Source organism: Ranitomeya variabilis, chromosome 1 (assembly GCF_051348905.1).
Source record: "Ranitomeya variabilis isolate aRanVar5 chromosome 1, aRanVar5.hap1, whole genome shotgun sequence".
NCBI classification, from domain to species: domain Eukaryota; kingdom Metazoa; phylum Chordata; class Amphibia; order Anura; family Dendrobatidae; genus Ranitomeya; species Ranitomeya variabilis.
This window is the reverse complement of record NC_135232.1, coordinates 247807097-247879185: the sequence shown is the minus strand read 5'-3', so window position 1 is coordinate 247879185 and position 72089 is coordinate 247807097.

The following is a 72089-nucleotide window of genomic DNA, read 5'->3' as shown; positions in this document are numbered from 1 at the left end:
GAATTTTATCATCTAGAGAGCACAAAGGAGTCATTATTACTATGTAAGGGGCACAGTGGTGGCATTACTATGTGGGGCGGCACCATTATTGTACCATACTGCAGGTGCTGTAGGACACATATGGAAGCAGCGGCTCAGTATTGGGGTATCAGCAGAATGAGGAGTTTGTGCAGGTTGGGGATAGATGGGGACGGGGCTGGAAATGTGAGAAGTCTAATGTGTCCTCATAATATCTGCAGACGAGTCCTGGGTGGAGAAGATGTCATGTCGGTCTGGGCCAGATGGAAAAGATGAGAAAAATGAATGACTCCATCAGAAAGAATGTCCTCTGTAAATTATTGTCTATAACTGTGCTGCGATCTCTTATATGGTCTGCACGACTGGTATCTACCAATATATGGTCCTCATATAGTAATATCATTGTTCGGTTTTGTATATAGATTTATTTTCAGTCACAGTGCGGTCATCTGCTGATGTTCCCCCAGGCTCACAATTAGGGTGCACCACGTCGCTGTAGTCAGGGGTACCTGGTTAGGGGCCCACTCAGATTTTTTGCCCCCCTAAGCTGAAACCCTAGCTACGCCTCTGAGCGTTGGCATTGGGCCCCCCCCTTCTAATACTCACCTCTCCTGGTTCCTGCGGCAGCTGCAGCGTCTTCGGCGCCCTCTGACTCTGCGACGTCTCAGGGCAGAGGGTGCGATGACGTCATCACTGCGCGCTCAGCCTCTCTGTCCTGAGCGTTGCAGAGCCGGAGAGACGCTGAGTGCACGGGACCTGTGCTGGGAACGGGAGAGGTGAGGATTTTACTTTTTTTTTTTTTTTTTTTTTCCTTTATGTCTGACTCAGACAGACTTGGGGCAATATGCTGGAGACAGACTGGGGGCAACATGCTGGAGACAGACTGGGGGCAACATGCTGGAGACAGACTGGGGGCAGATTGCTGGAGACAGACTGGGGGCAGATTGCTGGAGACAGACTGGGGGCAGATTGCTGGAGACAGACTGGGGGCAGATTGCTGGAGACAGACTGGGGGCAGATTGCTGGAGACAGACTGGGGGCAACATGCTGGAGACAGACTGGGGGCAGATTGCTGGAGACAGACTGGGGGCAGATTGCTTGAGACAGACTGGGGGCAGATTGCTGGAGACAGACTGGGGGCAGATTGCTGGAGACAGACTGGGGGCAGATTGCTGGAGACAGACTGGGGGCAGATTGCTGGAGACAGACTGGGGGCAGATTGCTGGAGACAGACTGGGGGCAGATTGCTGGAGACAGACTGGGGGCAACATGCTGGAGACAGACTGGGGGCAACATGCTGGAGACAGACTGGGGGCAACATGCTGGAGACAGACTGGGGGCAACATGCTGGAGACAGACTGGGGGCAACATGCTGGAGACAGACTGGGGGCAACATGCTGGAGACAGACTGGGGGCAACATGCTGGACACTGCGCCTGTGCGGCCGCCCTGCTTGTGAATCCCAGCCCCGCACTCTGCATAATGCATAACACACTGCGGGGCTGGGATTACCAAGGTGGGTGGCCGCACAGGCGCAGTCTGCAAGCCTGGCTGTGAAGTCAGACGGCTAGAGCTCTCTGCGCCTGCACCAAACACCGATACACAGCGCAGGCACTGGATTTCATGGGTAAACAGTGCTGTGGGGGCGGTGCCCGGCGTTGAGTGACGGCAATGGGGGGGGGGGGCGCCAAACTCGGAAACAGCCCCGGGCGGCAAAAGCTCTAGCTACGCCAGTGACCTCAGGGCTCAGTCCTTGGCCCCCTTCTCTTCTCTCTCTACATGGCCCCAATTGGACAGACCATCAGCAGATTTGGCTTTCAGTACCATCTTTATGCTGATGACACACAACTACACACGTCATCACCTGAACTTACCCCCGCTGTACTACAGAATGCCAGTGACTGTCTGTCTGCAGTCTCCAACCTCATGTCTGCCCTCTATCTGAAACTCAACCTCTCCAAAACTGAACTTCTTCTGCTCCCACCATCTACTAACATCCCTAAACCAGACATTTCCCTCTCCGTGGGTGGCACTATAATAACACCCTGGCAGCAGGTTCGCTGCCTGGGTGTTATGTTTGACTCCGATCTCTCATTCGCATCCCATATACAATCTCTTGCCCACTCTTGCCACTTACACCTAAAGTACATCTCTAGAATCCGCCCTTTTCTCACCATGGAAATAACTAAAACCCTCACTGTCGCCCTGATCCACTCCCGCCTGGACTACTGCAATTCTCTATTAATTGGCCTCCCCCTCATTCAACTTTCCCCTCTCCTGTCTATCCTTAATGCAGCAGCCAGGGTTGTCCATCTAGCTAATTGGTATTCAGACATGCCCGCTCTTCGCCAGTCGTTACCCTGGTTGCCCATTCATTATAGAATCCAATTCAAAGTGCTTGTTCTCACCCACAAACCCTTTTACATCTCCTCCCTCATTTCTGTCTATCGGCCTAACCAACCACTGCGCTCTACAAACGACTTTCGACTAACCTCTGCACTAATCCGTACCTCCCACTCCTGACTCCAAGACTTCTCCCATGCTGTGCCAATCCTCTGGAATGCTCTAACCCAAGCTATTAGGACCATCCACAATTTGCATAGTTTTAGGCACTCCCTCAAATCATATTTGTTCAGAGAGGCCTATCACTTTCCCTAATCAAAGTCATTTTATATTAAAATCAACAAACAGGTGCTGTGCTAGCAGGAGGAACTGTGACTAGGAATACATCTCAGTCACCTACCTCACTGTTATGAACTGATGTGTCCACTTGGGACAATGAGCTGCTGCAGACCGTCCTCTGCTATCTTGGAAGATCTGTGATTAGACAGTGCAGCCACGTAAACGATGCACTACCATCCGGGGAGCGTCCTCCCGTAGTGCTGAAAACCCCACCAGTCTCGCCGCTGTAGTGTCCGGCAGGCAGCTACGGCCGATAGCGCCGCCGTGCAGTGGCGTGGTGAGTGGGGGGGCGTGGCTACTAGGTGACGTCACCAGTCCGTATGACGGACACTAACAGGGGCCAATCCCGACGCGTTTCGAGGGTGCCGACCCTCTTTCTTTTTTGAGAAAGAGGGTCGGCACCCTCGAAACGCGTCGGGATTGGCCCCTGTTAGTGTCCGTCATACGGACTGGTGACGTCACCTAGTAGCCACGCCCCCCGCTCACCACGCCACTGCACGGCGGCGCTATCGGCCGTAGCTGCCTGCCGGACACTACAGCGGCGAGACTGGTGGGGTTTTCAGCACTACGGGAGGACGCTCCCCGGATGGTAGTGCATCGTTTACGTGGCTGCACTGTCTAATCACAGATCTTCCAAGATAGCAGAGGACGGTCTGCAGCAGCTCATTGTCCCAAGTGGACACATCAGTTCATAACAGTGAGGTAGGTGACTGAGATGTATTCCTAGTCACAGTTCCTCCTGCTAGCGCAGCACCTGTTTGTTGATTTTATTCTAATTTTAATATTGGTTGGCAGGGTTGCACACTACGTGCCAAGGTGCTTGCAGCTGAAGGTTCAGGCCAATACATAGCGCCAGTGTGTTACTTCAAAGTCATTTTATGTTTGTGTGTGTGTATAGCACATTCACTGCATCCATCTATCCCCTACCCCCTGAAGATGACATGAACCATCATTGTAAATACATCATTGTAAATACACACTTGCACTTTGTATCTCCCTCAATGTAGATTGTAAGCTCTCATGAGCAGGGTTGTCTTATTTTGCTTTAATTATTGTATTGTTAACATTGTTACTTATGACTGTTGTGTTTGAAACTGTTAAGCTGTAAAGCACTGCGGAATATGTTGGCGCTATATAAATAAAGATTATTATTATTATTATTAGAGGGTGCCTTGTCACAGTTCCTCTCCAAGCTCCTTTCTTCTCCTTTGCTTATCCCCTCAAGTCCTCACTATCACTGCAACCCTTCTGGTTCTCTTCCGTCTTGGAGCTGCAGCACACACGTGGCTGCACAACCTCACTCTCTCCTCTTTCTCCTCTCTCTTCCAACTCCCTGGATCAACTGTCTAACTCCTCCTCCAGACCAGAATATATATCTGGGGGAAGCTCCCCTGAATCCGGGTTTGGAGCTCCCCCTTCTGGCCTGGATTCAGAATGTGTTTACCTGGTAAAGGGAATCCTCCTTGCCTCCAGGCATGATATCACCCTCCCCGAAAGGAAGGCAACATCAATGTAACAACCGGTTACCTGGGGTGTTACAATGACACTGCAGGAACAGTGCCAGCACTGGGGATGTGAGTACAGGCTTTATTATTGGGGCCGAAAATTTAGTTTAAGAAGGGGTTGTCCTAGTAGTTGATAACCCTTTTAAGCCTCTGCAACACTGCCTCTCAGAGTACTGTGCAAAAAAGCTGCTCTGTGTACTCTGCAGCTATGTGTGTGTAGTAGTGTGCCTAAAAAATAATTATGCTCTGCCGCTGTATCTTTACGAGTTGGGTGCCTAAAAAATAGTTATAGTCTGCACCAGTGCTTGTAGGAGTACTGTGAGTAAAAGCAAATTTTCGTACTATCCAACCGTGTCTGGGGAATACTGTGCTAGAAAAATGTGTGTTTACTCTGTATGCGACTCTGTGAGTACTCTGAAAAAAGCCTCTGTGTGGGTGCACTGTGCAAAACATCCTCTTTTTTTAATTGGGTAAGTCACAAAACATTGCGACTGTGATATAGAAACAACGAACTGCGGTGCGGTCTAACAATGGCTCGTATACTTCTCTAGTCATCCACAGGTAGGGACAAGTCCTGTGGCATCCACACCTAGTACATTTTAATGTGAACTTGCCCACATTGTCTGTGGACAGGCACATGTACCTGTCTGTGATCATACCTCCTGCATGCTAAAAACAAGTTATAGTAGTACACTTTTCACACGGCAAGTCAGCACCTCATAGGTGTTAGGGGCAAGCTCAGATCATGTGTCCATTTTGGACACCAAGAAGTTAAATGTGCCAGAACCATCAATCAGTATATGGAGACTTGTGGACACATACTTTTCCATCAAGTTATTCAAATTTTCATGCTTATGGTTTTGATCCCTTGAGCTTGTGTTTTGTGGTCGGTTTCTCTTTTTGCCCAGCCATAGGAGATACACTTTTTCTCTGAGTGTTTGGGTTCTGTTTTCTGGCTGCAATCTGTCTAGCTTAACATAGGTGTTTTGCTTTATCCACCTATCACCTTTTGGGAGCAGCTTTATATTCTGTCTCCCAGCTGGCTTTTCCTGCTGGTAAAAGATTCATTTAGATCTTCTGACATTGTATAGATGTTTGGAGCCAGTCTGTGAGCTTTGAGCGAAAGATTTTCACCTTGTTGTTTCCTTGCCATTCATTGCACCTCTCTTCTGTTTAACTTTAGTAAGTAGGCTTTATATTTTTAAGAGTAATTTCTTTATTCTTTACTGGTATTTCACTATTCAATTTACTCACTGTAACATCTTTCCTTTGTTTAGCACACTTTTCCTCTTGTAGTTAGTTCACACTCTGTTGTGCCCTTCGATTCTTTAGGAGGAACATAAACATTACTCAACAGCCATTTAGGGAGTTGCCATCTAAGAGTTCTTTGGTTAGCATTATCTCTTCCTGAAGGCACAGTAGGGACTACGGTGTCAGGATATCTAGTGTGCACATGAACCGGCAGGCTCAGGTGTTTTTTTTTTTATTACTCCAGAGTGAGTTGCTGTACACACATAACCTAAACACTGACTACTGCTAATATGGACCATATCAGATGGTGGTGCTATATGTTGTGATGTGAGTATGGTTTCACACATTTCTACCATGCTAACCTTCCCAGCTGCATTGGCGACTTTCTCCTCCTTCTCCTCTGCCTTATGCTTCTACTGAGCTGACAAATTCCCCTTTGTCACCCCTTAGTGAGATAAAAATTTAAACCATATATATATTTTTCCATTCTTTGCAATTGGGGGTTAGGGTTGGGGTTAGGGCTGATGTTAGGGTTGGGGTTAGGGTTGGGGTTAGGGTTAGTGTTAGGGTTGGGGTTAGGGTTGGGTTATGGTTGGGTGATGGTTGGGTTGGGGTTAGGTCTGTGTTAGGGTTAGGGTTGGGGTTTAGAATCTGGTTTTATTTAAAAAAAATGTAAAAAAATTATGATATGATGACAGCTACTCAAGTGCTTGCTACTCGAGTTTGCATCCAGTGCCCAGGTATGCATGGAGTATCGCAGATCCCCACATGTTTGTTTTTGGGTGTCTAATAGCCACGAAACATGATGGGCAGGGATTCGAGAATGTCACTCGAGCACCCGCGATATTGGGTGCATACCCGAGCACCAGATGCAAACTGGAGTAGCGAGCACTGGCTAAAATACTTGATTTCCAAAAATTGGGTCACATGTGGAGGGGTTTCCACTGTTTGGGGATATCAAGGGCTCCTCATCACAACTAATTATTCCAAGAAATTTAACATTCAAAAAGTCAAATGGTGATCCTTCCCTTCCAAACCCTGCCATGCAGCCAAACAGTAGATATACCCCACAAATAAGGTATCAGCATATTCAGGAGAAACTGTGCAACAAATTTTTGTCTACTTCAGACTGTTACTCTTGCGAAAATAAAATGTTTTGAGTCTGAAGTAAATTTTTAGTGAAAATAATTAAATGATCATTTTTTTCCTTCCACATTGCTTCGGTTCCTATGAAGCACTTGAAGGGTTAAAAAACTTCTTGAATGTGGCTTTCAGCACCTTGAGGGGTTCAGTTTTTAGAACAGTCTCACTTTTGGGTATTTTCTATCATATAGACACCTTGTAAATTTTGTTGGAAAGATGAGAAATCGCTGGTCATATTTTAACCCTTCTAACTTCCACACACAAAAAAAAATATGTTTCCAAAATTTTGCTGATGTAAAGTAGACATGTGGGAAATGTTATTTCTTAACCATTTTATGTGACATATCTCTCTGATTTAAGGGCATTAAAATTAAAAGTTTCACAATTGTGAAATCTTCAAGTCATATCGAAGAAATTTTACTACTATCATGAATTACAATATATCATGAAAAAACTATCATCAGATCGCTGCTATGCAGCAGAAATGCAGGTGTGCTATGAGCGCCGACCACAGGGTGGCGCTCACAGCAGGCCGGCATCAGTAACCATAGAGGTCTCAAGGACCTCTATGGTTACAATGCAGAAGCATCGGTGACCCCCGATCATGTGACGGGGGTCGGCGATGCGCTCATTAAAGGCCGCCCGGCCGGAAGCACCGGTTAAATGCCGCTGTCAGCGTTTGACAGCGGCATTTAACTAGTTAATAGCGGCGGGTGAATCGCGATTTCACCCGCCGCTATTGCGAGCACATGTCAGCTGTTGAGCCCTGCATCAAAGATCGGTATCTGACCTCGGACGTACTATCCCGTCCGAGATCAGAAAGAGGTTAAATACGTTTTTATTCATTAATTTTTTATTCAAAAAAGTATATTAATATATTCCACCTTCCTTTGCTTTCTCCAGTTTCCAGAGCTGTTCTTCTCCTGTTCAAAGTGACATGACTGCAATTGCCATTAGCCAGCTTACTCTATGCTCTATGTGTGAACAGGAAGTCTCATTATAATATGTCTATGGAGCCTCATTGTAAAAGTCACTTTTGGGCTCTGGGCTGCAGAGCAGTGATATCACTCAAAAGAGGTGAAGGACAGCACTGGACACCAGAGAGTGCAGCAGTAGGTGAGTATATTAATACACTCACACTACATAACATGCATGTATGAGCACATCTAATGAAAAAATAACTTGATGGGAGTGCTTCTATAAGTGAGACTGGCAAGCTCTATATCCCATTGGATATACAGTATGTGCCAAAAATACTTCTGCATTTCTTTTTATCAGTGTATTGTATGAGTGTTAAATTCCCCCTATTATTATTAGTTTCAATACTTAAAAAAATTGAATATTCAGTCCTTAAGCCATAATTTTTTAAATTGTGCTATTTTTGAGAAATGAATATGCAAACACATCTTTTATTTATGCAAATTATTTAATATATAAATTATTAAAAATAAGAGGAATACAAAAATTAACTCTTATGACAAAATGACTAACACATTAATTCCACTTCTTGGAGAAGAAAGAAATCAGACATTATAGACTAACAAATAAATCAACAAATTCAGAAAGAAGAATAAGGGCGCCACCTGGAAATGCTTACAATCTATACCCAATAAATGGGTGACATAAAAGGTAAAATAATGTTTGTATTATATGGTACAGCTAACATTTACAATAAATAAGGGTATTATGAAATGTTCTTGCTCGGATTCAAGTGTTTGACAGGTCTCTCCCTATGTAAGCACATGGGAGAGGCCTGTCAATCTATTACAGTTGTGCAGGAAAAGCTGTCCGAGACGGTGCCGGACTTGTCAAATCTCTCCCGATAATCCTCGGCTGATTCTTCAAGCTGGAGCATTTCAGGATAAAACATTCCTGGCTGCAATTGTATAGCCAGGCTCTGATTGATGCTGTCCACAGTTTGGGCAGCATGAAAAAGGTGACAGGTTTCATTTAATGGTGCATGTAGTCACCAGCTCGTATGTGAATGTCCAGATATACACATATATATTGTGGCATGTATTATAGTCAGCATATAATAATATAATAATATACAATAATATAATATGATCGGGTAGGAGCAATTAACACTTTTCCAACTTTGGGCGTAATAATACGTCCACGTCAAACTCCCCCTGTTTGGTGCGGGCTTCTTGTGCTTAGCCCACACCTTTCTGGGCACATGTCAGCTGATCTATACAGCTGACATGTGCTCGCAACAACTCGCAATCCACCTGCGGCTGTTAACTAGCTAAATGCCGTAGTTAATTTCTGACAGCGACATTTAACTTGAGCTTACCAGAAACACGTTCTTTATCCCACCCATTGGTGACCCCATCACATGATTGTGGGTCACCGGTGGGTCAGCACGACAATCAGAGGTCTCCATCAGACCTCTATAGTTGTCATAGCCAGATTGGTATGAGGGCCGCCTGGTGGTCGGCGTTCATAGCAATTGATCATTTCTGCTACACACAGGGGATCTGATCATCATGAAATATACACATATTTGGTATCACCGATTTCAGAATCACCCGATCTATCAATATAAAAAAAGAATTAACCCAATTGCTAAAGGGTGTAACGAGAAAATAAATCAAAGCACCAGACTTAATTTTTTTTTTGGTTGCCGCAACAAGTTGCATTCCCATACGGTTAGCAGGCTTGTCAAAACAACGCATCCGTTTACATCCACATACATCCGCATGTCCTGCGTACCAAATGTTAAACATGCAGGAAGCATGCAAAAGTATGCGGAAGTAGGCAGGGCTTAGCGGAGGATGTGCGCAGCCCTCCACAAGCCCCCGAACGCTAATGTGAACCCAGCCTAAGACCGAGGCATAAAAAGTGCTTGAGTGCAAGGCTACAGGGAAAGTTATAACTTGCTTCAAGCTGTAGGTAATTGCCAAATTCAGTTTTCTTCTACTAAATGCAGTAAAATGTTTCTTCAGGCTCCACCAAATACACAACTCGTTATTTAATAAAAACACATACTGTATAATGCAACATGTCCCTGTGCATCAATTAAGCTGTCATGATCTAATAATTTTTATAAAGAGTCATTAGTATTTTTCAATAGTATCTCTAAGGCCTATAGATCTCTTCTGCACTTTACTGGATTATTGATTTGTGTTATTTGTTTTTTAAAGTAAATGAAAACAATGTCGCCCTTAATAAAATGAATCATGCTGGAAGCATAAACTGAAAAACCATTAAGAAAATGTTCTATTCCTTGGAGACAAATATTGATTGCAAAATCTCAAATTCTAGAAACAAATACTACTAATTAAAATAATGAGTAATGTTTTCTTCCAAGACCTTATGATTATGAATAGGGCTCATAAATATTGATTTCTGTTCTGGGAGAAACAAATGTAAATCATGTTGAATGACAAGTATGCAAAATATTGTAGAACATTTCATCAATCAAGGATAACTATAAAAATATTCTGAAAATTTCCATACAGAATTTTACTTGACAACATTTTTTAAGAATTGTCTTTGATTAAGTCTCATTGTGTGAACTGGTATACCAAATAGGAATGAGCTAAACACTACAGAAGTAGAATTCAAATAGTTAACAGGTTCCCTACTTGGCTGACAAAGATATATGTGCAATGGGTCCAGTACAATGCTGTGTACTATGTATAATAATTTTCTATATCTGTAATAAAATAAAATAATTGCTATATTCTAAAGACACTACAATATTAGAGCCAGACTTGGATTAAAAATCGGCACTGGCACACAAACCACAGCCATTAAACACAATATTGCTCAACGTCTTCTCATGTCAAGGCAAAATAGTAAAAGCACATTTTGATTTACTTGGTCATGTCCCTCACCACTCACACTCTATTTAGTATGTAAGACAGGCTTCAAAAGTCTTAGTTTCATAGTCTGTGTACAGCCTTTAATAATAATCTAATGGTAATTTAATGGAGGTCTACATCCATAAATATGGCTCTTTAACCCCTTTCTGCCATCAGAAGGAATAGTACGTCTGATGGCAGAATCCCCGCTTTGATGCAGGCTCCGGCATTGGAAGAAAACATATTTGCAAGATGACTTCACCACATCCAAACAAGCAACACTCACATTCAAATCAGCTCTTACCTCTGCTAAACAGGCCTACTTTACATCCCTCATATGTTCCTTATCCCACAACCCCAAACAGTTGATCAACACTTTTAACTCCCTTCTCTGACCACCACTGCTCCATCCAACTTCCCTAATCTCTCCCGAGACTTTGCCACGCACTTCAAAAATAAGATAGACCAAAAAAGGCAAGTCTTTGTTGTCCGACCACCACAACCCCTTTGTATACCAGACCAATGCCCTAACCTCATAACTTCCTTCTCCAAAATGTAAAAGAGAGCTTGCTCATCTTCTCTCCAAATCACACTTCACTACTTGTGCACGTGACCCCATCCCATCCCACCTCCTCCCCAACTTCACCACCACACTCATCCCTTCCCTAACCCATCTCTTCAACCTATCACTAACTTCTGGTACCTTCCCCTCTGCTTTCAAACAATCCACAATCACACCCATCCTCAAAAAGCCATCCTTAGACCCAGAGGCGTAGCTAGGGTTTTGGTTCACGGGGGGCGAAGCTTCTGAGTGGGCCCCTAACCAGGTAACCTTGATTAGAACTGGGTGATGCACCCTAATAGTGGAGGAGAACCTCAGCAGATGACCGCACTGTTACTGAAAATAATCTCCATATAAAGACCAATATTGATATTACCGCCATATGGTCAGTGGTAGATACAAGTCCTGCAGTACATATAAGAGATCACAGCACAGTTACAGATAACTTATCGCTGACGTTCTTTCTGATGGAATTATTCACTTTTCCCATCTTTTCCATCTGGTCCAGACTGACACGACAACTTCTTCCCCCCAGGACTCGGCTGCAGAGAATACAACAAAGACACATTTCACTCCCTACATTCCAGCCATCACATTCCCAACCTGCACAAACTCCTCATCCTGCTGATACCCCAATACTGTGCCGCTGCTGCCATATGTGTCCCTATTACTGCACCCGATACCCCGATACTTAGCCTCTGCTGCTGTATGTATCCCTATTACTGCACCTGATACCCCAATACTGAGCCTCTGCTGCCGTATGTGTCCCTATTACTGCACCTGATACCCCAATCCTGAGCCTCTGTTGCCGTATGTGTCCTGTGATGCAGCGGTAGGACCATACACAGTGAAACGGCAGTGACCCAAGCAAGTTCAAACAAAACGTTCTATTATTGTGTTACTTCACACAGTCAATATAGTATACAGCTTCTTCATACAGTCCATTAATAATGCATGGCTATATGATGCAGTCAATACACAGGCCCAACTTCCCTCTGTCCAGATTCCCTGGGTGACCGCACGTCGTAACAAGTCTCTGTACTCACTCAGCAGACTGCACTCTTTATCCTCTGGAGTGCAGCCGGGTACACATAAGACAGCCCAAGACACAGGGTGTCAGTCTCTCTGGTTCCTTTAGCCTCTGTGTTTCTCCACACAGAGAGAGCTCTGCAGACAACTGCCCTGTCTGCTTCCAAGAACACACTGACACACCTCCCCCACTACAACAGGGCTTTTTAATCAGTCACTGCTTCACTATTCTAATTACAGCCACACCTGTGCCTGTAGTACACCCTCTTGGCCTCACTATGCTTCAATGCACATTCTGAAGAGCACATACAGCGCCCCCTAGCTGTAACAGGGGTCACTGCCTCACATATCCTCCCCCCTGTTCACACCTGTGGGGTTGAACATTTGTTACCCCGTAAGGGCGAAAAACAGGGCATCGGTATGCCCCCCTGACATCCCCACTCACTACATTAAGAAACCAAAGTAGGGACCGGAACCATCGATCAATGCATGCATCCCTCCAATTTGCGTTTCTCCTTCATATTTCATTATGGGACCACCCACCCCGATCTCTATTGCAGAAGCCAAACCCTTCACTTTGATTACTTCAGGTTCACTAACCCCACGGGTCATCCTGTCACCTAAGTATCTGATTTTGGGCCCCTGGTACTGTTTCCTCTGTACCCTTACCCGTGCCTCAGAGACGATATCACGCTGAAACGCCACGGGCTGCGCTGGCAACTCTGAGCATATATCTGTACTACGCCGCACCCGAACCTGAGCCTCCTGACACTGCTGTCTAGTGAGCGCTCTATCTAATTTACCCTGACCCCCGGCCCCATCCTTGACCGATGCCAGAAGGTTCCTCATGTGCACGTCCCCAGTCGCCTCTGCGACCATACACTCTCAGCTCTTCTCATACCTGCATCTTTTATATCTGCGTCTCCGAAAGGGACCCTGGATCTGAGCTGTCCCAAGCTTACCAGGGAACACCTCCAGCTCAGGGTTCAATGGGGTCCCCACAACCTCTAGAGGGAGCCTATCGGGATTACACTCTGTCCCTAGGTTGGCGTCCCCTATGGCAGGTATCTCAATATCTTTGGGTTCTGCACCCGGTACAACCCTTTCCTTGAGAGGGTTGACCCTGGTCTCCCACAGGGACCAAAACAGGGGCAAATCTCTCCCTAACACAGCCCCATATGGAAGCGTCTTCACCACTCCCACCACATGTTTAATGTCCCCACATGGTGTGGAAAAATTAACCTCCATGTTCGGGTACTAACGGATTTCCCTGTGGATACTCATCACCTCCACTTTCGGTCCATTGGGGTTGTCACCGGCAACAAGGGACCCATGAACCAAGGTCACTTTGCTCCCTGAGTCCAGGAGGACCTCTGTTTGGTACCCATTCACACGTACCTGGCACAGCTGTGGTTCGCTATCGGCGGTGCCTGTAGTGGTGGTACCGACTGGCTGAGTATACATAGAAATACGGTGACCATACCTGCAGTCCATGGGTTCAGACACCAACGGGCAGTTAACAGCCACATGGCCAGGCCCTTGGCAGCACCAACACCTGATCGCTGTGGCATGACTGTGCCCAGGAGCCGATTTAGTTTTCCCTGGCTCCTGGGCTGGGGAAACCTTACTTGACAGCTGAAATGGAGCAGTGTCCCGTATAAAGTCCTGAGTGGCTGTATATCATTCTACCAGTCACACCACTTCATCCAGAGTGCCTGGGTCCCCTTGTCCCACCCAATGCTGTATGGCTGCTGGCACAGCCCTCACCAGGCGGTCAACCACCACCCTCTCTACCATCTAGAACTGGGTTAATGTCTCAGGCTAAAGCCATTTTTTAACCAGTTGCAGCAAGTCATGCACCTGAGATCGTGCAGGGCAAGTCTCGGAAAAAGACCACTGGAACACCCGTTGGGCCCGCACATATGTATTAACCCCCAGTCTAGCAAGGATCTCACCTTTCAGCTTCCCATAGTCCAGGGCATCGTCCCGACTGAGGTCTATGAAGGCTTTCTGGGCATCTCCCATCAGGAAATTGGACACCACCTCGGCCCACTGAGTCACCGACAAGCTCTCCCGCTCCGCAGTACGTTCAAAGATGGTGAGAAAAGCCTCTATGTCGTCCTCAGGCTCCATCTTCCTCAGCGCTGACCGGACCTTGTACCGAGCCTCAGACCGGAATGCTGTCCCTGGTGGACCTGCCTCTCGCATAGCCATGATGTGCTGCATCAACAATTCAGTAGTCTGCTTTTGTAGCTCCAACTGTTGCTACTGTAACTGCAGTGCCTCTTGCTGCTGCTGCTGCTGCTGTGAGCGGGCAAACTGCTTCAAAAGCTCCTCCATTTTATCAGCTGGCTTAAACTGTAGCTTTGCAGGCTTAATCACTGACATGCAGCACGCTTTGGGTATGCCTCAGTTCACATGGCACACATTCTTTCCACCATATGAGATGCAGCGGTAGGACCATGCACAGTGAAACGGCAGTGACCCAAGCAAGTTCAAACAAAGCGTTCTTTTATTGTATTACTTCACACAGTCAATATAGTATACAGCTTCTTTATACAGTCCATTAATAATGCATGGCTATATGATGCAGTCAATACACAGGCCCAACTTCCCTCTGTCCAGATTCCCTGGGTGATCGCACGCCGTAACAAGTCTCTGTACTCACTCAACAGACTGCACTCTTTATCCTCTGGAGTGCAGCCTGGTACACATAAGACAGCCCAAGATGCAGGGTGTCAGTCTCTCTGGTTCCTTTAGCCTCTTTGTTACTCCACACAGAGAGAGCTCTGCAGACAACTGCCCTGTCTGCTTCCAAGAACACACTGACACACCTCCCCCACTACTACAGGGATTTTTAATCAATCACTGCTTCACTATTCTAATTACAGCCACACCTGTGTCTGTAGTACGCCCTCATGGCCTCACTACGCTTCCATGCACATTCTGCAGAGCACATACAGCGCCCCCTAGCTGTAACAGGGGTCACTGCCTCACAGTCCCTATTACTGCACCTGATACCCCAATGCTGTGCCGCTGCTGCCGTATGTGTCCCTACTACAGCACCTGCTGTGTGGTTCTCTGTGCCTTCTAAATTCCAAAGCACCCCTTCTTTAATATGGTAATGCTGGGTGCAAGTGCCCTAGAAAACAGTGCCCAAAGTAATATTGCCCTGTGCGTCCCTTTGATAGTCACAGTAACCTGAGTTCCCCTATAAAAATAAGTGCCCACTTTACATTTAATAATTTCCTGAGTCTCCCCCTGTACAGCTCCCCTATACACAGTATAATGCCCCCTAACTGTATAGTACCACCCACACAGTATACTGACCCCGTTGTAGCCTCCAAACTGTTTGATGACTCCAACACTGTAATCCCCAAACTGTATGATGGCCCCATAGATAACCTCCATATAGTATAATGTGCCAGATAGTCCTCAATATAGTACAAGGCAGCACCCCCATAGGCAGACCCTGTAGTATAAGACAGTACCCCTATCGGCAGACCCTGTAGTATAAGGCAGCACTCCATAGGCAGACCCTGTAGTATAAGGCAGCACCCCATAGGTAGACCCTGTAGTATAAGGCAGCACCCCATAGGCAGACCCTGTAGTATAAGACAGTATCCCTATCGGCAGACCCTGTAGTATAAGGCAGCACCCCATAGGCAGACCCTGCAATATAAAGCAGCACCCCATAGGCAGATCCTGTAGTATAAGACATTACCCCTATTGGCAGACCCTGTAGTATAAGACAGTACCCCTATAGGCAGACTCTGCAGTATAATGCAGCACCCCCATATGCAGACTCTGTAGTATAAGACAGCACCCCCATAGGCAGAACCTGTAGTATAAGACAGCACCCCCCATAGGCAGATCCTGTAGTATAAGGCAGCACCCCCCATAGGTAGATCCTGTAGTATAAGTCAGTACCCCCCATAGGCAGATCCTGTAGTATAAGGCAGCACCCCCCTATAGGCAGATCCTGTAGTATAAGGCAGCACCCCCCATAGTCAGATCCTGTAGTATAAGGTATCACGCCCCAGGAGAAAATTATTTTTTTTCCTCCCTGCAATGTTCAGACTTCAGTCATAGGGGCATCACCAAAATGGTTTCAACCACCACTCAATGTGTAGAGAGCAGCGGCTGTAACCATGGCTCCAGCACTGACTAATAGCAGGCTCATCATTAGGGCCATCTGTCAGTCATAGCAGGTGGAATGGTTGCAGACTCCTCTCTCTATGCACAGAGTGGTGACTGAAGCCATGCCGGTGTCACTCCTGTGACTGAAACCTGAAAACTGCTGGGGAAAGTTTAGTTAATTTCCTCCTGGCAGCGGGGCTCTAAGTGCAGATGCTGGGCAGGTCCAGAGTTAAAGAGAAAAAAAGAAACATACCAAAAAGGCATTCATCTTAAAATAACAAATCTTTATTGGTTAAATAAGCAAAAAAGACAGATAACACATAACATTAACCCCTTAACTCCCAAGGGTGGTTTGTATGTTAATGACCGGGCCAATTTTTACAATTCTGACCACTGTCCCTTTATGAGGTTATAACTCTGGAATGCTTGCATGGATCCCAGAGATTCTATTTGTAACATTTCCGTGACATTTCTTGCGTTTATTTGTGAAAATAACGGAAATTTGGCGAACATTTTGCAATTTTACAACTTTTAATTTTCATGCCTTTAAATCACAGAGATATGTCACACAACCTACTTAATACTAACATTTACCACATTTCTACTTTACATCAGCACAATTTTGGAAGCAAATTTTTTTTTGTTCGGGAGTTATAAGGGTTAAAATTTGACCAGCAATTTCTCATTTTCACAACACCATTTTTTTTAGGGTCCACATCACATTTGAAGTCACTTTGAGGGATATATATGATAGAACACAGAAAAAAGTGACACCATTCTAAAATCTCCACCTCTCCAGGTGCTCAAAATCGCATTTAAGAAGTTTATTAACCCTTCAGGTGTTTCACAGGAATTTTTGGAATGTTTAAAAAAATGAACATTTAGCTTTTTTTCACAAAAAATTTACTTCAGATCCAGTTTGTTTTATTTTACCAAGGGTAACAGGAGAAATTGGAGCCCAAAAGTTGTACAATTTGTCCTGAGTACATAGATACCCCATATGTGGGGGTAAACCACTGTTTGGGCGCATAGCAGAGCTTGGAAGGCAAAATTGGCTGGAATTGAGATAGGATGCCATGTTGCGTTTGGAGAGCCCCTGATGTGCCTAAACAGTGGAAACCCCCCACAAGTGACACAATTTTTGAAAGTAGACCCCTTAAGGAATTTTTCTAGATGTGTTGTGAGAACTTTGAACCCCTAAGTGTTTCATTACAGTTTATGACGCAGAGCCGTGAAAATAAAAAAATAAAAATGTAGCCCCCAGTTTTGTATTTTCCCAAGACTATCAGGAGAAATTGGACCCCAAAAGTTGTTGTCCAATTTGTTCTGAGTACGCTGATACCCCATATGCGGGGGGGACCACCATTTGGGTGCATGGCAGAGCTCAGAAGGGAAGGAGCGCCATTTAGAATGCAGACTTAGGCCTCTTTCACACGTCAGTGTCTCCGGTACGTGTACTGACAGTTTTCTCACGTACCGGAGACACTGACACACGTAGACCCATTCAAATGAATGGGTCTATGCACATGTCTCTGTGTTTTCACGGACCGCGTGTCCGTGTTGAAAACACGGAGACATGTCCATTTTTCTCCGGCAGCATGTACAGCAATACGTCCTGCACACGGAGAACAGTGTGCACTCTCCTCCGTGTGCACATACCACCCACAGGAGAGACAGTAAGCGCTGCCCCCCCACATGTGGTGCTGAAGGCGGCATTCATCTCTTCTCCCCCCGCAGGAGAGAAGAGATGAAAGATCAAGTTTTTTTTCTTTTTTGTTGAAAATAAAGTTTGCAGGTGACCCCCGCCTCCCATCCCCAGTGCGCCGCCCGGCCCCTTGCAGAGAAATACTCACCCAGCTCCCGCGATGTCTCCACTCTCCTCTCTCAGCGCCGGCAGCCTGTCCTGTGTGAGCGGTCACATGGGACCGCTCATTACAGTGATGAATATGTGCATATTCATCACTGTAATGAGCAGCACCACGTGACCTGGTCCTCAGGCGACACACGGCGGCACACGGCTGCCGCACGTGTGCTAAACGGATGTGCCACGTGAGCACACGGACACACGAACATAGATAACTCAGGTACCGATTTCTCCGATACCGGAATTGTCTGGACGTGTGAAAGAGGCCTTAGATGGAATGGTCTGCGGGTGTCAAGTTGTGTTTGCAGAGCCCCTGATGTACCTAAACAGTAGAAACCCCTCACAAGTGACCCCATATTGAAAACTAGACCCCCAAGGAACTTATCTAGATGTGTTGTGAGAACTTTGAACCCACAAGTATTTCACTACAGCAGAGCCGTGAAAATAAAAAATCTGTTTTTTCCCACAAAAATGATTTTTAGCCCCCAAATTTTTATTTTCCCAAGGGTAACAAGAAAAATTGGACCACAATAGTTGCTGTTCAATTTGTCCTGAGTATGCTGATACCCCATATGTTGGGGTAAACCCCTGTTTGGGAGTACGGGAGAGCTCGGAAGGGAAGGAGCACTGTTTTACTTTTTCAACGCAGAATTGGCTGGAATTGTGATCGGACACCATGTCGCATTTGGAGAGCCCCTGATGTGCCTAAACAGTGGAAACCCCCCACTTCTAACTCCAACACATCCCTAAACCTAATCTCAACCCTAACCCGAACACGACCCTAACACTAATCCCAACCCTAACCACACCCCTAACCTCAACACACCTCTAACCCAAACACGCCCCTAACACTAATCCCAACCCTAACCGCACCCCTAACTCCCAGCACACCCCTAACACTAATCCCAACCCTAACCACACTCCTAACCCTGACACACCCCTAACCCTAACCCCAACCGTAAATGTAATCCAAACCCTAATCCTAACTTTAACCCCAACTCTAACCCTAACTTTAGCCCTAACCCTAACTTTAGCCCTAACCCTAACCCTATTGGGAGAATAGAAATAAATACTTTTTTATTTTATTATTTTTCCATAACTAAGGTGGTGATAAAGGGGGTTTGATTTACTATTTATAGTGGGTTTTTATGTTTGGCAGCTGTCACACACTAAAAGATGCTTTTTATTGCAAAAAATAGGTTTTGCGTTACCAAATTTTGAGAGCTATAATTTTTCCATATATTGATCCACAGTTTAACGTGAGGTCTTAATTTTTGCGGGACAAGTTGACGTTTTTATTGGTACCATTTTTGGGCAGATTACTTTTTTTATCGCTTTTTATTCAGATTTTTGTTAGGCAGAATTAACAAAAACCAGCAATTCATGAATTTCTTTTTTTTTTTTTTGGGGGGGGGGGAATTTATACAGTTCCGCGTTTAGTAAAATTGATAAAGCAGTTTTACTATTCAGGTCAGTACGATTACAGCGATGCCTCATTTATATTTTTTTATGTTTTGGAGCTTTTAAACAATAAAAACTATTTTATAGAAAAAATAATTATTTTTGCATCGCTTTATTCTGAGGGCTATAACTTTTTAATTTTTTTGCTGATGATGCTATATGGTAGCTCATTTTTTGCAGGACAAGATGACGTTTTCAGTGGTACTATGTTTATTTATATTCATCTTTTTGATCACGTGTTATTCCATTTTTTGTTCGGCGGTATGATTATAAAGCATTGCTTTTTGCCTCACTTTTTTTTTTACAGTGTTCACTGAAGGGGTTAACTAGTTGGACAGTTTTATAGGTCAGGTCGTTACGGACGCAGCAACACTAAATATGTGTACTTTTATTTTTTTTTTATTATTTACATAAAGAAATGTATTTATTGGAACAATATATTTTTTTTCTTTATTTAGGATTTTTTTTTTTTTTTACACATGGTAAAATGTTTTTTTTTTAACTTTTGTCCCAGGGTGGAATATCGCTGTATGGTGTCAGATCGCTGATCTGACACTTTGCACAGCATCTCCGGGAGGGCTCCCTGCAGCACGGCGCCTTTCTCCGCAGCAGTAACAGCACTGCTTGCACCAGCGATTACTTCGCCTCTCTGCAGCGCAATTTTACTGACTCTACAAGGCGGCATTACACCTCCTGGATTCTGTCTGGCACTGGCACCACTTGTGGGCCCATACAGACAAACTGTGTATTCCAGTATTCAAAAAACCCTGTCTGATGAAGGTCCTATGTTGGGACCGAAAACGTTCATGTTGAACTGGATGCACTGAATAAATGATGTTTTTCTTCACTACAAAATTCTCCTGAGTGCCAAGTATATTATTGCTTTCAGATCAGCGATCTGACAGGCAGTGCTGCAGGCTTGCCGGTGCCTACTCTTAGCAGGCGCTTGCAATCCACCACCCTGTAGGACCCAGAAGGCCCCCCGTGGCCATCTTGGATCCGGGGCTTACAGGGAGGAGGATAGAGGTGATGATAGGAACAACGCAATCACATTGCATTGTTCCGAGGGTCTCAGGGAAGCATGCAGGGAGCCCCCTCCCTGCGTGATGCTTCCCTATGCCGCCGGAAAGCTGCGATCATGTTTGATCGCAGTGTTTCGGGTGTTATTGTGCCTGGAGTGGTCTGTGGTCGAGACCACTCCTGGCACACAGTGCTGTATGTCAGCTGTAATAATCAGCTGACACCTGACGGCGATCGGCCGCGCTCCCCCCGTGAGCACGACTGATCGCCCATGACATGCTATCCCATCCCTGGGAATTAAATCCCAGGTCACCTCGATGGGATAGTACATCAAATGGCAGAAAGGGGTTAAAAACAATTAAGGTATGTGCACACATTGCAGATTTACCTGTGGAAATTTCTGCGCAGATTCTGCATCTCTTGGCAGAAAATGCAGTTAAAAATCTGTATGGATGTGATGCGTTTTTGATGCATTTTTGATTTTCATGTGTTATTTTCATGCGGATTTGTATGCATTTTTGTAGGCTAAATAAAGATCTATTATTTAACAAAAAAATGAATTGTGATGTAATTTCCTTGTCCAACCTCTCCTTTTACATACTCCATTGAAGAATAATGTTTACACACACAAATAGATAGATTAGATAGATAGATCTATAGATAGATCGATAGATAGAGATTAGTGATGGGCGAGCACTAAAATGCTCGGGTCGAGTAAAATGGAATACTCGGGTACTCGACCCGAGCAGCGAGACCAATGTAAGTCTATGGGAAACCCAAGTATTTTTACCGTGATCCCCCTCGGGGGTCCTTTTAAGGTCTAATAACGTCTGAAAATGATGGAAACACTGCTCAAATGACACAGGAACATCATGGGAATCGCCACTGGAAGCATTTCTGACTCCTAGGTCTCAGCTGTATGCAATGTTGTCAGAGTTTCACGCCATTTTTACAGGGGCACCAAAAAACATACAAAAACTAAACCAAAATGGATTTTGCTGGGAAATATGTTAAGGTACATCCTTTCCAGGGTAATGACTTGTAGATATGCCAAAAAAGTTAACCCCACACCAAAATGTTCCTCCTCCACTTGGGCTATGTTCACACACAGCGTTTTTGATGCGTTTTTCAAATATAACATTGCTTTCATCCGGTACAAATGCATTCACTGGGAAATGTCATTGTAAAATTTAACAACCCTAGCTGGCCATGTGTTTTGTCACACATAAGGAGAAACATCTTGTTTCATTTCTGAAGGAGGGACTGTTAAAATCACAAAGCCTCTTTTTAGAGGGGCATCAGGCGGCATTAATATTCTTAAAGGGCCATTATTAAACAGTGGGTCTCCTATGCTGTTATTACCTTTGCAGTGAGTGCCTGGGCTGCCAAGAATTACGACGCACCCCAATAACCCTTTCACCAGAGGTACAGGAGGGCTTCCTGAAAAAATGTTGCTTGAATACAAGGCCTGCCGTGCTATCAAGTCATATGCACCCCAAGAATCCTTTGAACCCAGGTGCTGGATGGCCACAGGAAAATACACTTTACATTAGTCATTTTGTAATCTGTTGTGAACTCTGTTTTTGGGCTCCCTCTTGTGGTCACAAGTGGTACTGTGTGAGTGCTGTCTTTGGGCTCCCTCTGGTGGCTCTTTGTGTCATTCTGCAGGTCTGAGGCTGGATCAGCTGTCTCGTTATCTGTTAGCTGGTTTCCTATTTAGCTCACCTGGACTTTCAGTGTTTGCCTGCTGTCGATGTATTCAGTGCTATTTTGATCTCTCCTGAATTCCTTCGCTATCAGTCTCTCCAAGAGAAGCTAAGTTTTCTGTTTGGTTATTTTTTGCTCATCAGTGTTCAATATGTTTCTTGGTTATTTACTAGTCCTTGTCCAGCTTGCTAATATGTGATTTCCTTGCTTGCTGGTAGCTCTAGGGGGCTGAGTTTCTCCCCTCACACCGTTAGTTGGTGTGGGGGTTCTTGAATTCTCAGCGTGGATATTTTGTATAGGGTTTTTTACTGACCGCACAGTTCCCTGCCTGTCTTCTGCTATCTAGTATTAGTGGGCCTCATTTGCTGAATCTGTTTTCATTTCTACGTTTTGTATTTTCCCCTTACCTCACCGTTATTATTTGTTGGGGGCTTCCTATATCTTTGGGGTCATTTCTCTGAGGCAAGTGAGGTCTTACTTTCTCTATAGGGGTAGCAAGTTTCTCAGGCTGCGTCGAGACGTCCAGGAATTTAGGCACGTTCACCGGCTACCTTCAGTGTGTTTGGTTAGGATCAGGTTTGCGGTCAGTCCAGTTACCACCTCCCTAGACCTCGTTCTATGTTCAGTAACTTAGCTAGTTCATTCTGTGATCCTCAGCCACTAAGGATCATAACAGAACAGCAGGCCAAAGAGTGTTTAATGCATCGCAGAAGTGGGATAAGAGAAGTCCTGAGTACAATTTTTTTTTTCCTCTCCCTTTGCTGCAGTCTGTCCAGCTTCTCTCATCCCCTTAATCTCTGGGTGGCTTTGAGTTCAGCTGCAGACATGGATATTCAGAGTCTGACTTCTAGTGTGGATCATCTTGCTGCAAGGGTGCAAAGCATTCAGGATTTTGTTGTTCACAGTCCTATGTCTGAGCCAAAAGTACCTATTCCTGAGTTGTTTTCTGGAGATAGATCTAGGTTTCTGAATTTTAAGAATAATTGTAAATTGTTTCTTTCTTTGAGACCTCGTTCCTCTGGTGATTCCGCTCAGCAAGTTAGAATTGTTATCTCCCTGTTACGTGGCGACCCTCAAGATTGGGCTTTCTCCCTGGCGCCAGGAGATCCTGCATTGCTGAATGTGGATGCGTTTTTTCTGGCGCTTGGATTGCTTTATGAGGAACCTAATCTTGAGAACCAGGCAGAAAAGACCTTGTTGGCTCTCTCTCAGGGCCAGGATGAAGCTGAGGTGTATTGTCAAAAATTTTGGAAATGGTCGGTGCTTACTCAATGGAATGAGTGTGCCCTGGCTGCAAATTTCAGAGAAGGTCTTTCTGAAGCCATTAAGAATGTTATGCAAGTCTGAATGACTCAATGGCTTTGGCCATTCAGATTGATCGGCGTTTGCGGGAGCGCAAATCTGCGCACCATCTGGCGGTGTTTTCTGAACAGAGACCTGAGTCTATACAATGTGACCGAATTCTGACCAGAATTGAGCGGCAAAATCATAGACGTCAAAATGGGTTGTGCTTTTACTGTGGTGATTCAACTCATGTTATCTCAGCATGCTCTAAGCGCGTAAAAAAAAAATCGCTAAATCTGTCACTGTTGGTACTATACAGCCTAAATTCATTTTGTCTGTTACTTTAATTTGTTCTTTGTCATCCTACTCGGTTATGGCTTTTGTGGATTCAGGTGCTGCCCTGAACCTGATGGATTTGTCGTTTGCCAGGCGCTGTGGTTTTGTTCTGGAGCCTTTAGAATTCCCTATTCCACTGAGGGGAATTGATGCTACACCATTGGCTGAGAATAAGCCTCAGTATTGGACTCAAGTGACCATGTGCATGACTCCTGTACATCAGGAGGTGATTCGCTTTCTTGTGCTGCATAATTTGCATGATGTTGTCGTTTTGGGTCTGCCATGGCTGCAGGCCCATAATCCTGTTCTGGATTGGAAAGCTATGTCTGTTTCAAGTTGGGGTTGCCAGGGGATTCATGGTGATGCTCCTTTGGTGTCAATTGCTTCTTCCACTCCTTCTGAGGTCCCTGAGTTTTTGTCGGACTACCAGGATGTATTTGATGAGCCCAGATCCGGTGCCCTGCCTCCTCACAGGGATTGTGATTGTGCTATAAATTTGATTCCTGGTAGTAAGTTCCCTAAGGGACGACTTTTTAATTTGTCTGTACCAGAACATGCCGCGATGCGGAGTTATATAAAGGAGTCTTTAGAGAAGGGACATATTCGCCCGTCCTCCTCCCCTCTTGGTGCAGGATTCTTTTTTGTGGCCAAAAAGGATGGTTCTCTGAGACCTTGTATAGATTATCGTCTTCTAAATAAAATCACGGTCAAATTTCAGTATCCTTTGCCATTATTATCTGATCTGTTTGCTCGGATTAAGGGGTCCAGTTGGTTCACCAAGATAGATCTTCGTGGTGCGTATAACCTTGTGCGTATTAAGCAGGGGGATGAATGGAAAACAGCATTTAATACGCCCAAAGGCCATTTTGAGTACTTAGTGATGCCTTTTGGACTCTCTAATGCTCCTTCTGTGTTCCAGTCCTTCATGCATGACATCTTCCGAGAATATCTGGATAAATTTATGATTGTGTATCTGGATGACATTTTGGTCTTTTCTGAGGACTGGGAGTCCCATGTGAAGCAGGTCAGGATGGTATTTCAGGTCCTGCGTGCTAATGCCTTATTTGTGAAGGGCTCAAATTGTCTCTTCGGAGTACAGAAGGTTTCCTTTTTGGGTTTTATTTTTTCTCCTTCTACTATTGAGATGGACCCAGTCAAGGTCCAGGCTATTCATGACTGGACTCAGCCTACATCTGTTAAGAGTCTTCAGAAGTTCTTGGGTTTTGCTAATTTTTACCGTCGCTTCATTGCTAACTTTTCTGGCGTGGTTAAACCCTTGACGGATTTGACCAAGAAGGGTTCTGATGTGACTAATTGGTCTCCTGCGGCCGTGGAAGCCTTTTGGGAGCTGAAGAGCTGGTTTTCTTGGGCTCCAGTTTTGTGTCAGCCTGATGTCTCTCTTCCTTTTCAGGTCGAGGTTGATGCTTCTGAGATTGGAGCAGGGGCTGTTTTGTTGCAGAGAAGCTCTGATTAGGGTTGAGCGACCTTTACTTTTATAGGATCGGGTCGGGTTTCACGAAACCCGACTTTTTCAAAAGTCGGGTCGAGTGAAATCGGCCGATCCTATAAAAAAGTCGGGGTCGGGGTCGGCCGAAACTCGAAACCCAATGCAGTGCATTGGGTTTCCAATGGTTCCCAGGGTCTGAAGGAGCGGAAACTCTCCTTCAGGCCCTGGGATCCATATTTAAGTGTAAAATAAAGAATTAAAATAAAAAATATCGCTATACTTACCCTCTGACGGGCCCTCGTACTAACCGGGAACCTTCCTTCCTTAGAATCAGCCTTCCAGGACCTTGCGGTGACGTCGCGGTGACGTCGCGGCTTGTGATTGGTCGCGCGGCCGCCCATGTGACCGCTCGCGCGACCAATCACAAGCCGCGACGTCACCAAAGGTCCTGGAAGGGCTGATTCTTAGGAAGGAAGGCTGCCGGAACGAAGCCGAGGGTGAGTATATTCCTATTAGGTATATACTCACCCTCGGACACGCCCTGCTTCTTTCCGGCAGCCTTCCTTCCTAAGAATCAGCCCTTCCAGGACCTTCGGTGATGTCACGGTGACGTCGCGGCTTGTGATTGGTCGCGCGAGCGGTCACATGGGCGGCCGCGCGACCAATCACAAGCCGCGACGTCACCGCAACGTCACCGCAAGGTCCTGGAAGGCTGATTCTAAGGAAGGAAGGTTCCCGGTTAGTACGAGGGCCCGTCAGAGGGTAAGTATAGCGATATTTTTTATTTTAATTCTTTATTTTACACTTAAATCTGAATTCCGATACCAATTCCCGATATCTTAAACATATCGGGAATCGGTATCGGAATTCCGATTCCAGATTCAGAAGATCGCCGACTTCATGGCCGACCCCACACAGGGGTCGGGTCGGGTTTCATGAAACCCGACTTTGCCAAAAGTCGGCGACTTCTGAAAATTGCCGACCCGTTTCGCTCAACCCTAGCTCTGATTGCTCTGTGATGAAACCTTGTGCTTTCTTTTCAAGAAAGTTTTCGCCTGCCGAGCGGAATTATGATGTTGGTAATCGGGAGTTGTTGGCTATGAAGTGGGCATTTGAGGAGTGGCGACATTGGCTCGAGGGAGCTAAGCATCGTGTGGTGGTCTTGACTGATCACAAAAATCTGATTTATCTCGAGTCGGCCAAGCGGCTGAATCTTAGACAGGCTTGTTGGTCGTTGTTTTTCTCCCGTTTCGATTTCGTGGTCTCGTACCTGCCTGGTTCGAAGAATGTGAAGGCTGATGCTCTTTCTAGGAGTTTTGTGCCTGACTCTCCGGGAGTTTCAGAGCCGGCTGGTATCCTCAGAGAGGGAGTGATTTTGTCTGCCATTTCCCCAGATTTGCGACGAGTGCTGCAGAAATTTCAGGTGGATAGACCTGACCGTTGCCCACCAGAGAGACTGTTTGTCCCAGATAGATGGACCAGCAGAGTTATTTCCGAGGTTCATTCTTCGGTGTTGGCAGGCCATCCTGGGATTTTTGGTACCAGAGATTTGGTAGCTAGGTCCTTCTGGTGGCCTTCCTTGTTGCGGGATCTGCGTTCCTTTGTGCAGTCCTGTGGGATTTGTGCTTGGGTTAAGCCTTGCTGTTCTCGTGCCAGCGGTTTGCTTTTGCCTTTGTCTTTGCCTGTCCCGAAGAGGCCTTGGACGCACATTTCCATGGATTTTATTTCGGATTTTCCAGTCTCTCAGAGAATGTCTGTCATCTGGGTGGTGTGTGATCGTTTTTCCAAAATGGTCCATTTGGTGCCCTTGCCTAAGTTGCCTTCCTCCTCCGATTTGGTTCCTCTATTTTTTCAGAATGTGGTTCGCTTGCACGGCATCCCTGAAAATATTGTGTCCGACAGAGGATCCCAGTTTGTGTCCAGATTTTGGCGGATCTTTTGCGCTAAGATGGGCATTGATTTGTCTTTTTCGTCGGCCTTCCATCCTCAGACGAATGGCCAAACCGAGCGAACTAATCAGACCTTGGAAACTTATTTAAGATGTTTTGTTTCTGCTGATCAGGATGATTGGGTGACTTTTTTGCCATTGGCCAAGTTTGCCCTTAATATTCGGGCTAGTTCTGCTACTTTGGTTTCGCCTTTTTTATGCAATTCTGGTTTTCATCCTCGTTTTTCCTCGGGTCAGGTTGAGCCTTCTGACTGTCCTGGGGTGGATTCTGTGGTGGATAGGTTGCAGCAGATTTGGAACCATGTGGTGGACAATTTGAAGTTGTCACAGGAGAAGGCTCAGCGCTTTGCCAACCGCCGTCGCGGTGTGGGTCCCCGACTTCGTGTTGGGGATTTGGTATGGCTGTCTTCTCGGTATGTTCCTATGAAAGTCTCCTCTCCTAAATTCAAGCCTCGCTTCATCAGTCCTTATAAGATTTTGGAAATCCTTAACCCGGTGTCATTTTGTTTGGACCTCCCAGCGTCGTTTGCCATTCATAATGTGTTCCATAGGTCTTTGTTGCGGAGGTATGTGGTGCCTGTGGTTCCTTCTGTTGAGCCTCCTGCCCCGGTGCTGGTTGAGGGCGAATTGGAGTACGTGGTGGAGAAGATCTTAGATTCTTGTATTTCTAGACGGAGGCTTCATTATTTGGTTAAGTGGAAGGGCTATGGTCAGGAGGATAATTCCTGGGTTGTCGCCTCTGATGTTCATGCGGCCGATTTGGTTCATGCCTTCCATGTGGCTCATCCTGATCGCCCTGGGGGTTTTGATGAGGGTTCGGTGACCCCTCCTCAAGGGGGGGTACTATTGTGAACTCTGTTTTTGGGCTCCCTCTTGTGGTCACAAGTGGTACTGTGTGAGTGCTGTCTTTGGGCTCCCTCTGGTGGCTCTTTGTGTCATTCTGCAGGTCTGAGGCTGGATCAGCTGTCTCGTTATCTGTTAGCTGGTTTCCTATTTAGCTCACCTGGACTTTCAGTGTTTGCCTGCTGTCGATGTAGTCAGTGCTATTTTGATCTCTCCTGAATTCCTTCGCTATCAGTCTCTCCAGGAGAAGCTAAGTTTTCTGTTTGGTTATTTTTTGCTCATCAGTGTTCAATATGTTTCTTGGTTATTTACTAGTCCTTGTCCAGCTTGCTAATATGTGATTTCCTTGCTAGCTGGTAGCTCTAGGGGGCTGAGTTTCTCCCCTCACACCGTTAGTTGGTGTGGGGGTTCTTGAATTCTCAGCGTGGATATTTTGTATAGGGTTTTTTACTGACCGCACAGTTCCTTGCCTGTCTTCTGCTATCTAGTATTAGTGGGCCTCATTTGCTGAATGTTTTCATTTCTACGTTTTGTATTTTCCCCTTACCTCACCGTTATTATTTGTTGGGGGCTTCCTATATCTTTGGGGTCATTTCTCTGAGGCAAGTGAGGTCTTACTTTCTCTATAGGGGTAGCAAGTTTCTCAGGCTGCGTCGAGACGTCCAGGAATTTAGGCACGTTCACCGGCTACCTTCAGTGTGTTTGGTTAGGATCAGGTTTGCGGTCAGTCCAGTTACCACCTCCCTAGAGCTCGTTCTATGTTCAGTAACTTAGCTAGTTCATTCTGTGATCCTCAGCCACTAAGGATCATAACAGTAATCCCATACTGTTTTCTTATGTATTGACTGCAAGGCCTGCCCTGCTACCAAGTCATATGCACCCCAATAAGCCTTTGAACTCAGGTACTGGATGGCCACAGGAAAACCCACTTCACATTATTCAGTTGGTCCTGCCATACTGTTTTCTTATGTATTAACAGCAAGGCCTGCCCTGCTACGAAGTCATATACACCCAAATAAGCCATTGAACCCAGGTACTGGATGGCCAATGGAAAATACACTTCACATTATTCATTTTGTAATCCCATACTGTTTTCTTATGTATTGACTGCAAGGCATGCCCTGCTACCAAGTCATATGCACCCCAATAAGCCTTTGAACCCAGGTACTGGATGGCCACATGAAAATCCACTTTACATTATTCAGTTGGTCCTGCCATACTGTTTTCTTATGTATTAACAGCAAGGCCTGCCCTGCTACGAAGTTATATACACCCAAATAAGCCATTGAACCCAGGTACTGGATGGCCAATGGAAAATACACTTCACATTATTCATTTTGTAATCCCATACTGTTTTCTTATGTATTAACAGCAAGGCCTGCCCTGCTACCAAGTCATATGCATCCCAATAAGCCTTTGAACCCAGGTACTCGATGCCCACTGGAAAACCAACTTCACATTCTTCAGTTGGTCCTGCCATACTGTTTCCATATGCATTGAATGCAAGGGCCGCCTTGACCCAAATTTGCACGCAACACCATCCCCCTTGGAAGAAACATGAAGCAGGGCCTCATAAAAAAACCTGTCCCATTACAAATGAGTGGGTCTCCTAGACTAGCAATGCCCATACAACTAAGTGCATGGGCTTACAAACATTTCCCCATGGGGGTAAATTTCAAAAACATATTTTATGGGGATCATAGACACCCTTGCACAAGAATTGACTGGCTGTAGCAGAAAGGAACAAGATAACCCTGGTGATCTAGTGGCGGAGAATGATGAATGATGAGACATTGCTGAAGGCCTCATTAAAAACTAGGCCCAATGTAAAGGAGTGGGTCTCCTAGACTTGTAATGCCCATACACTAAGTACATGGGCTGACAAACATTTTCCCATGGGGGTACATTTAAAAAAAATATTTTATGGGCATCACATACACCCTTGCCAAAAAATAGACTGGCTGTAGCAGCATGGAACACATTTACTCTGGTGACTTAGTGGTGGTGGATGATGAGACATTAAAGAAGGCTTCATTAAAAACTAGGCCCAATTTAAAGGAGCGGATCTCCTAGACTTGTAATGCCCATACCTAAGTTTAAGGGCTAACAAACATATCCCCCTGGGGGAGTTAAATTATTTTTGGTTTAAAATTATTAATGGGCATCATAAAAACACTCTTGTACAAAAAATGAGTGACTTTGGCATCACGGAATACATTCACCCTGGTGTTCGCATGGTTGTGGATGATGAGGATAAGGAGGAGGATAACACCAAACAGACCAAATCATGAAGCATATGCCCATGTGTTTGGGAAGAGGTGCATGAGAATACACTCAAAAAAATGACAATGTATTTGAGGTTATGTTTCGTGGTTTTAATACGGTGGTGTACAGAAGTCTTGCCCAATCTACCCCTTGTTCATTTTTATGAGTCAGTCTGTCAGCATTTTCAGTTGACATGATGCTCTTATCTGTTATAATTCTACCAGCGGCACTAAAAACCCGCTTTGAAAGAATGCTAGCAGAAGGGCATACCAGGATCTCCAAGGCATAGCGAGCCAGTTCATGCCACGTATCCAGCTTGGATACCCAATAATTAAAAGGCACAGAGGAATCACGGATGACATTTGTACGATCAGCAAGGTACTCCCCCAGCATCTTCCCAAACATTGCACTTCTTGTGACAGCACCCCTTGCCTCTGATGCGGCACGATGGGAGGGTCTGAGAAAACTGTCCAAGAACTTTTTCATTGTTCCCCTGCCTGTGCTGGTTTGTACTTCTGTCTCTCTCGCTTGGACTCCTTGGTTCTACAACACACTCCAACGTCTGCTGCCAGCATTCTCAGATTGGAATTTTTTTTAGTAATTCCGCTACAAGGGCCCTCTGGTACTGCAACATTTTAGTACACCTGTCTGACTCTGGAGGAAGAGATTGAAAGTTCTTCTTGTATCGTGGGTCTAGAAGTGTCACCAACTAGTAATGAGTGTCACCAAAAATTTTAATAATGCGAGGGTCACGGAAAAAGCAGAGCGACATAAAGTCAGCAATGCGTGCCAGACTGCTAACAGGAAACACTTCCGTGTCCTCACCAACAGGATGACAGACCATGCTGCGCTCCTTATCCTCCTCCTGCTCCTGCCATCCATGCTGAACAGATGGTATGACAGCTGTGCTTGTAGTACCGTCTATAGCGCATGAAATTAGCTCCTGTTATTCCTTCTCCTCTTCCTTAATGTCTACCAATCCACATTGGGACAACATGAGGCTAGGCTGAGTGTAATCACCCTGTATGGTTCCTTGCTCCATGTCCTCGTGCTCTGCCTGCAATGCATCCTCTTTAACTGTGAGTAGAGAGGTTTTCAGAATGCAGAGAAGTGGGATGGTGACGCTAATTATGGTTTCATCGCCACTGACCATCTTGGTGCAGTCCTCAAAGTTCTTGAGGATGGTACATATGTCTGACATCCATGTCCACTCCTGAGATCTTATGTGTGGAGTCTGAACAGAATAACGACACCTTGTTGATGCTGGTAGTCAACAACTGCCCTCTTCTGCTCACAAATCCTTTGATACATATGCAATCTAGCGTTCCAATGTGTGGGGACATCACTCACCAGTCGGTGAGCCGGAAGCTGCAAGCTCTGCTGAAGCACAGCAAGGGCAGCTGAAGCTGTAGCTGAGTTTCTAAAATGGGCATACAGACAGCGTACTTTCACAAGCAGATCCGGCAGCTTCAGGAAGCTTTTGAGAAAACGTTGAACGATGAGGTTAAGCACATGGACAAGGGAAGGTACGTGTGTGAGCTCAACTTGCCTCAGAGCCGCCACCAGGTTCCCGCCATTGTCACACATGACCATACCTTGCTGTAGGTTCAGTGGTATCATCCAAAAATCTGACTGCTCTTTCAGGGCTGTCCTCAGCTCTTCATCATTGTGCGGTTTGTCACCTAAGCAGATTATCTTCAGCACAGCCTGATGCCGCTTGTCTGAGGAAGTGCTGCAGTGCTTCCAGCTTCTGACAGATGTGCTCATTTTAGAGATGGAGGATGAAGAGAAGGAGGAAGAGGTGCAGGAGATGTAGACTGTGGGGGCAACCCTGTTTGATGTAGGGCCTGCAATCCTCAGCGTGGGGAGGATGTGTTCCATCCCAAGGTCCGACTGGGTCCCGGCTTCCACTATGTTAACCCAGTGTGCCATCAGTGATATGTACCAACCCCTGCCCACAAACACTTGTCCATGTGTCCATGGTTAGGTGGAATTTCCCAGTAACCGCATTGTTGAGGGCACGGGTTTGGCCCACAAAGTTGGGTGCTTTGCTGCCATGTACCTAGTAGTTTTGCTACCCCTGCTGATGCAAGCATGGCAGGTGGTGCAAAATGCCTCTTTAGGGTGATCGTCAGAGTCTTTAAATAACCAGACTCGGGAAGCTCTAATAGTTGGAATGGCAACTTCCATCATGTTGGGGAACGGATGCACGCCTTCTGTGTGCGGCCACCACACTACTTCTTCTTGCCTGTTGGGGTGCTATGCCTCCTTCCCCATGTATGCTGCTGTCCTTGCTCTGCATGTCCTCCTGCAAGGTTGGGTCAGTTACTATGTCATCCACCACCTCGTCTTCCACATCTGCACCCTGCTCCTCCTGACTTTCTGGCAATTGTGTCTCATCATCGTCCACCTCTTGTGACACTTTCCCACAATTGCCTTTGTGTGACCATGGCTGTTCAAATCTTTGGACATCACTACATGCGATCTCATCTGGCCCCACTTCAAGTTGACTGGCTGAGAGTACAGTATCTTTAAATAGAAAACTGAACAGCTCTTCTGAGTGTCCAAGTGTGGGATCAATTGTCTCAGGGCACTCGGCATGGTGGGAGAAAGGAGGATCAGGATGAGTAATATGCGGTCCACACTCACGGCTACTCAGACTTGACCTTGTGGAAGATGTGGTGGTGGCAAAGTGACTGGAAGCATTATCCGCTTTCCAACCAACAACTGTGTCACACAGCTCTGGCTTCAATAGTGGTGTGCTGCGGTCCCCTAGAAACTGGGACAGGAAGGTCGAGGTCTTTGTTGTGGCCCACTTTCAGCTTGGCCACGGCCTCATCCTCTGCATGCACCATCAGTATCACATCCGCTTCCCCATCCCTTTTCCCTTGCCTTGCTCAATTTAAATGGACTACTGAAATATTTTAAATGTTCAATACAAGTGGATTAATTTAGAGAAAACGTATATGTGATCAGTATGTCTGAAAAGTATTAGGAGACCACAGATAGACCAGATGTCTGACTGAGATAACAGACTGTTGCAAGATAAGGCCTGTATTTTTTCTATTTTTTTAAACAAAAAATACTGTATAGACCAAATTTAGCAAGCAAAAGCCTGGAATGTATGCCTGCAAAGCAAGGATTTTGACACCACAGATACACTGGGCTTCTGACGGAGATAACAGGCTGGCCACATATTGAAACAGTCTGTTATCTCCATCAGACACCTGGTGTATCTGTGCTGTCAAAATCCTCGCTTTGCAGGCATACATTGCATTTTTTGGTCTGCTAGCCTTGGTCTATTCAGTATTTTGTGGTTAATTTTTTTTTAAAGGCCACATATTTAAACAGTCTGATATCTCTGTCAGACGCCTGTTGTGTCTGTGGTGTTCAAATCCTCGCTTTGCAGACATACATAGCATTTTTTGGTCTGCTTGCCTTTTTCTATACAGTATTTTGTGGTTAAAAAAATTTTAAAGCAAAAAAGCTGGCCACATATTGAAACAGTTTTTCTCTCTTCCCACTGCACTGTAGCAGTGGCGTATGGGGTAATATTTGTGGGGTTTATGTCACCTTTGTATTGTAATGGAGAGGCGTCAATAAGATACCTATCCATTACTAATCCTCAAGTTGTTAAAGGGTTAAATAAAGACACAGCAAGAATAAAGTATTTTAATAAAATAAAACACCACACAGTTTGCCATCTTTATTGCACTGCTAATCCATGCGACGCCCTCGATCACCTGTAGAAAAAATAAAATAATAAACCAACAGTATACTCCCTGTTCCGACGTAGTTCATTTAATATCTAGTTTTCTCTGTGCGCGCATGCACTGGCACCCCTGCTGACATTGCCGGCGACGGCGTCTCTCCGTGGCTGGGGGTGGGGTCCAGGGGTTCGCTCCATGTCCGCGCTGATCTCGGCGCGTCCCTGGCAGCCTCTCCCCGGTTCCCCGCCCTCACCCATGACGCACTCGCTGACTCTGCTGGACGGGGCCGTATCAGGTCACATGCGCCGGTTCTTGAGCACAGGATTTAAGTTTTACTACAAGTACCAGCATCCCTTGCGGTCTGGTTTCCGGTCATGTGCACAGATACATCTCCTTCCATTAGTCATGAGCACAGGATTTAAGTTTTACTACAAGTACCAGCATCCCTTGCGGTCTGGTTTCCGGTCATGTGCACAGATACATCTCCTTCCATTGGTCATGAGCACAGGATTTAAGTTTTACTACAAGTACCAGCATCCCTTGCGGTCTGGTTTCCGGTCATGTGCACAGATACATCTCCTTCCATTGGTCATAACTCATATAAAAGGGTCTTATTCCAGCTGTGATGCCATTCCCCCTGAGGAAGGCACTCTGCCAAAATGCGCATAGGGGTTGCGGCATCTCCACACATGTGCTGGTAAGATTCATTCATACTTATTTATGCTGACCACATTAATTGATTTAGTTGTACATTTGGGTTTTATGTACCTGGGTAGCTAGGACTTGGCTTGTGGGTTGTTTTTTTTTTCCCCCTAAGTCTTTACACTATGCACCTTTATTCTTACCCATGGTCCAGAATCCATTTCCATCACTGTTTACATATTTAGGATTTTTTGGTTCCTAACACTGGGGTATATATTTATACTTATTTCATAGCTCCCAACCGTCCCTCATTCTGCGGGATTGCCCCGGATTTGATGCTTTGTCCTGCTGTCCAGCGCAGGACACGCTGATCCCGCATACAACACAGGAGAAGCTGCCGTCACGCCCCCTTGCGTTAGGCCACGCCCCTTCCCCATGTTCCTGAGTCTTACTCTTAGGGCTTCCTGCCTGTGGCATGAAGGAGGCGCTGCCAGCGCTGGGCACGGAGTCATGATCTGCAGGAGGAGGAAGACGAGGAGCTCTGCTGGATGTTGTGCAGGACGAGCAGGCACACCGACCCTCCTGCCCCTGTGTGCGGTGCCAGGTAGGTGCCAGCAGGATAATGAGCTGGAGTGGGCGTGCTCAGTAGCCATGTGCTGCAGCAGGCTGCTTGTTGCTCTGCTTGTAAGGAAACTAGTTCTCACCGTGCAGAGAAATGTGTCCAGATTTACTGATCTGCACCTAATGAGGCTTTGTGCTGTTGCTGCCCCTCCATCACTGCCATGGAAGCAACACATGCCCTGGTGAGGGCACCTGCAGGTGAGCGCCATGCAGCACTGGCACAGGGCTCACACAGCCCCTTCTCTGGTGAGAAGCAAGTGCCCTGGTGATGTGCTGCCTGTTGTGTGGGGTCAGGAGGTGTTTACAGTATGGATGTAGCCGAGCCATGTGTGTATGAAGTGTATGGAGCGGAGCCGTGTGTGTACGAGGTGTACGGAGCGGAGCCGTGTGTGTACGAGGTGTACGGAGCGGAGCCGAGTGTGTACGAGGTGTACGGAGCGGAGCCGTGTGTGTACGAGGTGTACGGAGCTGAGCTGAATGTGTGCGGAGCTGAGTGTGTACGAGGTGAGCGGAGCTGAATGTGTACGGAGCGAAGCTGAGTGTGTACGAGGTGTACGGAGCGGAGCCGTGTGTGTACGAGGTGTACGGAGCTGAGCTGAATGTGTGCGGAGCTGAGTGTGTACGAGGTGTACGGAGCGGAGCCGTGTGTGTACGAGGTGTATGGAGCGGAGCCGTGTGTGTACGAGGTGTATGGAGCGGAGCCGTGTGTGTACGAGATGTACAGAGCGGAGCCGAGTGTGTACGAGGTGTACGGAGCGGAGCTGAATGTGTACGGAGCGAAGCTGAGTGTGTACGAGGTGTACGGAGCGGAGCCGTGTGTGTATGAGGTGTACGGAGCTGAGCTGAATGTGTGCGGAGCTGAGTGTGTACGAGGTGTACGGAGCGAAGCTGAGTGTTACGAGGTGCATGGAGCGGAGCCGTGTGTGTACGGAGCGGAGCCGTGTGTGTACGAGGTGTACGGAGCGGAGCCGTGTGTGTACGAGGTGTACAGAGCGGAGCCGTGTGTGTACGAGGTGTACGGAGCGGAGCCGTGTGTGTACGAGGTGTACGGAGCGGAGCCGAGTGTGTACGAAGTGTACGGAGCGGAGCCGTGTGTGTACGAGGTGTGCGGAGCTGAGTGTGTACGAGGTGAGCGGAGCTGAATGTGTACGGAGCGAAGCTGAGTGTGTACGAGGGGCACGGAGCGGAGCCGTGTGTGTACGAGGTGTACGGAGCTGAGCTGAATGTGTGCGGAGCTGAGTGTGTACGAGGTGTACGGAGCGGAGCTGAATGTGTACGGAGCGAAGCTGAGTGTGTACGAGGTGTACGGAGCGGAGCCGTGTGTGTACGAGGTGTACGGAGCGGAGCCGTGTGTGTACGAGGTGTACGGAGAGGAGCCGTGTGTGTACGAGGTGTACGGAGCGGAGCCGTGTGTGTACGAGGTGTACGGAGCGGAGCCGTGTGTGTACGAGGTGTACGGAGCGGAGCCGTGTGTGTACGAGGTGTACGGAGCGGAGCCGTGTGTGTGTACGAGGTGTACGGAGCGGAGCTGCATGTGTACAGAGCGGAGTGTGTACGAGTTGTACGGAGCGGAGCCGTGTGTATGAGGTGTACGGAGCGGAGCCGTGTGTATGAGGTGTACGGAGCGGAGTCATGTGTACGGAGTGGAGTCGTGTGTGTATGAGGTGTACGGAGCGGAGCTGAATGTGTACAGAGCAGAGCTGAATGTGTACAAGGTGTACGGAGCGGAGCTGAGTGTATTGAGGTGAGCGGAGCTGTGTGTATGAGGTGTACAGAGCGGAGCCGTGTGTATGAGGTGTACGGAGCGGAGCCGTGTGTATGAGGTGTACGGAGCGGAGTCATGTGTACGGAGTGGAGTCGTGTGTGTATGAGGTGTACGGAGCGGAGCTGAATGTGTACAGAGCAGAGCTGAATGTGTACAAGGTGTACGGAGCGGAGCTGAGTGTATTGAGGTGAGCGGAGCTGTGTGTATGAGGTGTACAGAGCGGAGCCGTGTGTATGAGGTGTACGGAGCGGAGTCGTGTGTATGAGGTGTATGGAGCGGAGCTAAATGTGTACGAAGCGGAGCCGCGTGTGTACGAGGTGTATGGAGTAGAGCGTGTGTGTACGGAGCGCAGCCGCGTGTGTAGGAGTAGCTATGTGTGGCCATTATACGGTGCGAAGTGTCATGTGCGGTCATTATACAGTATGGAGCATCATGTGCAGTCATTATACAGTATGGCCAAATCCAAATTGAAGAAAAGGACAGCGCCACACCGGATAGTGAAAAGCAGCTCACATATTTATCCTGCCTCCTGCGGCAACGTTTCAGTCCAAAGACCTTTGTCAAGCTTGGCAAAGGTCTTTGGACCGAAACGTTGCCGCAGGAGGCAGAATAAATATGTGAGCTGCTTTTCACTATCCGGTGTGGCGCTGTCCTTTTCTTCAATTTGGATTTGGTTGTTCTGTCTGGGATGGACCCCCTGGTGAGGATGTGCGCCCCGATGTCCATAGAGACTATATAATTATAGGGTGCGGCTTTACTGCTTTTTTTTAAATTATACAGTATGGAGCATCATGTGCAGTCATTATACAGTATGGAGCATCATGTGCGGTCATTATACAGTATGGAGCATCATGTGGGGCCATTATATAGTATGGAGCATCATGTGTGGCCATTATACAGTATGGAGCATCATGTGTGGCCATTATATAGTATGGAGCGTCATGTGTGGCCATTATACAGTATGGAGCATCATGTGGGGCTATTATACAATATGGAGCATCATGTGTGGCCATTATACAGTATGGAGCACTGTGTGGCCATAGTTTTTTGTTTATAATTATTCTTTATGAAAGTGTGATCAGCAGTGCTAAATGGGTGTGATTGGGACGTGGATATGGGTGTGGCTAGTTATGAATGGGTGTGGTCAGAGGCGTGGCCTAAAACTTGCCGCGGCGCGCAAAGCGCGCCGCAAGCTTTGTCCCTCTTTCCCATCTTCAAAAGTTGGGAGGTATGCTTATTTATATTTATCTCTGGTAACTATTTTATACTAACCCTTTGTGTACGATCCCTTTTTTTCCTATTCATCCCATTGTGGTCTTGCTATGTGTTTATTTATTTATTTTTGTTAATATCTTGCCCTCCTGTTGGTGACGCCTTTTGTTGCTATTTTTGGCTCACTAAGCACTATTGGCTACAATATTTTATTGACTTTTTATATGTACTAATAAAGTTTTCTATCATTGTTCTTGCATACGTGTCTTTTTGTATGTTTAAACTACTCAATAGTAGTCAATGGGTGCAGAAATGCTGCAAATCCACAAAAAGAATTGACATGATGTGGAAAATAAATCGCTGTAAATCGGAGCATATTTTTCTGCAGCATGTGCACACCAATTCTCAATTTTCCAATGACTACCATTGGTGGTGCACTACACTGTGGATTTGATGCAATTGCATGAGTCCAAAACACTGCGGAAATGCATCAAAATCCGCAATGTGCGCACATAGCCTTAAAGCCCTAAAATGGGAATCGCTAAAACATAATTCCTGATCTGTGCATAGTAAAGCTAATGTCAAAACCTCCAATACCTCCTATGGATATTTAATCACATATGTCAATTAAATCCCTATACAAATATGTGGTGCATAGTAGAAATATATTAAATATTAAGAACAATGCCAAAAGCCAGAACGCTATTAACCTGCAGATTAACCTCATACAGTGGCATGCAAAAGTTTGGGCACCCCTGGTCAAAATTACTGTTATTGTGAATAGTTAAGCAAGTTGAAGATAAAATGATCTCTAAAAATCCTAATATTAAAAATGACACATTTCCTTTGCATCTTAGGCAAAAAAAATATATTGTCTTTTTATATTTTAGAAATTACAAAAAGTAAATGGGCTGATTATTATTATTATTATACATTTTTAAAGTGCCATTTATTCCATGGTGCTTTACATGTGAAAGGGGCAAATATAGACAAGTACAAGGAGCCTGGGGAATAACGAGGAGACAGGCGGATTAGTTGGGCAGCAGAGTGTAGGATGGATTGGAGTGGTGCCAGAGTGCTAGAGGGGAGGCCAGAGAGTAGGAGGTTGCAATGGTCAAGTTGGAGATGATAAGGGTGTACATTAGTGTTTTTGTGGTTTCATGGTTATGGAATGCACAGATCTGGGAAATATTTTTGAGTTTGAGTCGGCAGGTGGAGGCAAAGGCTTGGAAATGTGGCTTGAAAGAGAGGGCAAAGTTGAGGATCACCCCAAGGCACCCAGCATGTGCGACTGGGGAAAGTGAGCAGCCATTGACATTGATGGATAGGTCTCGTGGTGGGGTACAGTGAGATGGCAGATGCAAAAGTTTGGGTGTCCTTGGAGATTTATGTGCTCAGATAACTTTGACCAAGGTTACAGCTATTAATTAGTCTGTTAGGGTTATGGCCTGTTCACCATCATCGTTAGGGAAGGTCAGGTGATGCAAATGTCCCAGCTTTATAAAAACTCAGCCTCCGCTAACTTTGTGCCAAAAGACTGCAGCCATGTGTGCTTCTAAGCAGCTGCCTAGCATTCTGAAAATGGTGGAGGTCCACAAAACTGGAAAAGGCTATAAGGTATAAAAATGTTGTTTAAGTGGCCCTTTCCTCAGTTCGAAATGTAATTAAGAAATGGTAGTTAACAGGAACAGTGGAGGTCAAGATAAAGTCTGGAAGATGAAGTAAAATTTCAGTGAGAGCTGCTTGAAGAATTGCTAGAGGGGCAAATCAGAACCCCCGCTCAACTGCAAAACACCTTCAGAAAAATTTAGCAGACTCTGGATTTGTGGTATATTGTTCTACAGTTCAGAGGCACCTGCACAAAAATGGCCTTCATTGAATAGTCATCAGAAGAAAACCTCTCCTGTGTCCTCGCCATAAAATTCAGTATCAGACATATTGAAAAGAACATGAAGAAATTGACACGTCACTCCTCTTCAAATATGTGTGGAAAAACTGGTGCCTGAGACAAGGGTCACCACTCCCTTATCACTTGAAAAAAGAAGAAAGTCCCGGCACTCAAAATAGTACTATTTGCCAAAAATAATTTTATTAAAGAGATATGTTCCAGAAAAAACGTAACGTTTCGGTCTAAACATTGACCTTCATCAGACTGGAGTACATACATAGAACAAAGAAAAATAAGGAAAGTCAGATAATAATACATGTCCATCACTTGTATAATTCATCATGATATAGAAATATAATATTTTTGGAATAAACAATTTCTAATAATAAAACATAAAATGAAACAGAAGAAAAGGTACAATATCTTGTTGTGTCAGCATAATATGACAACTGATTCAGGGTTAACTGCAACAATAGGTCCCTTATAGGACTATAACCTATGTAAAAAATCTCTCAATGGTAGGTTCATACAAGGCAATCTGGTCACATAATTTATGATCACTCTTTATAGTCAAGGTATACCAGGTAAAAAAGGGGATGTCTCCTAGTATATATATAAAAAAATAATAAAAAAAATAATAAAAAAAAACTAAATAGAAGCAGGAACCAAAGAAGAAAAACAGAAACCAAATCAAAGAAAAAATAAAGAAATGAAAAAATGGATTGGTTGTCTTACCAAGGAACTAAAAAGCGTATGTGCTCATGTTAGAAGTCCTATAGATATTCTATGGATAATAGGGGGCCATCCATATGAGGGTCCTAAGGCAAAACATCAGTCAAATGGAGAGACATCGGTCAGTAGTCCATGCCATAAATAGCAATAAATACAAAGTTCCTGTTGTGAAAAGTGAAGCTTCTTACCAGTAGAACATTTAGTAGTGGGATCCGACGCTTCCGCGTGTAAGGGCAAAAGATGGTGGATGGACGCCATGAACTAACACGGCACGGCGCCCTCTTATTATACTAGCTAGACCGGAAGATCAGGTGAAAAAACCACGGCGCTTATGTGACGTGTTGAGCGTCGCTGAACCGCATGTGGAACGCAGTCCGAGTCTGTGCTGTGCTGCCAATAGGCATCATAAAGTATAAAGCCCTGTTTGATACGGCGCGACCCAACCGGAAGTGCGTCACGGTGATTCTCGGTCCAGCGGAAGTGCTCAGTGAAGCGCTCTGGTGGAACGCAAACGGACATCCAGTGACAAAAGAAAAGGGGCGGTGTAGAAGGCGGTCCTCATCGCTGGAGCGCTGGGTGAGTATAATGTCCCGTGAATCAGAAAAGGGAAAAGAAGAAAAGAAAAAAAGAAAATGAACAAATGGAACAAATTTCTATGAACAGAAGAGGCGGGGACATAACTAAGAAATTACTAGCAAGAGAGGCATTTTAGATTCATTTCCTCCAGAGTATGGAACCACGTGGTCTCAATAGAGATTTTGATGTTATTAGTTTATTTTGATTCCACTATAATGACCACTTGCTTGTCGTCCGCCCTATTCTCTTATATGTTCATACAGTACTGTTCATATATTTCTGTAATATCTATGTAAGATGTGCCGTTTATTTAAGACATTGTGCTTACTTTATATATTTCATATATTGATTTGTCTTTTTTGATGTCTCCTAGGTCCACCCATGATATATTTTTTTCTTTTCTTTTTTTCTTTTCTTCTTTTCCCTTTTCTGATTCACGGGACATTATACTCACCCAGCGCTCCAGCGATGAGGACCGCCTTCTACACCGCCCCTTTTCTTTTGTCACTGGATGTCCGTTTGCGTTCCACCAGAGCGCTTCACTGAGCACTTCCGCTGGACCGAGAATCACCGTGACGCACTTCCGGTTGGGTCGCGCCGTATCAAACAGGGCTTTATACTTTATGATGCCTATTGGCAGCACAGCACAGACTCGGACTGCGTTCCACATGCGGTTCAGCGACGCTCAACACGTCACATAAGCGCCGTGGTTTTTTCACCTGATCTTCCGGTCTAGCTAGTATAATAAGAGGGCGCCGTGCCGTGTTAGTTCGTGGCGTCCATCCACCATCTTTTGCCCTTACACGCGGAAGCGTCGGATCCCACTACTAAATGTTCTACTGGTAAGAAGCTTCACTTTTCACAACAGGAACTTTGTATTTATTGCTATTTATGGCATGGACTACTGACCGATGTCTCTCCATTTGACTGATGTTTTGCCTTAGGACCCTCATATGGATGGCCCCCTATTATCCATAGAATATCTATAGGACTTCTAACATGAGCACATACGCTTTTTAGTTCCTTGGTAAGACAACCAATCCATTTTTTCATTTCTTTATTTTTTCTTTGATTTGGTTTCTGTTTTTCTTCTTTGGTTCCTGCTTCTATTTAGTTTTTTTTTATTATTTTTTTTATTATTTTTTTATATATATGCTAGGAGACATCCCCTTTTTTACCTGGTATACCTTGACTATAAAGAGTGATCATAAATTATGTGACCAGATTGCCTTGTATGAACCTACCATTGAGAGATTTTTTACATAGGTTATAGTCCTATAAGGGACCTATTGTTGCAGTTAACCCTGAATCAGTTGTCATATTATGCTGACACAACAAGATATTGTACCTTTTCTTCTGTTTCATTTTATGTTTTATTATTAGAAATTGTTTATTCCAAAAATATTATATTTCTATATCATGATGAATTATACAAGTGATGGACATGTATTATTATCTGACTTTCCTTATTTTTCTTTGTTCTATGTATGTACTCCAGTCTGATGAAGGTCAATGTTTAGACCGAAACGTTACGTTTTTTCTGGAACATATCTCTTTAATAAAATTATTTTTGGCAAATAGTACTATTTTGAGTGCCGGGACTTTCTTCTTTTTTCATATTGAAAAGAACATCTGAACAAGCCTGATGCATTTTGGAAACAAGTCCTGTGGACCGATGAGGTTAAAATAGAACTCGCTGGCCACTAGAGTTGAGCGACTTTCATTTTTTTAAGATCGAGTCGGGTTTTGTGAAACCCGATTTTGTCCAGAGTCGAGTCGAGTGCAGTCGGCCGATTATCGCTAAAAGTCGGGGATCGACCGAAACACGAAACCCAATGCAAGTCAATGGGGAAGCATAGTCGGCAGTGAGTGGAGGCCAGGAAAACACCTACAGTGCCCATTTTAATGCCAAAAACATCCATTCTTGTTTCTGAAGCTTGTCAATCTTAATTAACTTTATAATAATAGTTGGGCATAGGGAATTGGGGGTCATTTGGCAAAAGTTGTGGGGGGAGTAGGGCCGGCTCAAGTTTTTCGTGGGCCCAGGAAATGCGGACTACGTCACGGCGGTGTTGCAGGGAAAGGTAAGTATTTCAACGTTGCAAGTGCTGTGATCCTGAGCAAGCAGGGGGGGCCCACTCGTTCGCATTGGCACTGGCACAGGGCCCCTCAAAGTACAGCGATGTGTGTTTGCATGGCGGGGGCGCCTCCCACCAGCAGCGACACTTTTGCGTACTCTGAGGGGCCCTGTGCCAGTGACGTCGCCAACGAGTATGCCACCCCACCTGATGAAGGAACCTGCACTTTCATCTGCACCTTCCTCTCTGTCCCTGTGTAAGGTGGTATAACATGCGGGAAGGGGAACCTTACTTTCAGCAGGGTCAGATTCTGGCTGTGTAGAGTATAAGGGGAATGTATTGGTCTAGGTCAATGTACCAGCAGACTCATCTAGCAGTGGCTGGGCAATGGGCAGGATGAGGAGGAAACAGATATAGGGCCAAAGAATAAAGTAGGCTAAATGCAGTTCAAAATTGGTAACAGGACTAAACAGGCGGCATTGCTTTGTTCAGTGGAGTAGCAAACCCAAGAGCAGCAGACACTGTTTCAAGGGCATAACCACACTAGTAGGCCAAATGCAGTTTAATATCTGATAGTATAGGGCGAAAGCCAGAATGTGGAAGCTCAGCTTTGTTCAGTTGAGGACAACACCAGGCAGGGGCAGACAGACACCTTTAGTAGGCCGGAACAGCCAATTGCATTTTTAAAAATGGTAATTTGGAACTGAAGGTTGAAGCTCAGCTTTATTCAGTTGAGGACAACACCAGGCAGGGGCAGACATTCACCTTTAGTAGGCCGGAACAGCCAATTGCATTTTTAAAAATGGTAATTTGGAACAGAAGGTTGAAGCTCAGCTTTAGTCAGTTGAGGACAACACCAGGCAGGGGCAGACAGACACCTTTAGTAGGCCGGAACAGCCAATTGCATTTTTAAAAATGGTAATTTGGAACTGAAGGTTGAAGCTCAGCTTTATTCAGTTGAGGACAACACCAGGCAGGGGCAGACAGACACCTTTAGTAGGCCGGAACAGCCAATGGCATTTTTAAAAATGGTAATTTGGAACAGAAGGTTGAAGCTCAGCTTTATTCAGTTGAGGACAACACCAGGCAGGGGCAGACAGACACCTTTAGTAGGCCGGAACAGCCAATTGCATTTTTAAAAATGGTAATTTGGAACAGAAGGTAGAAGCTCAGCTTTATTCAGTTGAGGACAACACCAGGCAGGGGCAGACAGACACCTTTAGTAGGCCGGAACAGCCAATTTTTTAAAAAAACAGCAGTTAGTAAGAGGCAGAAGGTAGAAGCTCAGCTTTATTCAGTTGAGGACAACACCAGGCAGGGGCAGACAGACACCTTTAGTAGGCCGGAACAGCCAATTGCATTTTTAAAAATGGTAATTTGGAACAGAAGGTTGAAGCTCAGCTTTATTCAGTTGAGGACAACACCAGGCAGGGGCAGACAGACACCTTTAGTAGGCCGGAACAGCCAATATTTTAAAAAAACAGCAGTTAGTAAGAGGCAGAAGGTAGAAGCTCAGCTTTATTCAGTTGAGGACAACACCAGGCAGGGGCAGACAGACACCTTTAGTAGGCCGGAACAGCCAATTGCATTTTTAAAAATGGTAATTTGGAACAGAAGGTTGAAGCTCAGCTTTATTCAGTTGAGGACAACACCAGGCAGGGGCAGACAGACACCTTTAGTAGGCCGGAACAGCCAATTTTTTAAAAAAACAGCAGTTAGTAAGAGGCAGAAGGTAGAAGCTCAGCTTTATTCAGTTGAGGACAACACCAGGCAGGGGCAGACAGACACCTTTAGTAGGCCGGAACAGCCAATTGCATTTTTAAAAATGGTAATTTGGAACAGAAGGTTGAAGCTCAGCTTTATTCAGTTGAGGACAACACCAGGCAGGGGCAGACAGACACCTTTAGTAGGCCGGAACAGCCAATTGCATTTTTAAAAATGGTAATTTGGAACTGAAGGTTGAAGCTCAGCTTTATTCAGTTGAGGACAACACCAGGCAGGGGCAGACAGACACCTTTAGTAGGCCGGAACAGCCAATTGCATTTTTAAAAATGGTAATTTGGAACTGAAGGTTGAAGCTCAGCTTTATTCAGTTGAGGACAACACCAGGCAGGGGCAGACAGACACCTTTAGTAGGCCGGAACAGCCAATGGCATTTTTAAAAATGGTAATTTGGAACAGAAGGTAGAAGCTCAGCTTTATTCAGTTGAGGACAACACCAGGCAGGGGCAGACATTCACCTTTAGTAGGCCGGAACAGCCAATTGCATTTTTAAAAATGGTAATTTGGAACAGAAGGTTGAAGCTCAGCTTTATTCAGTTGAGGACAACACCAGGCAGGGGCAGACAGACACCTTTAGTAGGCCGGAACAGCCAATTTTTTAAAAAAACAGCAGTTAGTAAGAGGCAGAAGGTAGAAGCTCAGCTTTATTCAGTTGAGGACAACACCAGGCAGGGGCAGACAGACACCTTTAGTAGGCCGGAACAGCCAATTGCATTTTTAAAAATGGTAATTTGGAACAGAAGGTTGAAGCTCAGCTTTATTCAGTTGAGGACAACACCAGGCAGGGGCAGACAGACACCTTTAGTAGGCCGGAACAGCCAATGGCATTTTTAGAAATGGTAATTTGGAACAGAAGGTAGAAGCTCAGCTTTATTCAGTTGAGGACAACACCAGGCAGGGGCAGACATTCGCCTTTAGTAGGCCGGAACAGCCAATTGCATTTTTAAAAATGGTAATTTGGAACAGAAGGTTGAAGCTCAGCTTTATTCAGTTGAGGACAACACCAGGCAGCGGCAGACAGACACCTTTAGTAGGCCGGAACAGCCAATTGCATTTTTAAAAATGGTAATTTGGAACAGAAGGTAGAAGCTCAGCTTTATTCAGTTGAGGACAACACCAGGCAGGGGCAGACAGACACCTTTAGTAGGCCGGAACAGCCAATTTTTTAAAAAAACAGCAGTTAGTAAGAGGCAGAAGGTAGAAGCTCAGCTTTATTCAGTTGAGGACAACACCAGGCAGGGGCAGACAGACACCTTTAGTAGGCCGGAACAGCCAATTGCATTTTTAAAAATGGTAATTTGGAACAGAAGGTTGAAGCTCAGCTTTATTCAGTTGAGGACAACACCAGGCAGGGGCAGACAGACACCTTTAGTAGGCCGGAACAGCCAATGGCATTTTTAGAAATGGTAATTTGGAACAGAAGGTAGAAGCTCAGCTTTATTCAGTTGAGGACAACACCAGGCAGGGGCAGACATTCACCTTTAGTAGGCCGGAACAGCCAATGGCATTTTTAGAAATGGTAATTTGGAACAGAAGGTAGAAGCTCAGCTTTATTCAGTTGAGGACAACACCAGGCAGGGGCAGACATTCACCTTTAGTAGGCCGGAACAGCCAATTGCATTTTTAAAAATTGTAATTTGGAACAGAAGGTTGAAGCTCAGCTTTATTCAGTTGAGGACAACACCAGGCAGGGGCAGACAGACACCTTTAGTAGGCCGGAACAGCCAATTTTATAAGAAAAAAGCAGTTAATAAGAGGCAGAAGGTAGAAGCTCAGCTTTATTCAGTTGCAGCTTCTTGGCAATAATATAAAGAAGACGCGACAGGACAACACTCGGTGGATGCCATATCTGTGTTTTCAATGGAAAAAAACCTTTCAGTTAACTACTTGCAGGAGCAAGTTTTTGTAGCTGGTGGACAATTTTTTTTAAAAAAAGCAGTTAATAAGAGGCAGAAGGTAGAAGCTCAGCTTAATTCAGTTGCAGCTTCTTGGCAATAATATAAAGAAGACGCGACAGGACAACACTCGGTGGATGCCATATCTGTGTTTTCAATGGAAAAAAACCTTTCAGTTAACTACTTGCAGGAGAAAGTTTTTGTAGCTGGTGGCCAATTTTTGTACTGTACCAGTTTTTTGTTGTATGTGTTTTTGTTTTTAATGTTAAAATGTCTGCATTTGATATCTCTCCAGTATTTTCTTTTTTATAAGCAAAATACTGCAGTTTTACATCGGTTACATGGATACAAAGGCAGCTTGGTGGTGAGTGGAGGAGTATTTAAAGTAGGGACCGCAGACAGGCTATCAAAGGCCTAAAATAACAAACAATAGGCTCATGGCAGCTTTACAGCGGTTACATGGATACACAGGCAGCTTGGTGGTGAGTGGAGGAGTATTTAAAGTAGGGACCGCAGACAGGCTATCAAAGGCCTAAAATAACAAACAATAGGCTCATGGCAGCTTTACAGCGGTTACATGGATACACAGGCAGCTTGGTGGTGAGTGGAGGAGTATTTAAAGTAGGGACCGCAGACAGGCTATCAAAGGCCTAAAATAACAAACAATAGGCTCATGGCAGTTTTACAGCGGTTACATGGATACACGGGCAGGCAGCTTGGTGGTCAGTGGAGGAGTATTTAAAGTAGGGACCGCAGACAGGCTATCAAAGGCCTAAAATAACAAACAATAGGCTCATGGCAGCTTTACAGCGGTTACATGGATACACAGGCAGCTTGGTGGTGAGTGGAGGAGTATTTAAAGTAGGGACCGCAGACAGGCTATCAAAGGCCTAAAATAACAAACAATAGGCTCATGGCAGCTTTACAGCGGTTACATGGATACACAGGCAGCTTGGTGGTGAGTGGAGGAGTAGTGCAAGGAGTGTCTGTCCCAGTACTCCCAAAATATAAATAGATGTTAATGTCTCGCAAAACAACCAAAACAAAAAAAAAGGTGGCATACTTAGGTACAGGGGTGGGCTCATCTACTGAGTTTCTGACATAGTAATTTGGCAGTAACTATTTAATGGTGCCAATATAGGACACAGACACAGACTACTTTAAGTTGCATCATAGATGTCTACAAATTTGTATTGTCAGTGCCAGACATTGAATGATGTCAGCGAATAGACTAAAGATTGGTGGAGCTGTGCGACATAATTTTGCACGTGGTAGAGCACATTTTGAGCTGGGGTAGGGGGGAACTCTCTTGAGGCCGGCGGGACCGCCCCAGGGCCCCTCATGTTACAACGGTGTGTCTGACGTTGGGTGCGCACCACCACCGCCAGAGACACTACATTGTACTATGAGGGACCCAGTAGCAATGCCGTCAACCAAAAGCGAGCACACCCACCTCTTCAGACAAACAGCAGTCTCACGGGTGCTTGCACCAAGTCGCGATACCACGGCCCCGTGTGGGGAGTTTTGCCATTTAGGGAGGTGTAAACATGTCGTATGCTGTACAATCAGCTGCAGCAAATTAGACATTAGAAAAGTAATTCACAGGCAAGAGCTTTTCATAGGAAAGCTAGGTGTCGGCCGGGCAAGGTGGGGCAAAAGATTTCGAAATCCAGTTGTGGTTCATTTTAATGAATGTTAGATCGTCAACATTTTGGGTAGCCAGACGAGTCCTTTTTTCGGTTAATATTGAACCTGCAGCACTGAATACTCTTTCTTAAAGGACACTTGCTGCCGGGCAAGCAAGCTCCTGCAATGCATATTCTGCCAATTCTGGCCAGGTGTCTAATTTGGAGGCCCAGTAATCAAATGGGAATGACGGTTGAGGGAGAACATCGATAAGGGATGAAAAATAGTTAGTAACCATACTGGACAAATGTTGTCTCCTGTCACTTTCAATTGATGCAGCAGTACCTGTCCTGTCTGCGGTCATAGCAAAATCACTCCACAACCTGGTCAGAAAACCCCTCTGTCCAACGCCACTTCTGATGTGTGCACCCCTAACACTCCTAGTCTGCTGCCCCCTGGAGCTCGTGTGAGAACGATCACGTGCGCTGTGTGCTGGGAATGCCTGAAGCAAACGGTCAACAAGAGTTGATTGTTTGGTTGCTAATATTAGTTCCAAGTTCTCATGTGGCATAATATTTTGCAATTTGCCTTTATAGCGTGGATCAAGGAGGCAGGCCAACCAGTAATCGTCATCGTTCATCATTTTCGTAATGCGTGTGTCCCTTTTTAGGATACGTAAGGCATAATCCGCCATGTGGGCCAAAGTTCCAGTTGTCAAATCTCCGGTTGTGATTGGTTGAGGGGCAGTTGCAGGCAAATCTACGTCACTTGTGTCCCTCAAAAAACCAGAACCCGGCCGTGACACGCAACCAATTTCCTGTGCCCCCGGGAAAGGTTCGGCATTAAAAATATACTCATCCCCATCATCCTCCTCGTCCTCCACCTCCTCTTCGCCCGCTACCTCGTCCTGTACACTGCCCTGACCAGACAATGGCTGACTGTCATCAAGGCTTTCCTCTTCCTCTGGTGCAGACGCCTGCTCCTTTATGTGCGTCAAACTTTGCATCAGCAGACGCATTAGGGGGATGCTCATGCTTATTACGGCGTTGTCTGCACTAACCAGCCGTGTGCATTCCTCAAAACACTGAAGGACTTGACACATGTCTTGTATCTTAGACCACTGCACACCTGACAACTCCATGTCTGCCATCCTACTGCCTGCCCGTGTATCCTCCCACAAATAAATAACAGCACGCCTCTGTTCGCACAGTCTCTGAAGCATGTGCAGTGTTGAGTTCCACCTTGTTGCAACGTCTATGATTAGGCGATGCTGGGGAAGGTTCAAAGACCGCTGATAGGTCTGCATACGGCTGGCGTGTACAGGCGAACGTCGGATATGTGAGCAAAGTGCACGCACTTTGAGGAGCAGGTCGGAGAACCCAGGATAAGTTTTCAATAAGCACTGCACCACCAGGTTTAAGGTGTGAGCCAGGCAAGGAATGTGTTTCAGTTGGGAAAGGGAGATGGCAGCCATGAAATTCCTTCCGTTATCACTCACTACCTTGCCTGCCTCAAGATCTACTGTGCCCAGCCACGACTGCGTTTCTTGTTGCAAGAACTCGGATAGAACTTCCGCGGTGTGTCTGTTGTCGCCCAAACACTTCATAGCCAATACAGCCTGCTGACGCTTGGCAGTAGCTGGCCCATAATGGGACAACTGGTGTGCAAAAGTGTCATCTGCCGATGGAGTGGTTGGCAGACTGCGTTCTGTGGAAGAGCTGTAGCTTCTGCAGGAGGACGAGGAGGAGGAGGAGGAGGGGGTGCGAACGCCTACAGCCAACTGTTTCCTAGACCGTGGGCTAGGCACAACTGTCCCTAAATTGATGTCGCCTGTGGACCCTGCATCCACCACATTCACCCAGTGTGCCGTGATGGACACATAACGTCCCTGGCCATGCCTACTGGTCCATGCATCTGTAGTCAGGTGCACCTTTGTACTCACAGATTGCCTGAGTGCATGGACGATGCGCTGTTTAACATGCTGGTGCAGGGCTGGGATGGCTTTTCTGGAAAAAAAGTGTCGACTGGGTAGCTCGTATCGTGGTTCAGCGTACTCCATCAGGGCTTTGAAAGCTTCGCTTTCAACTAACCGGTAGGGCATCATCTCTAACGAGATTAGTCTAGCTATGTGGGCGTTAAAACCCTGTGTACGCGGATGCGAGGATAAGTACTTCCTTTTTCTAACCAGAGTCTCATGTAGGGTGAGCTGGACTGGAGAGCTGGAGATCGTGGAACTTTCGGGTGTGCCGGTGTACATGGCAGACTGAGAGACGGTTGGAGACGGTATTGTTTCCGCCGGTGCCCTAGATGCAATATTTCCTCCTACAAAACTGGTGGTTCCCTGACCCTGACTGCTTTTGGCTGGCAAAGAAACCTGCACAGATACTGCCGGTGGTGCGGAAAATGGTGGCCTTACAGTGACGGAAGGGATGTTGCGTTGCTGACTAGCTTCATTGGCCGAGGGTGCTACAACCTTAAGGGACGTTTGGTAGTTAGTCCAGGCTTGAAAATGCATGGTGGTTAAGTGTCTATGCATGCAACTAGTATTTAGACTTTTCAGATTCTGACCTCTGCTTAAGCTAGTTGAACATTTTTGACAGATGACTTTGCGCTGATCAGTTGGATGTTGTTTAAAAAAATGCCAGACTGCACTCTTCCTAGACTCGGATCCCTTTTCAGGGATTGCAGACTGAGCTTTAACCGGATGGCCACGCTGTCCTCCAACAGGTTTTGGCTTTGACACGCGTTTTGGGCCAGATACGGGCCCGGCAGATGGAACCTGTTGCGATGTTGATGCCTGCTGCGGCCCCTCCTCCACCTCCGCTTCTGAACTACTGCCGCCTGCACCCTGTTCCCCCAATGGCTGCCAATCGGGGTCAATAACTGGGTCATCTATTACCTCCTCTTCGAGCTCGTGTGCAACTTCGTCTGTGTCACTGTGTCGGTCGGTGGTATAGCGTTCGTGGCGGGGCAACATAGTCTCATCAGGGTCTGATTGTGGATCTGTACCCTGAGAGGGCAATGTGGTGGTCTGAGTCAAAGGAGCAGCATAGTACTCTGGCTGTGGCTGTGCATCAGTGCACTCCATGTCAGAATATACTTGTAATGGGCATGGCCTGTTAAATGTTTCACTTTCTAAGCCAGGGACGGTATGTGTAAAGAGCTCCATGGAGTGACCCGTTGTGTCGCCTGCTGCATCCTTCTCTCTTGTTGTAGTTTTTGCTGAGGAGGACAAGGAAGCGACTTGTCCCTGACCGTGAACATCCACAAGCGACGCGCTGCTTTTACATTTACCAGTTTCGGAAGAGGAGGCAAAAGAGCTAGAGGCTGAGTCTGCAATGTAAGCCAAAACTTGCTGTTGCTGCTCCGCCTTTAAAAGCGGTTTTCCTACTCCCAGAAAAGAGAGCGTTCGAGGCCTTGTGTAGCCTGACGACGAAACTGGCTCCACAGCTCCAGACTTAGGTGGAATATTTTTATCCCCACGACCACCTGATGCTCCACTACCACTACCATCATTACCAGCTGACAATGAACGCCCACGACGATCTCTTGCACCAGACTTCCTCATTGTTTTAAAATCTTAACCAAAGTAACTTTATTTGTTGCTGTCAAACAACTTACACGGTGAGCTATAACTTCAGTATGATTTCAATATCCCTTAACAGGTTGGTGAGACCACAAGGAAAATCAGGCACAATGTTACACACTCTGTTTTCTGTGGCACAAAATCACAGAGATGACACACACGCAGGACTGTCACTCAAGCACTAATGTCAATATTAATCTCCCACCTAATTTATTTATTTTTTTTTTTCAGGGAGACTTTAGAAACCAAATAATATTAAAAAAACCAAAAAAATAAATAGCCTTTCTATGGCCCACTGAATGAGAGAGAGAGGTGGCACACCCAGGAGTCAAGACTGGCACACAAGCTGAAAGGGCAATATTACTCTCCCACTGTTTTTTTAAGTTTTTTATTTTTTATTTTCAGGGAGACTTTAGAAACCAAATAATATTAAAAAAACCAAAAAAATAAATAGCCTTTCTATGGCCCACTGAATGAGAGAGAGAGGTGGCACACCCAGGAGTCAAGACTGGCACACAAGCTGAAAGGGCAATATTACTCTCCCACTGTTTTTTTATGTATTTTTTGTTTTTTAAGGGAGACTTTAGAAACCCAATAATATTTAAAAAAAAAAATAAATAGGCTTTCTATGGCCCACTGAATGAGAGAGGTGGCACACCCAGGAGTCAAGACTGGCACACAAGCTGAAAGGGCAATATTACTCTCCCACTGTTTTTTTATGTTTTTTTTTTTTTCAGGGAGACTTTAGTAACCAAATAATATTAAAAAAACCAAAAAAATAAATAGGCTTTCTATGGCCCACTGAATGAGAGAGAGGTGGCACACCCAGGAATCAAGACTGGCACACAAGCTGAAAGGGCAATATTACTCTCCTACTGTTTTTTTTTTTTTTTTTTTTTCAGGGAGACTTTAGAAACCAAATAATAAGAAAAAAAATAAATAAATAAATAAATAGGCTTTCTATAGCCCACTGAATGAGAGATAGCACACACAGCAGTGGCACACAAGCCCTGACTGAGGCCAATATTTTTCTCCCACTGATTGATGTAGTGTTTTTGTGTTGAGGTAGATTTTAGAACACAAATCAAGGAAAAAAAAAAATGCTTTCTATGGCCCACTGAATGAGAGAGGTGGCACACCCAGGAGTCAAGACTGGCACACAAGCTGAAAGGGCAATATTACTCTCCCACTGTTTTTTTATGTATTTTTTGTTTTTTAAGGGAGACTTTAGAAGCCCAATAATATTTAAAAAAAAAAATAAATAAATAGGCTTTCTATGGCCCACTGAATGAGAGAGGTGGCACACCCAGGAGTCAAGACTGGCACACAAGCTGAAAGGGCAATATTACTCTCCCACTGTTTTTTTATGTTTTTTTTTTTTTCAGGGAGACTTTAGAAACCAAATAATATTAAAAAAACCAAAAAATAAATAGCCTTTCTATGGCCCACTGAATGAGAGAGAGAGGTGGCACACCCAGGAGTCAAGACTGGCACACAAGCTGAAAGGGCAATATTACTCTCCCACTGTTTTTTTATGTATTTTTTGTTTTTTAAGGGAGACTTTAGAAACCCAATAATATTTAAAAAAAAAAATAAATAGGCTTTCTATGGCCCACTGAATGAGAGAGGTGGCACACCCAGGAGTCAAGACTGGCACACAAGCTGAAAGGGCAATATTACTCTCCCACTGTTTTTTTATGTTTTTTTTTTTTTCAGGGAGACTTTAGAAACCAAATAATATTAAAAAAACCAAAAAAATAAATAGCCTTTCTATGGCCCACTGAATGAGAGAGAGAGGTGGCACACCCAGGAGTCAAGACTGGCACACAAGCTGAAAGGGCAATATTACTCTCCCACTGTTTTTTTATGTATTTTTTGTTTTTTAAGGGAGACTTTAGAAACCCAATAATATTTAAAAAAAAAAATAAATAGGCTTTCTATGGCCCACTGAATGAGAGAGGTGGCACACCCAGGAGTCAAGACTGGCACACAAGCTGAAAGGGCAATATTACTCTCCCACTGTTTTTTTATGTTTTGTTTTTTTTTCAGGGAGACTTTAGAAACCAAATAATATAAAAAAAACCAAAAAAATAAATAGGCTTTCTATGGCCCACTGAATGAGAGAGAGGTGGCACACCCAGGAGTCAAGACTGGCACACAAGCTGAAAGGGCAATATTACTCTCCCACTGTTTTTTTTTTTTTTTTTTTTTTTCAGGGAGACTTTAGAAACCAAATAATAAGAAAAAAAATAAATAAATAAATAGGCTTTCTATAGCCCACTGAATGAGAGATAGCACACACAGCAGTGGCACACAAGCCCTGACTGAGGCCAATATTTTTCTCCCACTGATTGATGTAGTGTTTTTGTGTTGAGGTAGATTTTAGAACACAAATCAAGGAAAAAAAAAAATGCTTTCTATGGCCCACTGAATGAGAGAGGTGGCACACCCAGGAGTCAAGACTGGCACACAAGCTGAAAGGGCAATATTACTCTCCCACTGTTTTTTTATGTATTTTTTGTTTTTTAAGGGAGACTTTAGAAACCCAATAATATTTAAAAAAATAAATAAATAGGCTTTCTATGGCCCACTGAATGAGAGAGGTGGCACACCCAGGAGTCAAGACTGGCACACAAGCTGAAAGGGCAATATTACTCTCCCACTGTTTTTTTATGTTTTTTTTTTTTCAGGGAGACTTTAGAAACCAAATAATATAAAAAAAAACAAAAAAATAAATAGGCTTTCTATGGCCCACTGAATGAGAGAGAGGTGGCACACCCAGGAGTCAAGACTGGCACACAAGCTGAAAGGGCAATATTACTCTCCCACTGTTTTTTTTTTTTTTTTTTTTTCAGGGAGACTTTAGAAACCAAATAATAAGAAAAAAAATAAATAAATAAATAGGCTTTCTATAGCCCACTGAATGAGAGATAGCACACACAGCAGTGGCACACAAGCCCTGACTGAGGCCAATATTTTTCTCCCACTGATTGATGTAGTGTTTTTGTGTTGAGGTAGATTTTAGAACACAAATCAAGGAAAAAAAAAAAAATGCTTTCTATGGCCCACTGAATGAGAGAGGTGGCACACCCAGGAGTCAAGACTGGCACACAAGCTGAAAGGGCAATATTACTCTCCCACTGTTTTTTTATGTATTTTTTGTTTTTTAAGGGAGACTTTAGAAACCCAATAATATTTAAAAAAAATAAATAAATAGGCTTTCTATGGCCCACTGAATGAGAGAGGTGGCACACCCAGGAGTCAAGACTGGCACACAAGCTGAAAGGGCAATATTACTCTCCCACTGTTTTTTTATGTTGTTTTTTTTTTCAGGGAGACTTTAGAAACCAAATAATATTAAAAAAACCAAAAAAATAAATAGGCTTTCTATGGCCCACTGAATGAGAGAGAGGTGGCACACCCAGGAGTCAAGACTGGCACACAAGCTGAAAGGGCAATATTACTCTCCCACTGTTTTTTTATTTTATTTTTTTTTCAGGGAGACTTTAGAAACCAAATAATAAGAAAAAAAATAAATAAATAAATAGGCTTTCTATAGCCCACTGAATGAGAGATAGCACACACAGTAGTGGCACACAAGCCCTGACTGAGGCCAATATTTTTCTCCCACTGATTGATGTAGTGTTTTTGTGTTGAGGTAGATTTTAGAACACAAATCAAGGAAAAAAAAAAATGCTTTCTATGGCCCACTGAATGAGAGAGGTGGCACACCCAGGAGTCAAGACTGGCACACAAGCTGAAAGGGCAATATTACTCTCCCACTGTTTTTTTATGTATTTTTTGTTTTTTAAGGGAGACTTTAGAAACCCAATAATATTTTAAAAAAAAAATAAATAGGCTTTCTATGGCCCACTGAATGAGAGAGGTGGCACACCCAGGAGTCAAGACTGGCACACAAGCTGAAAGGGCAATATTACTCTCCCACTGTTTTTTTATGTTTTTTTTTTTTTCAGGGAGACTTTAGAAACCAAATAATATAAAAAAAACCAAAAAAATAAATAGGCTTTCTATGGCCCACTGAATGAGAGAGAGGTGGCACACCCAGGAGTCAAGACTGGCACACAAGCTGAAAGGGCAATATTACTCTCCCACTGTTTTTTTTTTTTTTTTTTTTTTCAGGGAGACTTTAGAAACCAAATAATAAGAAAAAAAATAAATAAATAAATAGGCTTTCTATAGCCCACTGAATAAGAGATAGCACACACAGCAGTGGCACACAAGCCCTGACTGAGGCCAATATTTTTCTACCACTGATTGATGTAGTGTTTTTGTGTTGAGGTAGAATTTAGAACACAAATCACGGAAAAAATAAATAGGCTTTCTATGGCCCACTCAGTGAGAGATGGCACACACAGGGATGGCACTGTAGCAGAAATGCCAATCTTAATCTCCCACAAAAAAAAAAAAAAAAAAAAAAAAACGGACTGTCCTACAATTACTATCTCCCTGCAGTAATCTAAGCCAGGTATGGCAGGCAGCAATAGGAGTGGACTGATGCACAAATTAAATAAAAAGTGTGGACAAACAAAAAAGATAGCTGTGCAGAAAGGAACAAGAGGATATGTGCTTTGAAAAAAGCAGTTGGTTTCCACAGTGGCGTACACACAGCAATACAGCTATCACAGAGCCTTCTAGGGCAGCCCAATGAGCTACAGCGCTGAGGAAAAAAAAAAAAAAATAGCTTCCACTGTTCCTGCACACCGAAGGTGGTGTTGGACAGTGGAAATCGCTACAGCACAAGCGGTTTGGTGGTTAGTGGACCCTGCCTAACGCTCTCCCTGCTTCTGACGAAGCGGCAGCAACCTCTCCCTAAGCTCAGATCAGCAGCAGTAAGATGGCGGTCGGCGGGAACGCCCCTTTATAGCCCCTGTGACGCCGCAGACAGCAAGCCAATCACTGCAATGCCCTTCTCTAAGATGGTGGGGACCAGGATCTATGTCATCACGCTGCCCACACTCTGCGTTCACCTTCATTGGCTGAGAAATGGCGCTTTTCGCGTCATTGAAACGCGACTTTGGCGCGAAAGTCGCGTACCGCATGGCCGACAAGCACAGGGGTCGGATCGGGTTTCATGAGACGCCGACTTAGCCAAAAGTCGGCGACTTTTGAAAATGATCGACCCGTTTCGCTCAACCCTACTGGCCACAATGATCAAAGGCATTTATGGAGAAAAAAGGGCACAGTATTTCAGGAAAAGAACATCTCACCAAATGTTAAGCATGGAGGTGGATTGACCATGCTTTGGGGTTGTGATGCAGGGAACGTTTCAAAGATAGAGAGAAAGAATGGATTCAATGCAATTTCAACAAATTATTGATGCAAACATAACACCATCTGTATAAAAGCTAAAGTTGAAAAGAGGATGTCTTCAACAAATGAATAATGAAAATAAACACACTGGCGCTAATGGTGAGTAAACAAAGGAAAGCTGCTGATACCAGACAGGTGCCGTGCTGCACCTGTCACACACACTGGTGCACAAGAGACGATCAAAGGAATAAGGTATCGCGCTAAAGCAGATTGGAAATATGGGTATACCACAATCGTACCACATTCACAGACTGTTAATAATAGAGATAACAATGTGGATAGCAACTGTATGCAGAGTTAGTGAAAGCGACTCCGCTCCTTACCTAGGTCGTGTAAGATGTGTAGGATGATGATGCTAGGGGTAAGAGCCGGCGAATGTTACTGGGGGCTCTGGACACCAGACGGCAGGAGAAGTGGTGGTAGCTGGGATGGCTGAAGGACGCGCAGAGCCAGAAGCGCCCCGGCCGGTGGCGATCCTGGATGCGCGGTTGAAAAAAATGTCCGACGCTGCTCTGCAGCGTGTGACGTCACAAAACTACGGAGCCTGGATGGGGCAAAAAAGCTAACCAACGCATTTCGAGGGACACCTTCCCTCTTCGTCAGGGTTACCGCCCCCTTCCTGCCGCTTGCTATATATAGCTGTCCAAGGTAAATAGCAAATTAACCCCCAGAATACTGGATCATAGAAGGAATGCAAATGTGCACCACTTATGATTGGAAACCAATTGGTTATACTGGCCAAAGGTTATTAAATCATTTTAATCTTGTGCTCCTTATAATAGCCCATTTGGTCAAAGAACCAGTCGCTCACATTCGCCATAGATGTGTGAAGTTGTAGAAAGCAAAATTACCAAGGACAGTAAACACAACTACAAATACTTAAAAATGGAATAGCATTACCTTTATTAATAAAACTACAATTAGAGCTAAAAATAGAGGCAGGTATCAACCAATGCCACTAATAATTATATATATATAAAAATAAAAATAAATACTGCTTGTGTGAATTACATGGGTGAGGCAATATAAAAACGACCTAAAAACAGTGTTATGGATAAGGATAATAATTTAATTATATAAAAAACCTAAAAGAGGAATTAACTCATATCCATCTATTTATTTACATCATTAAAACGCATATAACTCTAACTCATGGTTAAGGCCCATAGGGGCCAGACTATTTAAATTGAAAATCCATTGGGATTCAACCCTGGACATTTTCTTCAGGTAGTCCCCACCCCTCTTGTTTTGAGGAACAATCTGTATACCACAAAAAAGGACATCCCTCAGGGACTGATTGTGTTTGTCCTTATAATGACGAGAAAGGGGGTGTCCTAAAAAACCTTTCTGTATATTTTTGAAATGTTCCTTAATGCGCTCCATTAGGCGGCGTTTAGTGCGGCCAATGTATAACTTCCTACATGGGCACCTAATAAAATAAATGACCCCCGAAGAAAAACAGGAGATGTTTTCTCTAATTTGGAACTCCTTAGTACCATCTGTATCATAGAATATAACTTGTCGAATTTTTTTAAAAGAGGTGTGCAAACAACCAAAACAGCTCCTGCACAGCAAAAAGCCAGCGTACGAATGGTTCGATATTTGGGAACACTTATTATTGTCGATTGCCATGGTGGGGGCTATAAGATTGCCTATTGTCTGTGCTCTCCTGTATACGAACCTAGGGTGGGTAGGAAGAAGTTCGCCTACCACTTTATCTTGCTGTAGGACCGGCCAATGCTTGCGGGTAATACGAACAAATATATTGCATCCCGCGTGGAACTGTGTCACAAATGGCAGGCTGTGTGTGTTCCAGTAGATTACTATTACTTAAGTCCTTTTTGGATGTTGATTTAAGGAGAGAGCCTCTATCTATTTGGGCCAGCTCGTTTTTTGTTTTTTCCAGCAATAGTCTGGGATGCCCTTTTTCCAGAAATTTCTTTGTTAAAAAATTGGATTCCATATTATAGTCCTCCATCGTTGAACAATTACGTCTAATCCTTGTGAATTGTCCTTTTGGTATGTTTGTAAGCCAAACCCGGAGGTGGCAGCTGGTAAGATGTATAAAACTATTAGAATCCACAGTTTTTCGGTGGCATTTAGTACGTAATTGGTTGTTCCCCACATCAATGGTAAGATCCAGAAAATTCACCTCTACAGGACTTGTATGGGATGTAAATTCCAAGCCATAGGAATTGTTGTTAAGTCCCAAAAGAAAGGTATTCAGCTCAATTTGAGGACCTTCCCAAATAAACAAAATTTCGTCAATAAAACGACGCCATAACACCAGACCTGGACGTAGTTTGCCCTCATTATATATATATATATATGGGACTCCTCCCACTTGGCAACATAGATGTTAGCATAACTTGGGGCAAACCGCGTGCCCATGGCGGTGCCCCATGTTTGAAGGTAATATTGGCCATCGTAAATAAAATAGTTATGTTGCAAAATGAACCTAATACAGTCCACAATAAAGAGAGTACGTTCCCTTGTATATGTATCAAGGGCCATAAGAAAGTATTCGGCCACTTGACAACCTTTGTCCTGGTCGATGACCGTGTATAATGACCTAATGTCTAATGTGCCTATTATATAGTTTTTTTTTCCCACTTTATGGTGTCCAGGATCTGTAGGGTATGACCTGTGTCTTTAAGATATGATGGTATGAGTGTCATACATTTTTGTAGGTGCAAATCGACGTATCGGGACAAATTAGATTTTAGGAGAACAAGTTAGGCTTTTATGAAGCTTAGGAATATGATAAAATAAAGCCCTACTTGGATTTTTATTCATTATGAATTTGAATTCCTTAATGTTCAGAATACCCATAGACTTCCCTTTTTGAGCTAAACCGTTAAGTTTACTAATATAATGTAAGGTGGGATCACCCGTCAATTGTTTGTAGGTTACTTGATCCCCCAATAGTCGAATTGATTCCTCATGATACATGGAAAGGTCAAGAACTACTATGCCTCCCCCTTTATCCGCAGGCCGTACGATAATGTCATGATTGGCCTGGAGGTCTTTGATTGCCTTCTTTTCTTGCGGATTAAGGTTGTGTGGGGCATATTTAGGGTTACTAGGATTAATTTTCCTTATGTCCTTAGTTACAAGCATATCAAATGTATGAAAAGCACTAGAATATTCCTGGACTGGGTTAAACATGGAAGGATTAGCCAAACTGGTGTGGCCTGTTGCCACCTGATACGTACTTCCCAAAATGGGTGGTCCCTTTTTGATAAAATACTTCTTGACTGCGAGGTTACGTAAATACTTTTTCATGGAGATATATAAATTAAAAGGTTGTGCTCTTCTAGTAGGTGCAAACTTAAGACCTTTTTGAAGAAGCGAGGTTTCACCATCTGATAATTGGTGTGAGCTGAGGTTGTATATTTTCTGTGGGGCTTCAGTTTCAACCCTTATTTTCTTTTTGGTGAATTTCCCACCCCTTTTACCTCTTTTTGTATTAAAGGTCTGGCCCGGAAAAAATCACGATTAATTTGTGGGTGACTAATTGGTCCTCTTCCTCCCTTATGTGTTGGGTTAGGTTTTCTAACAATGTTCTTATTGGCTGGAGTTTGGTTAGTTCTCCTTCCTCCTGTGACTGTTGTGGAGGAACCTGCTTTATTCCTTTTATATTGGAAAGGCTCAGGGGTCTGGATAGTATTAGGGTCATTTACATGCTTATCCGAGAGCTCCCCATGATCATCCAAACACAAGGGTATATATCTGTTACTGACCTCAATAACAGGCCCTACATGTTTATCCGGATAGTTGTCAGAATTACAGTCCATATTATTAGTAAATGACTGGCCTTCCCCCAAGATGTTCTCATAAGTGGATATCACTGATTCCTCCACCATTACCCTATCTCTTATATGAGTGGAGACTGGTGTATATTGCGTGGAATTGGAGTTGGCATAAATAGAAAACTCCATTAAAAAATCCTGTTCATTAGGATTGGCCGTGCCACTAGTTTCATCCAGAACTATAAATTGATTATTCCTAGACTGAGTGCTCGTGTTTGAAACAGTTGGTAGAATAACGGGAGTGGGAGTACCATTAAGTAAATATTGTGGTATGTTATCCCTATGGAACTTCCTCATTTTTTTGTCTATGATATCTTTCTCTTTCTCCCTTAGCCTGTATAAGATACTGTCAATCAAGTCTTGATTGTCCGTTGTAAGTTCACATGTTTGGAGTTCATCAAAAATACGATTAATTTGTTGATTAATCTGAACCAGGTTTGAGGACCTTTTATCTATGATAAATTGTAGTGTCTTCATAGAAAAATCATGGAACATTTTATCCCATTCCTCGCGAATGCTAGGGTCCCCAAAATCCACTGCTAAATGTTTCTGAACAACTAGTCCTTTAGGGGCTATGTGGGCCTGCATATACAGTACTTTTCCAACGAAGCAATCTCCCACATGTCCCTCATTTCAGTCATTAGTAATTTCTCCAGAGATTTAAGCAAATCTTTGGCTTTGTTAGTGTTAACTAGAGAGGGACTAGTGAGACTGAATCTGTCTAATAAAGGCATACCGGTGATCTCTATCGGATTTCAATGCGATAAGGGCCATACCAAAGCTGCCTAAGTGTGAGGCACAGATTAGAGCAAAGCAACAAAAATGAAAATAAACACACTGGCGCTAATGGTGAGTAAACAAAGGAAAGCTGCTGATACCAGACAGGTGCCGTGCTGCACCTGTCACACACACTGGTGCACAAGAGACGATCAAAGGAATAAGGTATTGCGCTAAAGCAGATTGGAAATATGGGTGTACCACAATCCTACCACATTCACAGACTGTTAATAATAGAGATAACAATGTGGATAGCAACTGTATGCAGAGTTAGTGAAAGCGACTCCGCTCCTTACCTAGGTCGTGTAAGATGTGTAGGATGATGACGCTAGGGGTAAGAGCCGGCGGATGTTACTGGGGGCTCTGGACACCAGACGGCAGGAGAAGTGGTGGTAGCTGGGATGGCTGAAGGACGCGCAGAGCCAGAAGCGCCCCGGCCGGTGGCGATCCTAGATGCGCGGTTGAAAAAAATGGCCGACGCTGCTCTGCAGCGTGTGACGTCACAAAACTACGGAGCCTGGATGGGGCAAAAAAGCTAACCAACGCATTTCGAGGGACACCGTCCCTCTTCGTCAGGGTTACCCCCCCTTCCTGCCGCTTGCTATATATAGCTGTCCAAGGTAAATAGCAAATTAACCCCCAGAATACTGGATCATAGAAGGAATGCAAATGTGCACCACTTATGATTGGAAACCAATTGGTTATACTGGCCAAAGGTTATTAAATTACAATAAATTTGTTCATATTATCCGCAAGCATTGGCCGGTCCTACAGCAAGATAAAGTGGTAGGCGAACTTCTTCCTACCCACCCTAGGTTCGTATACAGGAGAGCACAGACAATAGGCAATCTTATAGCCCCTACCACGGCAATCGACAATAATAAGTGTTCCCAAATATCGAACCATTCGAACGCTGGCTTTTTGCCGTGCAGGAGCTGTTTTGGTTGTTTGCACACCTCTTTTAAAAAAATTCGACAAGTTACATTCTATGACACAGATGGTACTAAGGAGTTCCAAATTAGAGAAAACATCTCCTGTTTTTCTTCGGGGGTCATTTATTTTATTAGGTGCCCATGTAAGAAGTTATACATTGGCCGCACTAAACGCCGCCTAATGGAGCGCATTAAGGAACATTTCAAAAATATACAGAAAGGTTTTTTAGGACACCCCCTTTCTCATCATTTTAAGGACAAACACAATCAGTCCCTGAGGGATGTCCTTTTTTGTGGTATACAGATTGTTCCTCAAAACAAGAGGGGTGGGGACTACCTGAACAAAATGTCCAGGGTTGAATCCCAATGGATTTTCAATTTAAATAGTCTGGCCCCTATGGGCCTTAACCATGAGTTAGAGTTATATGCGTTTTAATGATGTAAATAAATAGATGGATATGAGTTAATTCCTCTTTTAGGTTTTTTATATAATTAAATTATTATCCTTATCCATAACACTGTTTTTAGGTCGTTCTTATATTGCCTCACCCATGTAATTCACACAAGCAGTATTTATTTTTATTTTTATATATAATTATTAGTGGCATTGGTTGATACCTGCCTCTATTTTTAGCTCTAATTGTAGTTTTATTAATAAAGGTAATGCTATTCCATTTTTAAGTATTTGTAGTTGTGTTTACTGTCCTTGGTAATTTTGCTTTCTACAACTTCACACATCTATGGCGAATGTGAGCGACTGGTTCTTTGACCAAATGGGCTATTATAAGGAGTACAAGATTAAAACGATTTAATAACCTTTGGCTAGTATAACCAATTGGTTTCCAATCATAAGTGGTGCACATTTGCATTCCTTCTATGATCCAGTATTCTGGGGGTTAATTTGCTATTTACCTTGGACAGCTATATATAGCAAGCGGCAGGAAGGGGGCGGTAACCCTGACAAAGAGGGAAGGTGTCCCTCGAAATGCATTGGTTAGCTTTTTTGCCCCATCCAGGCTCCGTAGTTTTGTGACGTCACACGCTGCAGAGCAGCGTCTGCCATTTTTTTCAACCGCGCATCCAGGATCGCCACCAGCTGGGGCGCTTCTGGCTCTGCGCGTCCTTCAGCCATCCCAGCTACCACCACCTCTCCTGCCGTCTGGTGTCCAGAGCCCCCAGTAACATTTGCCGGCTCTTACCCCTAGCGTCATCATCCTACACATCTTACACGACCTAGGTAAGGAGCGGAGTCGCTTTCACTAACTCTGCATACAGTTGCTATCCACATTGTTATCTCTATTATTAACAGTCTGTGAATGTGGTAGGATTGTGGTATACCCATATTTCCAAATGAATAATGATCCAGTTAAAAACTGAAGGTTTTGTAATGGCCCTCATAGTCACCTGATCTGAACATCATTGAAAATCTGTGACTAGACCTCAAAATATCAGTGCATGCAAGACGACCCAGGAATCTCACAGAACTAGAAGAATTTTCCAAGGAAGATTGCATGATAATCCCTCAAACAAGAATTGAAAGACTCTTGGCTGGCCACAAAAAACATTTGCAAGCTGTGATTTTTTTCAAAAAGGAGTGCTACTAGGTACTAACTATTTATGGTGCCCAAACTTTTGCATTGGCCCATTTTCTTTATTGTAACTTTTAAAATGTAAAAGATGACAATATATTTTTAACTTTAGGCCTTTTAGAGATCATTTCATTTTCAACCTGCTTAACTGTTCATAATAACAGTAATTTTGACAAGGGGTGTCCAAACGTTTACATGCCACTGTATCTGCAGGTTAATAGTGTTTTTTCTCGTGACAGGTTCCAATTAATTTCAAAGCCAACCCGCCACTTGTCTCCTCACCTGAACTCAATAGCCGCATTGGCAAATATAAAGCTAAATCTCAGTAAGTACACAAACTGTGAACCTAAGTATGTGATGCTAGCCTTTACTACACCTACAGTACATGAGAAAAAGTAAAAAGGAGATCATAGAATGACTATATCATGCAGTCAGGGATAGATCTGCAAAAAATTATTATAATGCATGGCAATGTAAAAATAACATCACTGTGCACAATTTCAGTGTTTTGTTACTTATTTTAACTGCATGAGGGTTCAGAAGCTGTGAAGAGGATAAAAAAAGTAAAATGCTTGATTATTGCTAAAGCTGCTATTTTGAGCACTTTGGCTATTATAATGGTGGTGTATGATGACTTTTTTTTTCTTATAACTTTATATGTCCACATTGCAGCTAGCCAGTCAGGGTGCAGGAAGCATCCACAATGTCCTGACACAACAACTTGTGTCATTGGTTGCTGAAATCACATGTCCCTCTCCTTATAAAGAGCAGAAATCTTGTTTTAATGCCATTTTGACTATGTTACAGCGCAGAGTGACTGCTCCTGAAGATGAGACTGCTTCCTGATATATTTTGCTTGGTTAGCTAGGCGATTGTTTCTTAGTCAGACAGTTTAGGTAGCCAGCGTCCAATGTGGCTGTGAAGTCAACCATCCATCAGGCTTTTTTTTGTGCCATTACTGAAGCCCACAGACAAACGCAGAAGGTCACATTTCATAGAAGTGTATTGTGCACTGCTTCTATTCTGCTTCATGCACGAGCAGTCCTTTCTAAATCTTATTTTTTCACTTGTTAATTGTGATACAGCAAGACATATGTCACCTTGTCATTTAGTGGTGTTCTGACATTGTTTTGTGATTTGAGCTGTTGGCCAGGAAAAATATTTTTTTTAACATTTGCTACCTTGATTCAGCATGTCATATCTCACCTTGTTATTTAGTGGTGGTGAAATACTACTGTCTGCATAACTCATGCAGATAAAAGGAAAAAAATATGTTGCTAAACGTGATACAGCCCTCCATATCCCACGTTATAATTTTGTGGTGGTGAAATTAAGCAGTCTGCAGAGCTCATGCACATTTAAAAAAATATTTTTTTCTGTTGCTAAATGTGATACAGCCTGTCATATCCCATATTGTAATTTTGTGGTGGTGAAATTGTTCTGTGTCTAAAGTTGCTGCACAATAAAAAATAATTGGGGGTCAGTTGCTATCGTGATTCAGCATGACATATATCACCTTGTCATTTAGTGTCGGTGAAATTCAACTGTCTGCATAGCTCATGCAAATTAAAAAACTTTTTTTTCCTGTTACTAAACATGATACAGCCCACCATATCCCACATTGTAATTTTGTGGCAGTGAATTTAAGCTATCTGCAGAGCTCATGCACATTTAAAAAATATTTTTTTCTGTTGCTAAACGTGATACATCCCGCCATATCCCATATTCTAATTTTGTGGTAGTGAAATTGTTTCGTATGTAGAGCTGTTGCACAGTATAAAAATATTTGTTGGGCTGTGGCTAATGTGATTCAGCAGGTCATATATCACCTTCTTATTTAGTGGCTGTGAAATTGAACTGTCTGCATAGCTCATGAAGATAAAAAAATACATTTTTCTGTTTCTAACCGTGATACTGCCCACCATATCCCACATTGAAATTTTGTGGCGGTGAAATTGTTCTGTGTGTAGAGCTGTTGCACAGTAAAAAAAAAATTTTTTAGCTATTGCTAAAGTGATTCAGCACACGATCTCCCACATTGTAATTTGTGATGGTGAAATTAAGCTGTCTGCAGAGCTTATTTTTCTGTTACAAATGTGAAACAGCAGGCTATATCTGAGCTTGAAATTGTTTTGAGCATATATTTGATTGTATACAGGCCTTATCCATAGTTAAAAAATACTTTCCTCTATTAGTAACGTTACAGCAGGCTAGATGTCAGTTTTACATTTTTGAGTGCATATATTGTTTTCCATATAGGGGTACACATGCAAAAATCTAAATTGGTTTTCTTACTTTCATGCTACCAAAGTAGGCCACATTTAATCTTTTCTTTCTTTGATGCACATATTGTTCTTCATACAGGGGTACACATGATAAAATATGAATTTGTTTTGTTACTACCGTGCTCCAAAAATTTGGCTACATCTGAGGATGTCATTCTTTTGTGCTCAGATTCTGCTGTTTCCAAGGCTCGTCCTCAGTAAAAAAAAAAAATGTTTTCTGCTACTACCATGCTAAATAAAGCAAGCCACATTTTATCTTTTTATTTTAGGGCTGGAATTAATTTATTATTATGCTTTGCTTAGATAGCGCTATCTTATTCCGCGGTGCTTTACATACATTATAATCACTGTCCCCAATCTTAATTCTCTATCATTACATCTTTGGAGTGTGGGAGGAAACTGGAGTACCAGGAGTGAACACACGCAAACACAGGCAGAACATACAAACTCCTTGCAGGTGTTGTCCTTGGTTGGATTTGAACCCAGGACCCCAGTGTTGCAATGCTAATCTCTGAGCTACAGTGCTCCTCTATTGTGGTATTTTGCTAGTATTGTGCTCCAGTCAGGAGTCCGCATTTCACAATATAAATTCTTAGTGCTAATAGTGTGGTCCTTAAACCATGCCACATTTAAGAATTGAATAGGGCTTGGAGCAGTATTTCTTGATTAAAGTTTGATCTGTAACTGGTGGATGAGTGACAGGTGTAGGCCTGGTGCTCTGTGAGCTGTGCTAAATTCAGGCAACACAAATGAAGGAGACTCAACTTGGAGAACAAATATTTCCACAAATTTTGAGCAGAAAAAGTTTACATCTATTTATTTTTATCACTTATGTAGCGCAAATAATTTTGCATCGCTTTACAAATTCTCTATTTAGAGAGGAAGAGGACTAGAACTCTAGTGCCACCTACTGGAAGTACTAATCCTAACAGTCAATGTCGACCCTTTAATGAGCTTTGTCACATGACTAAGGATAAGAGCCAAACCAGAATCTCAATTTGCAGACACTGTGTTTCGGGGTACTGCCCCTTGTCAGTGCAAAGTGGAGATCTGGTTTGGCTGAATCTGACATCTGACCGGGATCCAAAAAGTATATTTTCTCCTTGCGGAGAGTGACATGTTAAGCATGTTGAGATGAGGAGACTTAAAGCCGCAATGCTCCTCTGGGAAATATGCAAATTGTCTCTTCAGAGAGAAAAAGGACTAGAACTCTAGTGCCACATATTGGAAGTAGCAATCCTATGTGACATGTGACAAGGCTCATTAAAGGGTCAACATTGACTGTTAGGATTGCTACTTCCAATAGGTTACACGAGAGTTCTAGTCCTCTTCCTCTCTGAAGAGACAATTAGCATGCTTCCCAGAAGAGCATTGCGGCTTTAAGTCTCCTCATCTCGACATGATTAACATTTCAATCTCCACAAGGAGAAAAGATACATCGCTTTACAGACATTTACAGATAGATATTACTGGCACTGTCACCATTCAGACTCACAATCTAAATTTCCTATCAGTACGTCTTTGGTGTGTGGGAAAAAAATGAGTACTCTATGGGAACTCTCGCAAACACGGGGAGAACATACAAACTATTTGCAAATGCTGTCCTTGGTGGGGTTGGAACCCCAGACTCCAGCGCTGCAAGTCTGCTAATGTTTTTGCGTTGACAACTTAATGTTCCCAGGGTTGGAAGCCTATCACTAACATGCACACTGTGTGCCTCCCTGCTTTCTTTGGGATAACCACTGTCAAGATTGTCTTCAAGCATGTTTTGATACTGCAACATGAGCGCATGCTATCCAGGGGGAAAAGCAACTGGCAAAATGTATTTTTGCATCATGGATCGAAATGACTGGCAACCGAGTCATCAGCATTATTTTGCATCCTAACAATACGGGCAACAATCATGTTGCAGATAGTGCTGCAATAAAGTGCTCATGGGTCGGTCTCTTTCATAAGGTACAAGTCAATAATGTGTTGGTGGTGGAATAACACTCAAGTTTGCTTCCTCCATATCCTCCTGGCAACCATGAACACCAGAGAGGGTATCATCATCCTCTTTATCTCCTATCTGTTGAGCATCAATCGCCTTTCCCTTCTCGTCATTCTCCTCATCCTTCTCTATTTGTTCCTCCCATGGCAACCACCTGTTAGACGACAGACCTGAACTTAGAGATATTGTTAACCCTTCTACATCCTCCTCTTCGTCCTCCTCTTCCCCCAGGACCACTACCACCTCCTCCCCTAGACTATTCAAAGTGTGTTCCAGCATTTAGATGACAGTAATAGTGATGCTGATGATGGCATCATCCGTGCTAGTCATCTTAGTAGTCATTTTGAAACGTGCAGAAGGGTGCAGAGTTCCTTCATCTGTGTTCACTCCGCAAGTGTGAGTTGCACCACATCCATACTGCGTTGTGCAAGGCTATGCAAAATGCAATACTGCACTAGGTCTCGGCACTGCTGCCACAGTCACTGCAACATGTGCAGAGTTGAATTCCACAGTGTAGTCACTTTGCATATCAACCGCAGGTACATCTTTCTTAAAGAAGTAATGGTGACTGGGCAACTGGCACTGGGGGACTGGGATGGCCATCAGCTTTCGGAAATTGTCTTTATCCACAAAGTGGAAAGCTTGCATTTCCACTGCTAACAGATTAGATTGGCCATCCAATTACTACAGACATTACAGGCCATGAATCACGCAGAAGAAAATAAATACTAGATTGACTGGATTAGTATATACAGGCTCACTAAAAAACTAATACCATAAAACTACAATGTTTATTTCTAATTTCAATAAAAAAAATTAAAAAAAACAAGACACAAATCACATTAACATAAACTCCAGGCTACTCCAAAAATTGACCCACTACTGACTAGACAGTGGAATAAGCTAGGGTGTGGGTATACCTAGTTCACCCTAATCACCCCTATTGTGGCTCTATCTGTCTGCGAAGGTTGGCACTCTCTTGAACGCAATGTGGCGCCCACGCTCCTTGGTGGCTGACCCTCCTGACCCTAGAAATCCCGTATTACTAATGGTTACAAAATATTCCCCTACAACAAAATCACCTTCATAATCTAGAATATGCAACTTGCAATTGGAGAATATCCAATACCATCTCACATTAAGAAGGATTCCTAAATAATGACCGCCACCATAAAATCACTGTCTTATCAACATATTTTTAATTTGGTACTCCAGAGAAAATGAGGTAATGCTAATTAGATAGCCCTACAATGATCCCTACCTGCCAGCGGAGGTTGGCACCCTCTTGGATGCAATGTGGCGCCCCCGCTCCTCGGCGGATGACCCTGGTAACCCTATAAATAGGTCATAGATACATCCCAAAAATTATTATGATACCAGGGAATACACAATTCCTATAATTCCCAATTACCAAACTTCAGCCATCATAAACCTTTATTGCCACATATATAAGATACAGTCCAATATTCTTGGAGTTTTCCAAATTTTTGACAAGAATAATTTATATTACAAAATCATAGTGCAACATGCTCAAAGAACAAATGATTATATCAAAAAGGTCTCCAGTTACGAGCCTCAGATACAAAGTATAATCAATTGGAATTTATTTTTATAAAGCATGCCTATATCAATACAACCCTATTGAGGCACATTCTAGTAAAAATATTGCAACATGCCCTCTGCATGCCCCATCAGAGCACCTCTGAAAAAATAGTGATTGCAACCTGCCCTTTATCATGGAAATCATCCCATATCAAATATATAAGCACCATTGCACTATGCCCAAAGGTTGATTAGAAAAAGGGGTCAAAAAATTATAAGATATTAAAGCCAGTCATTACTGGCAAACTTATCTGAACTCAGATTCCGCCTCGACGCGTTTCCCTCCCATGATATAGTTCTTCAGGAGGCATATGGGATAATCTGTGTTACCATAACATCAGAAAACAGATATATAGCACCTGGTTGTAGGTGTAAAGAGTCACGCAGAAGCAAGCGCTGTGATCAATGAGCTAAGAGCACTCAGCTAGCCCCTATCATCCAGACAATTACTCGATTGGGCCACAATCAACTGAGGAGGCCGCATGCTGTTTACAATAAATATTTCTCAGAAAACTAACAGTAAGCATACGGCATATCCATTTCCATATTACTACACATGCAATAAATGTATATACCGCCGTATGATGGTTCCTAAATCCACGATAACCCCACACTCGTCGCTGCCACCAACAATCCTGTTTTTAAATAAATACAAGCCCATTGAACGCCATTCTTCTTTGGAGGTTCACACCATCATGGTCTTTCATCCCCTATCCCTCTGAGTAGCAGTCATATACCATCTCTAAGGCTCACCCACCCCACCCACTTTCTTGACCACTTTTCTGCCTTGCTGCCACACTTCATGTCCTCAGAATTGCCAACCATTATCCTGTGAGACTTCAACAGCCCCACATCCGCAACTGCATCCCAGCTTCTATCTCTACCCACTTCTCATGGCCTCTCATGACTTTCAACCTCTTTTTAGGCGCACCCTAAAAGCACATCTGTTTTGGGGGGCCTATCACATTCCCTGATCAAAGCCCTTTTTATATATATCCCATTCTCTACTTCTCTGAAAATAATTTATCATCAAACTCAACCTTACCCAAAAGCCTCATGCTGCCTTTATCTACTCCCCATTTCCTCAAGATGGCTGGACCATCATTGTAACCTGTACAAATTTGTTACCCCCTCCTCACTGTAGGTTTTCAGCTCTGAAGAGCAGGGTCATTATTATTTTTGCTTTAATTGATTATCAACTTTGTAGCTTATGACTGTTTTCTTTGAACTGCTGACTTGTAAAGCTTTGCATAATATGTTCGTGCTATATACATAAAGGTTATTATTATTAGTAAATTGAATATGGTGAATTTCAAGTTCTTAGCTTTGCCATGTGTAGGAGGAA